Raw genomic sequence first — 68,499 nt, 5'->3', positions numbered from 1 at the left:
AAATTGTCTACCATGGCTACACTGCCGCATCTCTTTAAAGACAGGGCATAACTTGAGTACAGTCCTGCAAAACTAATATACTTCTACGTGCCATTGTTTCTTCTTCTTGAGTTGTGAAAGCTTCTCATCCCAATTCTCTCCTCTCTTCTCAGCAACTCTTTTCAGTGTTTCTTGGATCCCGGGCATCATTCCCTTGAGCCCACAGAAATATATATGGGCTCCATCATCCAAGAGCTTGAAAATTTCATCACTGTATTCCTCGATCTTATCCTGAACATACATCTTGCCCCCACTCTTGTTCTTCTGCTCTCTACTAAGAGCTCCATCATATCGGAAGTGATCTGGGAAGTCCTGAAGGTATTTGGTAAACTCATCATCATAAAGGAGACTGTCAGCGTTGGCTACCCCAAGGAAAAGCCATGCAAGGCCACGGAACTTGAATGTAACATCTTCCATGAACATGCGCCGTAGGTAGCCTCTGAATGGAGCTACACCAGTGCCAGTAGCTATCATTATGTGGTAGGCATTTGGGTTATCTTCAGGCAAAAGCATTATTTTGCCAGAGGGACCTGCCGAAAGATTCTAGTGAGTTAATAGGAGATATGTGATCAGTTGTGACAATCAATTTTCCTGTAAAATCCATATAATTAACCAACACCAACAAGAGGAAAAAAAAAAACAAAAAGAACCTAATTCAATAATCTTAACTAGGCAAAAAGATTTAAACAAGAATTAGTATTTTGATAAGATAATGGCAAGACAACCTTAGTGGAATTCAACCAAGAATATAATGCACAATTGGCTGGAATGTAAGCAGTTCAGTAACAATCTTGTTGGACCATCCAAATAAAATTGCCTTAAGACATTGCAATACACCTTATGAAGCTATCAGGATAGTAAAATTTAGTAAAAGCTAAAGACCGTCTTTTTATGAACTACCAAAACCTAGCTTTCTGTATTGCAATTTCCAATTGATTTGAATTACTAGCTGTCAATAACTGTATGTTGGGTAATTTTAACCATCACCCTACAGTAATATTTAAGATATGTAGGAGGACTGTGCTATATTAAGATGTTCCACTTTATTAAAGGATCTTACCAGTTATCTGAACTTTATCTCCAGGCTTGGTGTTGCATAGGAAATTGCTACATACACCATTCTTTGAAGGATCCTCCTTTCCAGTCTCAGGGTCATAATAGACAGCACGACGAACACACAAACTGGCTGTCTTCCCATCAAAAGAATCTCCGTACCTGGTTGAGGCAATGGAATACAGACGAACATTGTGGGGAGACCCTGGTTTCTTTGGATTTTCACCCTATGAAGTAGAAACAAACGAAATTTTAGAAAGGAAATCGATGAAGTAGAAACTAAAACAAGAAGTTCAAAGAATACACATGACTTCAAGCTATGAGATTGAGAGCCACTAATGGATGCGACTGGACACTGATAGTGAACATGACATTCAAAATTCAAAAATATCTCATTCCTATGTTCCAAGCATGATTTCTTGTCAATGCAAGTTTCATCTATGCTTAAAGTTGATACATTCTAAGGATAAAAATTACTGATTTAACTGCACAAAACTAACTCAAAACAGTAAAAAACACAGCATTATAGGTATGGCAAGCTTACAGGAGGGATAACACCGTAGCTCTGCCCTTCCCAGTAGGGTACATTTCCACCATGGTCAATCACAATATGGCAAGTCTCACCCGGAGCTTTTGGACCGACAAGTCTCTCCACAGAAACAATGGTAGCTGTGTAAGGTTCCTTGGGCTTGAATAAATTTAGAGGGGGCTCTTTTGCATTTTCCAACTCTAAAGGTGAAACTGCAACCTTGGATTTGCTGGCTTGTTGCACTGACATGCATACTATGTACTGATTGCTCTTCTGTATATTTCGTGATTTTAAATCCAAAGATAAGGTGGAAACCCATGACTTGTCACCAAAGCTTATACTGTTCCTCTGCAACAAAGCCAAGTGCTTCTGTGTTAAGAACTAATTTACCATATGCACCATGCAGAAGGTTAACTTGCAGGATAAAGAAAAATAAGCTGAAACAACTTCTTAAGAAACAATGCAACTCTAGTTCAGTTATCGCACCAACAATATTAACTAAAGAAACAACTCCCAACACAAATTGCTGAATACAGTTGTCTATCATGTGGACAAATTAGTCAACAAAGCTGCATTTGACAACCACACTCACTTTGGCCAATGAAGTTAGCAACTTCAATTTATTGGAAGACTTTAAATGTGTTCAGAAGTGGCAAGAGTGCAATGCGGTATTTTAAAGGGAAAAGGAAGAAACAAAGAGCAATATGATTCTTCTGCTGTCAGCAACTTTGACTTCTTAAAAGAAAGAAGGAAGGAGAAGAAGAGATGATCATTTGGCTTTATCGTCACAGTTTTGAAGGCAAAAGTGGAGCATGAATATGGACATTAGACACTCCTTCAGCCTCTAGGCATGACAGAACTTGGAAATTGAAGCTTGACACAAAAGAAGAAATCACAAACAAGGCATTGCATTTGTTTAGTTGATATTGACAATTGAAATAGTTAAATATTATAGGAAAGATGACCATGGTATTCTCGTTTTTCCTACAACCTGTGGCACTATTTTGTGAAAATAATCTCTTCTGACACAAATTATGACCACTCTCAGTCTCAGAGAATATCAAAACTTAAAACATTAATTGTATTTTAGCCCATAAGAAGAAAAGGTTTAAGTTTGGTTACTGGTGATCAAGATTATACATAAATTCTCACTCCAACAGCGCATTAGAGTAGATAAGATCAAAAAAATTCAACCATAACATCTTAACTTGATTGTCCAAATTCCTCCATAAAAGGCTTAACAACCTGAGCTGAAAATTCGAACTTGTAAAGATCGTTTACCCCTAGTCTTTCCAAAGAATCAAAGTACCCATCACGGCAACTTAACCAAATACTCAAAAGGAATGTAAAAATTAATTAGATTTTGAATGAAAAATCAGAATCATAATACTAATCAATACCTTGGATACAGATCTCCTTAGAGAAATATCGCTTCCAATGGGAACAGCTACAGAAACCTGAAAAACAAACAAAACAAAACCAGTGTTTCAGAAAACCCATTTCGATAAATTCAATAACAGCTAAAGAAATCGTAAGATTTTTAAAAAATATATATTCCTGGGTACTCAAAGAGAAAAATAATAATTAAAAAAAACCTGGGATACAGCAGAATGAGCCATGATGAGATGAGATAGAGATAGTCAGAAGTGCAAAGAAAGCGAGGGTGAAGAGAAATGGGGGTTGGGTCTTGCTTTTTTCGCTTGTCTTGTGTGTAGGGCTGAGTGATTTAAAGGGGTTTCCAGAGAAAGAAGAAATGAACATGAAAGAAACAAGGATGTGGTGAATTTGATTAGTATAAATGATCCTTTGGAGAGTGGCAAAAGCCAAAAGAAGCCTTTTGCCTCTTTGCTGTTACCTTTGGCTCCTCGGATTGCTGCTTAGTTTAGTTCCCAATTAAAACTTTGCTACTTCTGCTTCCCCTCCCTTTGACTCTTTTGTTTATGCATAATGCTAATACAATCAACTTTAAACCAATTTATTTGTTTTATGGTATAAATTAATAATAAATTATGACTAATTAACTCAATTTTTGATGAAAAAACCTTTAACATAATCCCAGCTCTATCCTTGGAATTTGAGGAAATTTGAGGAAATTTGTTAGTATTTGGCTTCAATTAGATGTACATTAAGAAAAGGGGAAGGTACCAAATTGAGCAAGTTGATTAATTAATTACTTATTAACAAGAAAGCATAATCATTTTTATATTATCAAATTCATTAATATTAATTAATAGATATCCAAAAAGTTATATAATTCATTTTTAATTATATATTATGTTTTAAAATAATAATGAAACAAAAAAAAAAAAAGTGTAATAGTTTCTCCATCATGGCCCAGAGAAGCCCTTTGGGAGGGTGATTTGGTTACTACATAGACCTCTTGCATTTCCCAAAAGGCCATCAAATATGAAATCAAATCATTTGTACCAAACTTGAAAAGAAAGGGGTATTACTTCAAAATCAGAATTCTGAGATCAGACGCACACACACATTCCTCCACTACTCAATCTTGGTAAAAAAACAGCAAAAATACAAAAGAGATACAAGTACACCATTTCCATCTGATGGTCCACTAACATATTTTTAATCTACTTTAACAACAATCTATGGACACGTAGCAAACATTCAAACAAGTTTAAACATAGGGGTGGCTCAACAAATTCAAAGGCTTAAAGTAAAATATTCAATGAGACATTCTTTTATTAAAATTAAAAGAATTATTAAATTTTTATCTTTTTAGCTTTTTAAGATGTAAAATTTTAATATTTTTTAAATGGTTAATACAAAATCAACAATTCAAATTTTTAATTCAAATAAATCAACTATCACATAAATAAAAGCAATATAATAATATAATATAAATTAAAAATTAAAGTAAAAAAGTCTATAAATATTAAAATAATAGTACCTAATTGTTGAATGCTTATTACAAACTGTAAATGAAGTTCATGGCTTTATAAAAAAAATAACATAATGGACTTTTTGTGTGTTCTTTAAAGAAAAATTAAAGTTAAAGGAAGAAGGAAGAAAGAGCAAATGAGAACAAAATAATTTAAAAGTATATATTATATATTAAAAAAATAAATAATTAGTTTTATATATAGGAGAAAAAATAGTTGTTATAAATTACTAAATATGTTGATTAGAAATAGGAAAAATAAGTAAGAAAAAAATAATTATTGAAGATTATTAAATACATATGATTGTTAATTGATTGAAAATAATATAGTATTCTATATATTAGATAGTGATAGAAAATTGAGATTTATTATATATATAATTAAAAAAATAAAAAAAATAAATAGTTGTATTAATTATATTTTTTTATATTTTTAATATAATAAATTATATTATAAAATTATAAAACCTCTCCAAATTAAAGACCTAAAGCCCTTACTTGAGTGGCTTCACCCAAGGGCCTGCACTATTTAAACATGTATATCAATCTAAGCCTAAGGCCATCTGAATCCCCAACACCAACATTCATGCAAGTTATATAACATATTTACATTTCAATGTGCTTCTTCCCTCTTGTTTACTTTGTTTTGAAATGACACTTTCAACGAGTTTATTCTTCATCAATTTCAAACTATTTTTAGCTCATATGAATCTAAATTTAAAAAAAACTTTGGGTTCTGCTATTTAAGATAAGACACCAGAGCCAACTATATAGGAGTTAAAAGGCCACAACTTTTGTCTTTATCAAAAACTTTGATTAAGAGATTTGGGTATTTAACTTTTACTAGTACTATTGCACTTTAGATCAAGTCAATTAAGGATCAAAATTAATTAAGATATTTCTTTTTTTTACCTAGTGTCTCATGCAATCATGAAATGTTTCATTGTATCATACATACATCTAAAAAGATACAAGTAGATTGCTAACTTTGGATGGCCATTGGATTATTAACACGATCCAAATATATTCAAGAAAAATAAATTTGTAACCAAAACAATAACAAAATAACTTTGAATAATTAAAATAATGAAAAATCTTAACAACATATGAATTTTACATCATGTACAAAGTTATGCAAATATTTCTAAAACTGCATCACATATCAAATTATTAAAATATTTTTAAACTTACATGACACATTCGATGATGAAAATACTTTTAAAATTACATGACTTATTAGATTACGAAAACACCCTTAAAATTAAATCTACACCACATATTAAATCATATTCCTGAAACTACAGCACATAATAAAATTATTCTTAAAATTACATAATCAAGTTGAATTGAATTGAATTCAAACTTCTGAAAATCAAATATTTATATTCAAATTCACTTTGAATTTATACAAGTAACTCGACCGGTGAACACCTTTAATTAAAAAAGGTGCCCTTACAAATGTGTTCTAAAAATGTCGAAAAAATTTTGGAATAGAAATATAGAATCTTTCAAGACTTCTCCTTTTGGTGACATGGCTAATCTAGGAGTTTTGGCAGCAACATGTGCCCCGAGGAGGACAGCAGCAGAGTACCAATTGTACGATCCCTTTCGCTGGACCCACGTGTAGCTGATCCGTACTCCAACTTTCAACTCCACCCCATAGACGGGCAGCGGTCACCTTCAATCCCATCCACACACCTCTGGGCGCCACATCATTCGTGGCCCAGATTTATTCTCCTATCTCCCTACTCAGCACCATCACTGCCCGAAACTCATTTTCCATTGAAATTTAACCACGGCCAAGGAAGATTTTTCTATACTGTGTTTGCGCGTCCAAAATAGTCACCGTGCGCTCTTCTTAATCATACGTCTGCGATATATCGATGCTGAAATACCGTAAAACTAGTATTTTTATTTGATGTTTAGTTAAAGAATAGGATACATCATACTATATGATATATCATGTTTACTAGAATTAGTTTCACATGTTACAATATTGAGAACAAAATATTTTTTAACGTTTAACTTAATTGTAGATATATGTATTCTTTTATTTAAAAAAATTATCTCATTTTTAAATTAAATTTTATAATTTTACATATACACGAAAGAAGTTTTAAATGTTATAAATGATGTTAAATGATTATTAAATGCATATTTAATAACTAATTTTTTTAAAAATATATCTTTATGGAGTCCGTGTGAATTCTATTATCTTGTTTTAGTTATATATGTACAACATGATTTGTATATTTGAGTAATTGACTCTTAGTAATGAAATTTTGATTTTATTAATACCATTTTGTAACAAATTTTATATAAAAATATATAAATTGAATTCAAATATCTTTTTATCTAATAAAAAAGAAAAATTAATTTAAACTTTGAGTTTTGTATTCTATAAACCCAATTCACCTTGATAGATAGAGAGAGCCAAATGAAAAATGTTGAGAAGAAAAGATGGAATTGCTAAAGGGAGTTTTTTATTTTCCATTTGAGACTTTAATAAAGAGAAATTAGATTAAACATAATACATATTTATATATGCATAAATCAAAATGAGACTCCATGAACCCGAGTGTAGCATAACTTTCTTTCCACATGCCATATGCAAAACGAAAGGCGTGACAAAAAGAATTATTATATTAAAAAGTAAAAAAGGTAAAATAGTTTTCAACTCATGTTTTAGTAATTTTATTTTTTTTTTGAATGTTTCCTTCATTTTCCTTTCATTTCATTATTTTTTCTGAGTTTCCAAACACAGTTAGCAGAGATTCATAATTTCACATTCGCGCAACAGAAATAAACGTAAAAATAAAACGCCCCTCTGCAACACACGGAATTTCAGTCAATTTCGCTATTTACGGTAAAGTTTTTGATTCTCAGGAAACCCTAGTTGCTTTTCTCTCTTTTTCAAATTAAAATTTCTGCTGTTTCCTTTTGGTTACAGAGAGAGAATTTCCCCACAAGCTAACAGATGCTAATTGTTTTTTTCTCCTTTTATAATTTTTTAAAATTCGAGCAGAGGAGAATTATTCAGAAATGTTTTTTTTCTTCCTCTAGCTCGATTTCCTGGTCCGTTTGGATGTTGAGAAAGTGTGAGAAAATAGCTGTGAAATTTTGGCATTTTCCGCTTCTTTTAGATTTTGGAGGTTTTCTTTTTTCAATTTCCCCAAAAGATTATGTAATGAATAATTCCTTTCTTAAATTCCCCCAATTTTCATCTTCTTCTTCTCTTTTTTTTGGTTGGTTTTTGTTTCAGGGCTCACGTATGTTGTTTAATTGAGTTGACTATGTTTTGCATGAGTTAATTGAGCTCATTGAACCGAGTTTGAATTTGCTCGAGTTGAATTTATTTGATTATCCTTTTCTTTTTTCTTAACAATCTCGTGTATGGTGCTCATAAACATTTTTATCTAGGAATTTTCTAGTTTTTACTTTTCAGAAATAGAATTCAGAATGGATATATATTTGTAACTTATTACTTTGTTGGTCTCAAACTATTGAGAGAAGGTAGTATGAGTTTATAACTGATTGCTAGGCACTGGGCAGACTAAGAGGATGGGTTAAAAGTATGGAAGGGAATGGATAGAGAGCGAAAATTTCCCAAGCCACTTTATATTCAGTTTAACTGAAAAGAGTAATCTAAAGTGAAGTGGATTATTGTTCTAGAAGAAATGAATCTCTCACTAGTGGCAAAACAATCAAGAAATAAAAAGAAGCTTGAGCTTGCTTATTTACAAACTTTTTCATAATTTATCATTTTTGAATTTGTAAGCTCATTTTGTGTGAAACTTACTGTTTCTTGTTATTTTTCTAGACAAAGTGGTGCTGTTTATAGCTGCTGAATTAATAATTATAATGAAGCTTTATCTCAGTTTTAGTGGGACATTTGAATACCTTTTTATAGAAATCTAGTTTATTTTGACTTGTAGGTATGATTTATCTTGAATTTGGGCTCATTTGCTGTTATGATTTGTAACAAGTAGCAATTTACTATGGTTTCATTTGGTTGTTACTTTTGCTATTTCTTTTTTTCTTTGGGAAGTTAAATAAAACAATTGTGTTCAGATGCAAAAGCAAATAAATCTTTTTGAAGAATTTAAACTTAGGAATGTAATTTTTTGGAGAACAAATGCACGATTTTACTTTAAAGAGAATAATTATGTTAGAATCTGTGTTGCATTTTAGTGATTTCTTCATATTTAATCAATTACTATGATTTTTCTTTGTTTACTTTTGCATTTTAGTAACTTTTGAAGAAGCAAAAAGCAAGTTGTAAAAGTAACAATCAAACGAAGCCTAAGTAACAACTTATTTTTTTAAGGTATAGCTATTGAGTGTCTTAGAAACAACTACCTATTTGTGATAGTTATGTTCTCAGGAGCAAGCGCATAACATATGTGTGGCATACCTATAATTTGTAAAAACCTTTGATTGTCTAAATTTTGTGAAAATTGTTTTAAATCTAACTGATTTCACGAGAAGCTCCCTAAAATATATTCCAATATAGACTTTGATTTAAATCTAAATCTAAAATAAACTCTAAGCTCTCCTTGTTTGATAATAGTGCTTTGATTCTTTCTAGAGCCCTTACCTTGATTCTGTTGTTTGTGCTGCCAGATTTGAGTTTGCAGATCCTGTGCGCATAACAGCCTCATGACTTCGTCTGTGCCTGATCTTTCTGGTATTTCTTGTCAAATGCTTCGTCAACTTCATGCTTTATGTTATCACTGTAATCATGCTGTTATGAACTTTGTGAATGGATCAAAATTTAGATATGTTTGTGGCCTTTTTCATCTTTGATCTTTTGGCATTTAATTGAGGTTTGATATTTAAATAATGAGATTGGGAAAACTTTTTTACTTTCAGCTTGTTGAATTCCTGCTTATTTCCTCATTTTTATTTCACTTATTTTGGTAGCTCCTTGTGAAGATTTTCCCTGTGTCATAAGGACACATTACGGGGCCATTTAGTGGGTATTTAAGGTTGCATGATTTAACTTGCTTGTCAGTATTCATGCCTGGACGCTTTCTATCTTATTTGTCTCGGTGCTTTTGTTTTATTGACCTTGTTTTGTTATTTCTTTTCATTTTGAAATTTGAATGAATTACTTTCTATTAGGTATTTCCTCTTTGTTATTAGATTTATTGGGGTGGTTCCTTCTGTCCATGTGTTATATGCATGCAATACTGGGCCAGCTGGTGGGTTTTGTAGGCAGCATTGTTTTATTTTACTTGCCACTATTTGTGCTTGCACTGCTTTCTATCTTAGTTGTCTAAGTGCTTTCATTTTCCTGACCTTGTTTGTTGGTTGCTTTTCATTTGGAGTGCTCTCTCAGTATGTTGTTGGTATTAACTAATTTATCTTTTCCAGATAATAATGAAGTTAATGAGCAGCAAAAACAATCAGAGTCCCAGGATCAGTCCTCATCTCCTCCAACAGGACTTTCTCACTTGGCCATGACAACCACAAACGTCCCATACGCGACACCTCAACATGCTGTGGTATCATCTTCAGAGTAAAATCTTTTTCGGCATTAATATTTATTTTCAGCTTTACATTCTCCTTGAAGCAAGCTTGCACTGGTCATTGTATTGACACTTAGGTTATGTCTGACCCACTAACTATTGTCTGAAACTAGTTGTGATTAATTAGCTATCATCAAAGTGTCATTTAAGTCGCTTGGCCTTGCATACCTTTTGCTTAACCACTTAAATCATCTTCTCTGAAAATTATTTCACAATGTTATTACTTTGTTTAGTTTTTATTTTAGCCAATCGTTTAGTTAAAAAGAAACTTCTCGCAAACCCCTCTCTTCCCTTACGTCCTCCTCCCCCTTCATCACAATGCCTTCAGCAAGATATCTGATATTGAAGTTGGTTTCTACATGCATTTAAAAAGGTAGCCTGCAATATATTCTGCCAGGGAATATAATTCCTGGCTCTTTTTTATCCATGATTCACGGTTACCATTTACATCCAGGGGAGAGTGGAACCAAGATTGAAATACTTAGTTATAACATGTGAATGTCTAACCTGGCCATATATGTGTATGCGTTTAATCTCATGCAGAAAATATTATATGAAAATCGTTTATTATTTATTTTGGTCTGACTACTTTAGTTGCATTGAATGATATGTTCACAAAATCTCTTGATACCTAAATTAATATTTAATTTACTTGCATGAAAGTCCTCTCAGATATCACTCCCTATTAACATGATATAATTGCATCCTTATTCTCAAGAACAAGAAAACATTATTTTATGATGTTTGTGAGAAAACATTTCAAAAAGAAATGCTTTCTGAAAAAATTAAATTGACCTGTGGACTGACAAAGTTGTTAAGATGGTGAAGTTGTCTATGTGCAAGTCTTCAGTTCTATTGAGCAATTACAATTTTCCAATGGATCCTTGCAGTGGTAGATGTAAGGAAAAAAACATAAATGCAATGTGTGCAGAAAACCTTAGTTAAATATAGAAATGATATTGGTGGATATAGAGAATAGCAAATATGTGCTGTTTGATATTAACTTGAATGGCTAAATTGCTCAATATGAGGATATGCGGACTTTATATCCCACTGTTTGGACAAGTAATTATACTTTCTAAGTTCTTGACTTCTGGGGTTTAGTGAGATGGTTGTGCAAGTTTATTGTTTGAGAATGCAATGTGTCCATAATCATGTAAGTCGAGGGTTATGTAGTTAAGAATTGGTGAAGTTTCGGAGCATCATTTTGCAGTGGTGTCAATGCGTGTATGAGGATGTAATAGCAGTTCTGATGATCCAACATCGCCTGCTTCCCCCAACCATACAATGTTAAGACAAAGGAGAGGGAGGGGGTACTTAGTAGTTTTCTGATTTTATCGAGTCTTGTTGCATTTATTAAACTTTTTCTGTGGTCTTGTATAGTTGTTTAAATATTCAATGGTGTCAGCAGATGATTTCTTTACCAGTAATTAGGATATTAAAATGCCAGTCTTTGTGCTCTGCCAAATTAGTCGGGGCTCTCTTGTTTCAAGGTGGAGTCAAATTGGATTTTCTTGTGTTTTTTCTGTTTTCCAATATTAAAATTGTCTGGTTGTTGGAGTCATTAGTGGGAGTAATTTTACCTCCTAGGCCTGATGAGTTATATTTACTTTCTAGGCTTGATTAGTTTTATTTGCAACCAAAGTCTTTGTGGTAGAAAAAGGAAGTATTGAATCTGCATGCCGAATAAATTTTATTAACAGGTGCATAGAAATTTTTGTAATACAAGAATGCTTTTCAGATGCTGCTGTTTTCTGTCTGTTGAGAGGGTGATGGTACTGGCAGTTATTCACTTGAAGGTTGTAAATTTAGGAGATTTTTTTTTATTTTAATTTAGGAAATTAGTTTCTGGAGAACAAGTGTTTATTGTCTTTTTCCTTCTAAAAAATCTTTTTTTGGTAAAAAGTTCTGATTATACATATCTGTTGGTCAACTGGCTACTTAATTCCATACTATGTTACTCTTGTAGTTGCGTTGCGCTAAATGATGGCAGATTCATCTCTGGCTGTCTGCATCCTGGTACATAAAGTTTTGGCTAGTTGCAATATAGTTAATATGCTAAGCATCTTTGATTGGGTTAGAAGATCCTCATACAAGGACCAAGGCACTTAGCTTAGTAATAGTTAGTGAGTTCAATAGACTTGGTGAAACTCCTGACATGACTTGCAACCTCATGAACTTTGTTTTGTAATAATGTACCCTTTCTGTTAATGGAATTGAGTCATATGAACGATATTGATTGTTTCATTTTTCTTTTGATAGATGAAATGGCTATGGTGGAGAGGGGGATTATTGAGCTCTGTAATTGATTAAATTGCTGTCAGACATTTGGTTCACAAACAAGCTATTATGAGCCCTCCACACCCCCCTCCTCCTTTATATATAAGAGTGCAGTCAAACACACAAGGTAGGGATGTTCAAACTAGGGCCTAGCCCTTTCCTCTACCATTTGGACCTAGGGGGTGTAAACAAGCCAAGCCAAGCCGATACAGTGCTAGGCTTGAGCTTGGCTCAATTAAAAAACTCGAGGCTGAAGCTCAACTCAAAAAATAATAGAGCTCCTTGAGCTCAACTCGATTAGGCTCAATTATTATTAACATAAGTTTTTTTTTTTTTCTATTAAGTTATTATTAACATAAGTAAGGAGGCTTGTGAGCCACTCGAGTTGAGGATTAACAAAGCTGAACTAGGCTTGACTTCTTCCTTGAGCAGCTCGAGCCTGAGCTTGACTTGATAGTGAACAAGTTGAATTCAAGTATTCATTGAGCCGAGCCCAAGTAGCTCACGACTAACAAGTAGCTTGACTCATAATTAGACCAAATCCTCATTGGCTAAGAAAAATTATTTGCTTGAGAGGAGGTGTGTTTATTTCTTTCCCAGCTACTACAATCTTACAGTTTTGATATAAAACATCTCTGGTGAAAAAAGATTGTATGATGTTGGTGCATCTGTTTATTCACTTTTGAAAAGGAGTTGACTCTAAATGAAATTACTAATAAAACTTTCTGTGGTTTGAGCTATTTGAAGCTTGAGGTACTGCTTTATGTTTATTATGATAATCAAAAGATGTTGCTCTTCTTCCTGTTTCTGTAAAAGCACTTTTGTTTGGTGCTGTTGTGAGCCTGTGTTTGTTTTAAAGGATTTACTTTGTCCAAAATGTTAGTTCTTGCTGATGTTATATGACTGAAGTAATTGCGAACTATGACCTTGAGAGGTACAAAAGTTTGTTAAGGATCTCTGATATATTTATTTGTTTCCCTCTCTTATAAAACTGAAGGTACCAGCTACTTACCCCTATCCAGATCCCTATTATAGAAGCATCTTTGCTCCCTATGATGCACAACCCTATCCTCCACAGCCCTATGGTGGTCAACCTATGGTATAGTGTTCTTTTTTGTGGTGTTTATGACCCTATTTTTTTTATCAAACAATTGTAATTATGGGTTTAAGACTGAAGTTGGCTTATTTTTGCATTTGTTTTAGGTCCATCTTCAGTTGATGGGTATTCAGCAAGCTGGAGTTCCTTTGCCATCTGATGCAGTTGAGGAGCCTGTTTTTGTGAATGCAAAACAATATCATGGCATCTTGCGGCGTCGACAATCTCGTGCAAAAGCTGAATCAGAGAATAAAGTTCTCAAGTCTCGGAAAGTACGTTAACATTTTTGGTTTTATGATTCTTTCTCATTTCAAATGTTTGCGTTTAGTTTTACAATGTTGACTCATTAGTTGCCACTGCACTGATTTTGCAGCCATACTTGCATGAATCCCGTCATTTGCATGCATTGAGAAGGGCTAGAGGATCTGGGGGCCGGTTTCTCAATGCAAAGAAAAATGGAAACAAACAGAATGATGCAGCATCAGGTGATAAATCACAGTCCGATATCAATCTGAACTCTGATAAAAATGAGGTAGCTTCTGCAGAGGGCACATCTTGAGATTTTGGAAGCAGTTGCTGATATATACAATGGGCTTATTGCCACAAAGCCAGAGAACATAGGTTCGACACCAACCATTCTAGTACTGTACTTACAAGTCAGTAGTGTGTATAGATTTTCAAGTAATAGGCAGGACCATAGGGAGGTTGCTTAAATGAAGCAAGGTAGAGTGTTGTTCAAGTGCATTGATAGTTCTCCTGCACATTTTTTCCTGAGTGACTGATAGGAAGTTTGCTCTGTGGATTTAAATGCTGTGATAGGTTGGAGTCTTTCAAACGAAAAACTGGAGTCAGGTTGATTTGTTTTCCAATAGTTTAGCGAGGGTTAGATCTTGTTGCAGTGTAGTATTAGCCCCATTTCCATTAGCTATTCTTATCAACTTGGATAATAATTTGAGATGGTTTAAATCGATTTGTAACGTGTTGTATGTTTATGTCTTGGCATGGTTGGCATGGCTTAGAGTAAATAGAAGTTGTTGTCCATGCCACCAAGAATGAGACATATGTATGTGTATGTATAATGGTTTCTCAAGAGTGAAACTTAATAGAGGTGGGGCAGCTTGAGGAGGTTTGATGAGCAAGTGATGTATGTTTCTTTGTAAGTTGGGCAATGGCCGGCCGCTGCAGCCCTAAAGAATCAACCCTGGTCCAAATTGTTATTGTGAGGAAGAGGGTAGGTTGAAGTGGCTGGCATGAAGTGAGAAGGCATAGCTGATGGGATTCTAGTGGCATAGAGTTGGAGCTCCCTTGTACCTCTTTACTGATTAAGTTTGCTATAGTTTAGTTAAAAACTGGAAACCTTGTCAATGTATGTTGTATAAGTTGATTGGTCTGAATCTGAAGTGAGGGAAGGTCTCGTGTTTCTGATTAGGAGAAGTGAAGGATTTCTTAATTTAAAGTTGATATTTTATTGCAAGGAAAATATAGAAGAAGAAAATGCCATGGGCCATTGGAAAAGAGAAGGCAATGGGCATTTGAATAAATTAAGCTCAAAATGGGGATGGGGCTGATAGCTCTGTATTATACATGGAAATCCAACTCTAAGATGTCATGGATTTGATATTTAATTAAATATATTAGCACTAATTAAATCACGAGTCATGAGATGACCCACTTCAGGAGAGTGCACATTTCATCTAATCATTACCTTGTGCTGTAGATGAAGCAACGTTAAGCTTAATATTGGTTTTTTTTTTTTTTTTAGTTGGGTTCGACCGTTCTCCAATGTTGATGGAAAGAAAAAGGATTAGACTAAAAGAATAACTATATATTGAGTTAAATACCTTAAAACAAAAAATGAATAAATGACTAAAAGTGCACCATCAGTTTTAATAATAGTTTTATATTCAAAAAATAAAACTGTTAATAACAAATAAGGTACTTGAATTATTATTCTAATGTACAATTTGGTACCTACATAAAATATATACATTTGATTATCTGAATTTTCAAAACATTTATCAATTAATAAATTTATTATTTTATCTCTAAAAGTTTTTTATTACGAACATAGAATTTACTTGAATTACTTTGGATTAAAGTTGTCAATACTTTTTAATTATAGTTTATTAAATAGATAATAAAATATAGTCAAGGTAAGTAAATATAAAATTATAAGTTTAAATCAAAGAATGTATCGGTTGGGGAGAGGTGGATTGGATGGGTTGAAAGGGTGTTCGACTGACGTGGATGGAGACGTAAATAAGGATCAGAAGAGGGTTTTCAATGATTCCCTCTCCGATGCTTAAGTTTGTATTGTATGTGTCTGAGTATAGTGAGATAGTGACATCAAACCTTTGGGTACGTGCTCTCCTTATCTGAGGGGTACATAACACGCCTGTTGTCACATACGATACAATACACTACAATACAATAATATGATGGTCATTGTCAAGAATATTTTGTTTTTATTATAACGACTGTGGTGCTTGACGACTACGTCACTTGTTGTGGGCTTGTAATCGTTTGGGCCTAGGCCGTTGTCATAATGATATTCATTTTTAAAATTAAGTATGCATATTTATTTTTTAATTTATAAGGCTTGACGTGCAAAATTATATATATATATCCATTAATTATACCTTAGATAATTTTAATTTTGTCTTTTTTTCCCCCCATTTTTCTGTAATATCATGTAATTCCCTTCCCCACTCATATATCCTCTCTCCAAACTTGTCCGAAATTATAGTGGTTTGAAAAAAAAAATGAGGTCAACCAAGTGGTCTTTAGTACTACTGTTGCTCATTGTCAATGATTTTGATTATGGATGGTTCAAACTGCAAACAATATCCTCCTGTCCCATTCATATATCCCTTCATCAAGGGTATGGAATCTACTAAAATTCAACCTTAATGTTTTTCTTTCCAGCCGCTGAATCATTTCCATGAAATTAAATCATAAGCGTTTTCTGAATTTGTCTCTTTTTGGATCTGCATCATTTTTCTTAACTTGTAGTACTAGTGGATACCAGTATTAACACTGTATACATATTTATGCAATGGCTTTTTGTTTTGAAACATGCATCTTCTTTCTTTTCTTTATTTTCTTCTCCTTAATCATTCCAATATGGTTTCAGCCTCATCAGCCATCAGTCATCACCAAATTCAACTCCCAACAGTTTGCAGACAAGACAGCAGAGAGAAATAATTTAGGAGATAAATATTGTCTACAATATTATAATTATTTCTTTCTTGCTTTGTTCAGAATAACTAGCACGCATGTCACATCTTTTTCCATATTTTGCTATATCATAATGGAAGAGAATTTTACCATAACAGATAGTAATGCAACATCAATGCACTGTGGGAGCTTAATTTCCAGAGACATTTAAAAAATAAAATAAAATTGGATGATATTGGCGGCTGCCTGAGAAACCCAAAAACAAGCAATGTCCTTGGTTGCTATATATCTTGCCAGATTGCTTAAATATTTGATATAGGGGACGTTGAAGTAAACCCTAGAAAAGTATAGCTGAATTGCTGAAAATACATGGATACATACATATATAGGCAACATTGCCTTGCTTCCTGAAGCATGCACCTGATCAATACTTTTAATTTGAAGATAAAGATGCTTCTGTTGTCTCCATGTAAACAGTATATATAAAGATATGCATGGTGATGTTGAGAAGAGAGATATATCATCCATGGCTTGGCAATGATCTTCCTTCCCTTTTCCTGTCGTTTTCTTAAGGTTTTGACAAATGAGATTCATATACTTTAATGCCACTCCTAATTATAGCAAGTATTTTATGAAATTCGTGGCATAATTACTAGCAAACAACTTCTCACTACCTATGTATATATAAATAATATCCATAAGGCAAGAGGCACCTTTACACCTCTGATCATGCATATGGACCCCCGGCACCACCTCACTCGCAATGACAATACACAAAAACATGGCGAGAGAGGTGTAAAACGGAAGCAAAGCAAAGCAAAGGCACACAATTCTAGAGTGAGAAATGTGCATGGTGATGGTGGGGTCTAATTCCTGAAGGCTAATTGCTGGCTAACACACACACACACACACAGAGACACTTTTCTTTTGGTGCATGACAAAAAATGGGGTCACCCCATCCATCTTCCATCTTCCATCTTGCATCTTTTTGCTTTGTAAAAATGTTTATATTTTGCAATATCACGCAATGTGATTCTGAGGGGAACATGGGGGTGGGGTAACCATGTCCCAAACCCCAAACCCCCCACTGACTTGACTTCCCTTCCCTTCCAAAAGGAAACTAATTACGAGTAAATAAAAGGTTAAAAAGGAGGAAGCAAAGGCAAAGATCATGATAATCAAATGGGGGCGGGGGCGGGGCGGGGGAGACAAGAAGACACCAAGTGAGCCTCAGTCTGTGTAGAATAAAGCAATTGTTGACTTTTAGATCTCACAAGGTTGACATTTGCAATAAAAGTGTTGTCCCTCTCCATCTTCAAAGCATCCAAAGCGGAAACATACTCTTTCAAAATTTTTACTCTCTCTCTCTTGGATTCTTCTGACCCAAGGTATGGAGGTGGGAAACACTTTGATTTCTTACCAAAAGGTTGGTTGGTCATGCTCCATCTTTGCACCAAAATCTTTGATGCTACAGTTTTCGTCTTTATGTTCAACTTTATTTAAGATACAAGGATGTTCTGATCTGATACACATTTTCATCTATATATAGTATTTATGTATTATCACATTCACTTAATAAGAAAAATCATATTCATCTATATATAGCATTTATGTATTATCACTTAATTTTCTCTGATCAAAAGTTGTTTTGTCTTGCTTAAAAATGGAAAAATTTGAGCTTAATTATGACCAAATGCGATAACCTGAATAAGTCGGAACCGGGTCCTGGTTGGCTGACCCATCCGGACCCATACTCGGGCCTTCAGAAAAGTAAAATTTTGTCTATCTTTATTGTTTTCTCTCTCTTCACGCCTCCCATGCAACATGCATGCCCACAGAGGCAACAGACGCATTATCTTCACATGCATCAATCATACATCATGCCATGCACGAGTGCATGCTTGTACTCACATACATACACATACAGACAGCATGCATGCATCACATAGGGTAGGATAGGAGCAACCAAACAAATGCTAGAGACAGAGCTAAAGTACTGATACAGTGATGCTAAAGAGAGAGAGAGAGAGAGAGGGATGCTATTTCTGCATCAGGGTAATCTTTTTAGTACGAGCAGTATATTTTAAAGAAAGAAATGAAGAGCTAAAAACAATAAAACAATCGTCTATAATTAAAACGTCTCTGCAAATGACAGGTTAAAACAAGCAAAAAAAAAAAAAAATCAGCCTCTCATTTATTCTTTCTTCTCTCTCTTTCAGTACAAGTAATTTTTATTAAAATATTTGTTTATATTGTTGTCAGAGGAAGAGAGAGAGTACTGATCAGCAGATTGTTTTGTTCGGAGGTTTTTTTTTTTATGATTTAAGCAGGAAAAGAGGAAAAGAAAGCAAGCAAAGGGAAAAGCTAAATGAAGCACATTTGGTCTTTTCAATTTCATTAGGCACTGGCATTGCTTGGTTTTTTCTTTCCTTTTTCTCTGTTTGATATCTCTGTCACATACAAAAACAATTATTATATTTATATACAACAACAACAACAAAAGAACACTACACACTAACACAGTCTCATCTCTCTGTTTCTTTCTTTCTCTGTCTATTTCTGTGGGTTGCTTTTGTTTTTGTTTATCTAAACGACACCCTTTTTCAGTTTTTTTTTTGAAAAAAATTAGCCCTGTCAGGCTATCACTCTCTCTCTCTGAAGAATCTCGAGATTGGCGTCTAAGATAAAGACCACAGGACCCCTGCAGTTTCAAGCTCTTCTTCTACCCAGTGCTTTTGAGTGAGAGAGAGAGAGAGAGAGAGAGAAACAAAGAACGAAGACAAAACCCATTATCTGATGAAGGAGAGAGGAGGCTCTCCTGGAGGAGAGAGCCTGCCTGTGAACAACACCGCCACCACCATCAACAAAGAAGGAGATCAGATTCAGAAACCAAAGCTAAAGCAACAAACTTAGTTTGTTCTGATAAGAAAGCAAGTGACGAGCTAGAGATTTGCTTTTATCTGCCGAAGACAATAAAAGAGAAACACTCAAAAACTCAGTCTGGGTGTGTCTTGTTTTTGGTGATCTCTTCATTTTGTTTAGTGTTTTATTTGTTTGGGTGTGTTTTAATGTGAAAAAATGGCACTTTCCATGCACAAAGACTCATCAAATAACAAGCAGATGGATAGCAGCAAGTATGTGAGGTATACACCAGAGCAAGTGGAGGCTCTGGAAAGAGTTTACAGTGAATGCCCAAAGCCTAGCTCTTTAAGACGGCAACAGCTCATTCGAGAGTGTCCTATTCTCTCCAACATTGAGCCTAAGCAGATCAAAGTCTGGTTTCAGAACCGCAGGTATTATTATATTATTCCCCTTTTCTTTTCCATGCTCTCTTTTCTTTCTTTCTTTTGTCATTGGGTAGTGTTCTTACCACTTCTTTCCATTCCCTTTTCTTCTGCCCTTTGTATTGTTTTCAAAACTATCCTGCTAGTATTAAAGTTGGCCCAAAAACAGGAATGGGAAATGGCCAGATGAATCAGTGCCTTTCTTTTAGTATTTCACTCTACTTTGTCTTATTTCTTGGTGTCTATATTTCTGTCAATTTAAGTTCATTTTCTGACAAAATAATGGACTTTTTTTTGCTTCCCAATCTTCTTGATCATCTACTGAGGAGACTTTATTTTTATTTAGTATTTTTCCTATCTGCATTTTCGTCTTGTTTTTCATTTATTTATATCATTTGTTGTTGGTTCGATTTGCATTAATGCCACATCCGATGTGTGGTTTCTTCAAAAGGTAGAACTTGGTAAAATTTTCTTCCCTGTTTTCTGTGTTTGAAGAACCGAAGTGTAGGTTTTTTCCTTCCTTTTTCAAAGAGGAGTAAGTGTTCTTTTTTATTTTCGTCTTTAAATCTATTTGTTTTCTTGTGATCTTTATTCACCTTTTTTTCTTTATTGTAAAAAAAATTATGTGACGGATATGGATTTCTGGGGAGATGATGGATTCTTCTTGACTCCATTGCTTTTCTCGTTTCCGCTTTAATGGTTTTTGTTTTACAAAATACTACTAATTATTCCTTTGCGCTTTGCCTTATATATTATGTGAAGAAATTGAAGGAAAATGCCATCCCATGGCTATTCTTTGTGGTAATGGTTAATTCTTGCTTTTTTTTTCCTTCTGATTTCTGGGTTCTTTAAAAGCTGTATGAAGTTAATGACAGCTAATCTAGTAGACCTTTGAGGACAATATATTTGCCTTTGTGTCGCTGGTTTTCTTGTGTTTTATCATTCGAACTTTTGACAATTAAGTTTCTGCACAATATCAAGATGTTTAAACAGAAACTTTTATGGTAGTATGTGTATATTCTTAATAGCAAGAAAGTCTCTGCTCCTTTTACTTGCCACTGATTTAAAGTGATGAAGGATAAAGGGAACTAATTAAATTTATTTTGTTTAGTATCTTTCCACTCATTTTACTAGCTATGTGCTTAGTTTTTATCCATTGTTGGTTTTTTTTTTTTTATAATTGGGGGAGGGGGATTCGAACCCTGCTCTTTACATAGGGTATTATGCACCAACTAATGAACCAAGGTGTAAATTTTATCCATTGTTGGCTGCTTTTTCCATGTTTCATTTTTTGCCTTCTACTTATATTCTTTCTTTGCTGACATTTTTCTTGTTTTTGGTAGCATTTTACGAATCTGTCTTAGGTTGTACAGTGTACACCGACTGGGGATCTTTTTTTTTTTTTTTTAATTCTTTCTAATGATGGATTCTCTCTTTTAGTGTCCTTTTACACCTTTAACATGTATAGTTGGTTTGATTGTAAAATGTTGCTAGATTTTCTTTTGGAACCCTTAACATCTCAAGAAATAGGCTATTTGGAAGTCGTTTGAAATAGTTCATTGTGTCTGGCATTGCTCTTTGGAGTGGGCCATTTCATATTTTGTCATTATTTGATTTTTATTCTTGTGTGTGTGTGTGTTAGATATATATGACTATAGGTAACAGATGAACAAATTCAGCAATTTTTGTTAATGAGAATTTATATGTTTATGTAATCAGTTTTCTGAATTCTTGTCCTTTTTTATGAAGATGCCGCGAAAAGCAGAGGAAGGAAGCTTCCCGCCTTCAGACGGTGAATAGAAAGCTGAGTGCGATGAATAAGCTGTTGATGGAAGAGAATGACCGATTGCAGAAGCAGGTCTCCCAGCTGGTCTATGAGAATGGATACATGAGGCAGCAACTGCAGACCGTGAGTGTTTCTAACTTTATTTCCTAGCTCCTGTGCTTTGAAATGTTTGGCAGCCGACTCTTTGATTGCAGGATTCATTCTCTCCTATTACTGCCTACATTACCAGTGGCCTGTCATGTTCTGGATATCTTGTCTTGTTTATATGAAAACTTTGTACGAAACATTTATGAGATACCAACTTCCTACACTTCCATGCATTCATGTTACAATTTATATTGCCAAATTGGAATTCAATTTTTAAATATCCCCTCATAAACCAATAATACTTGAGTTTCAACTTCTTGCTTTCATTTTTTAGATGCTTCTTCCATAAGAATCTTTGAAATTTTATGGGCATTATATTATTTTTGTACTTGAAATTTTTCTTACTTGTAAGATTATGAACAGGGTTCTGCAACGACCACAGACAATAATAGCTGTGAGTCTGTGGTCATGAGTGGTCAGCACCAACAACAGCAAAACCCAACACCTCAGCACCCCCTAAGGGATGCTAACAGCCCAGCTGGGTAAGTAAAGGATGTCTCTTTTAGTTCAAACATAAATTTGTAATTTCTGATTGGTCTCATTATCACTGAACCTTGTTTTTTATTTGCTAGCCTTCTCGCAATAGCTGAGGAGACCCTGGCAGAGTTCCTGTCTAAGGCTACTGGAACTGCTGTCGACTGGGTCCAGATGATTGGGATGAAGGTACAGCTCATTAAAATGTTCATTTTTTTGTGTGTATGTACTTGTGCATTAGTATGGAACTTCGCTTGATCATGTCTGACTTGTTTGCATGATATTTGCATTTCCCCAATATTTTGAAAATGTAACTTGCTGTTTGTATTATGTAGCCTGGTCCGGATTCTATTGGTATTGTTGCTGTTTCCCGCAACTGTAGTGGGGTAGCAGCACGAGCCTGTGGTCTTGTGAGTCTTGAGCCCACAAAGGTAATAATCTCCAACAATTTTCAAACAATGTCATGTGCAAATGCATGTAAATTTTAAAGTATATGATGGATCTCATTTCAGGTTGCGGAAATCCTCAAAGATCGTCCATCTTGGTTTCGTGACTGCCGATGCCTTGATGTATTGAGTGTAATTCCTACAGGAAATGGAGGAACCATTGAGCTCATATATATGCAGGTATGTTATTGTAGATATTGCAATTTTAAGCCATGTAGCTGATTTACTTAGTTTATTCTTGGCTAATCTTCTGGTTCTTTATTTACCAGACTTTTGCACCTACAACATTGGCAGCGGCACGGGATTTTTGGACGCTGAGATATACTACAAGCTTAGAAGATGGAAGTCTTGTGGTAAGTTGTATGCTGGTTCCTAGTATTGTCCTGTATGTTTCTCTTGGAGATGTTAACAGAGGTTTCACACCTTGAAGTTTACATAGATGGGAGAGGCTATAGAAATAGGTGAATATTGATGTTAACCATGCATCAGGAGGTTGATGTTAAGCTTTTTACATTTGTATGTTTTTAATCCTCAGGGTGTAAGGTGATCTTTGACATGTTTGCTATTTCATACTTATGTGCAGATATGCGAGAGGTCGTTAACATCTTCTACTGGTGGCCCTACAGGGCCTCCTACTTCAAGTTTTGTCAGAGCTGAAATGCTTCCTAGTGGCTTCCTAATCAGACCTTGTGAGGGTGGTGGCTCCATTATTCACATTGTTGATCATGTTGATTTAGATGTGAGGACAAGGACTAACTAACAATTCTGGCTTTTTAATAACTGAAAATTGATTTATTAAGTTGTGTTACCATTTTTGTACCTCTTATACATTAGGTTTGGAGTGTTCCTGAAGTTCTCAGGCCACTTTATGAATCGTCCAAAATTCTTGCTCAGAAAATGACCATTGCTGTAAGTTCATTAGCAGGATCATACGTTACTTAACATGTGAATGTTTCTTGTGTTAATTTTATCATGCTTTCTGTGATCCAGGCCTTGCGGCATATACGACAAATTGCACAAGAAACAAGTGGAGAAATTCAGTATGGTGGTGGTCGTCAACCTGCTGTTTTAAGGACTTTTAGTCAGCGACTTTGCAGGTTAGGCATTTACCATAGTATTGAGACACCTGGCTAATGAATTTATTAGTCTGCTGTATTACTATTACAGTATTGTGTGACTTAGTCAAGTAGGACGGGAGAAAGAGTTGGAAAGATTCAATTTTACATGCTCTTCATACTTCAACCCTGGAGGTTCAATTTCATTTGTCATTTCTATCCTCTGTTGATTGTTGTTCAAAATGATATTAGGGGCTTTAATGATGCTGTGAATGGGTTTGCTGATGATGGTTGGTCACTGATGGGTAGTGATGGTGTTGAAGATGTGACCATTATGATAAATTCATCTCCAGGCAAATTTCTTGGGTCTCAATACAACACCTCAATGTTCCCTTCTTTTGGGGGAGGTGTACTATGTGCCAAGGCATCAATGTTGCTTCAGGTATTTTCCCATATGCCAAATGCCATATGGGAGTAATTTTGTTTTTTTTTTTTGCATTAGCTTTAGCCTATATCACATAGGTCCTACAGTGGATTAACTTGTCATAAATCTGGTAATATGGAACTGCAGAATGTTCCTCCTGCATTACTTGTTCGCTTTTTGAGGGAGCATCGTTCAGAGTGGGCCGATTATGGAGTTGATACTTACTCTGCTGCTTGTCTTAAAGCTAGTCCATATGCGGTTCCCTGTGCAAGACCTGGTGGCTTCCCTAGTAGCCAGGTCATTCTGCCTCTTGCCCATACCGTTGAACATGAAGAGGTAATCATTCTTATATAATTGTCATTGATTTTCCATGAATTCTTTTTGATAAATTTCCTTTTAAAATATGTTTCTGCTATAGTTCCTTGAAGTTGTTCGGCTAGAAGGCCATGCATTCACGCCAGAAGATGTAGCTCTGGCACGGGATATGTACTTATTACAGGTTAGTTTAGTGTTATATCTGAAATTTTGTTTATTTGCTCTTTAGCAGATATGTTTATTACTGGTTGTTTCTTCGCTGACAATGTGGTTTCTAAAACATGTTGTGGCAGCTATGCAGTGGGATTGATGAAAATGCAGTTGGCGCCTGTGCACAGCTTGTGTTTGCACCTATTGATGAATCCTTTGCTGATGATGCCCCATTGCTGCCATCTGGATTTCGAGTCATACCTCTGGATCCCAAGACAGTTACGTTGACATGTCAATCTAGTGCTGTGAGTTTTTCCTTAGCATGCTTGTACTTTATAGGGATTTTTTTGAAAAGAAAAAAAAGAGATTGAGAAAATTCTTGTTTGCTCTAGACTTTGTAAATTGATTATGATGAATTGCATTTGCTTGAAACTTGTACAAATTGGTTTTCCCTTGTGATGTTTGGCTCATTTATTATTTTTTATTAATTAATTTACCTAGTATGTAAAGTCAGAATCATAGTTTGCTGGTAAAGTAGAATAGTGAAAAACCCCGATGCTCTGAATTATTTGAGAAGTTTTGGGGTTTCAACAGTTGGATTCTTTGGCAGGTCTATGATTTGACCTCACCCCACCTCCCCTCCCCTCCCCTTTTTAGGTTTGGCTTGTCTAAATACTGTAAATATAATGTTTTGTCGGAATAAACTTGAGGATTCTTAACCCTGCGAGCTTCCTATAATGAAGAATTCAGGAGAATAATTCCTCTTACTTTTAGGCAGTTTTTTTAGAATTAGTTTACCCCTTGACTGTTATAGTTATTCTCTGGTATTTGTTTCTGTAACTTTTGTATGCAGGATGGGGCTGGAGCAACTCGAACATTGGATTTGGCTTCTGCACTTGAAGTGGGCCCTGGTAGCAACCGCCTAGCTGGTGATGGTGATCCAAGCAATTATAACCTTAGATCTGTCTTAACCATTGCATTCCAATTCACTTTTGAAAACCACTTGAGGGACAACGTGGCTGCTATGGCTCGGCAGTATGTGCGTAGTGTTGTGGGATCTGTTCAAAGGGTTGCCATGGCTATTGCCCCATCCCGTCTTAGCTCCAATATGGAACCAAAAGCCCTACCTGGTTCTCCTGAGGCTCTTACTTTGGCACGTTGGATTTGTCGAAGCTACAGGTATGGCTTTGATTTTATGCTTTAGAATTTTGTTTGGCTTTAACCTGGCCCAGAGAAGGTTTTCAGCTTTGACTGTATCAGCATTTCACCATGGATTCTTAAAATTGTATTATTGGCAATGAGTTATGTTGGAGTTACTGGCTGTGGACATTTATATTTCATAAGACTGGTGTTAATGGGATGTATTAATGAACTGCGATGAGTTTCCTTCATTTTAATGAAAGAGCAGATGAGCCATGTGGAATTGTTGATCATTTTCTTTATCAATGCACTTAACTATTTTTACAGAGATGAAAAGGAAAAATACGAGGTTTTTCACCCACTTTCGTTATATCTTATTCTCTCTTTATGGACTTAATGTAATAAGAATGGTAATTGTATGGCTTATTTCAGAATTCATACTGGAGAAGAACTCCTTCGAGTAGATTCACAAGCTGGCGATGCTTTGCTGAAGCAACTGTGGCACCATTCAGATGCAATTATGTGCTGTTCATTGAAAACAAATGTAATGAACATTCTCCTTTGAAATTTTAAATTCCATGTTTCTTGTGGAAATGCATTCTTATTCAGTGTGTCTTAATCTTATTAGAGGTAAATTAAGCTTGAGTGTCATTTTATTCTTCATTTTACCCGCCTGAAACTGCAATCTTATTCAGTGTGTCTTAAATCTTATTAGAGGTAAATTAAACTTGAGTGTCATTTTATTCTTCATTTTACCCGACCGAAACTATCTTAATACTTTGTTCTAGGAAAACTAACGGAATTGGTCAAATTTTATTGCAGGCATCTCCAGTTTTTACCTTCGCAAATCAGGCTGGGCTTGATATGCTTGAAACTACTCTAGTGGCCCTGCAAGACATAATGCTGGACAAAATTCTTGATGAAGCTGGCCGCAAGATTCTCTGCTCTGAGTTCTCAAAAATCATGCAACAGGTAAAATTTTCAGTAAGTGGATTATGCAGCTCTGACATTGAATTTTTTCCATCAAACTAATACAAGAATGAATGAACCTGATTCTAACAGGTAGGCCCTTAAAACTTGCGAGTGTTGAATGTGGTACTGAAGCTTTGAAATGCATTTTAAATTGCATAAATAACTATAACATTCGACCATCTTGACCAGTCCTAACAATGTCTACTTTTCTCTAGTCTCCTAGGGACTGCCTTGACTCCTTTTCTTCATTTCTTAGGTTTAACAGAACAAAATGACACTGGCTTGTCAAAGTCATTGAGAAACCTTTTTTTTTATTCTTTGGCTTAGATAGAAATTTATCTAATGTGCTATATTTGTAATTGCAGGGTTTTGCATATCTCCCAGCAGGGATATGTGTATCTAGTATGGGCAGACCAGTGTCCTATGAGCAGGCTATTGCATGGAAGGTTCTCAATGACAATGATGCGAATCACTGCCTTACCTTCATGTTCGTAAACTGGTCTTTTGTGTGATCTAGTAAGATGTATGGAAGAATTAAATTTTAGGTATCTATTAAGTTATATATTTGCTCTTTAGTACTTGAGAAGATGGTATGATATATAAAGAAGTTATTGGTAGGATTTTATGAATGCTTATGTCTTTATGTGAATGGTTAGATGTTTTCTTGATGATGTGAATCTGCTTATCTTTAACTATCTGATTCCCTTTTGAGTTGGTTGGATCTCAATCAAATTGGATAATGTTGCGAGTAGTGGGGTAACAGCTGTGGGGCCTGCCTGCTGTTGGGTTTGTTGGCACTTCCAAGTTTTCTTGTGTTTGTCTGTTGCTTAGTTCCTTGCGGAATTGTGTCATTTTCCCATTTAAATACGGGGAAGATAAGACATGTTTCAACGTCATTATGCTCTTTTTGTTTTCCTGTCAAGCATCAATCCTAAGCGGGATTAAATTTTCCTCAAAAGACACAGAAGGATAAGGCAAACTATGCAGACCCTGGATGTAAAGCATGCTCTTCAAAACTGTTTTGCAAGACCCCATTTGCATTTCCCTACATGAACTCCGTAAAACTTTGGATTGTGGTCTTTTATAAACAATGATCTTTGACTCTTAAGTACGCTATATTTCCAGCAGATAAACGTCTTATAATGGTTCATCTTGATCATACGTTTTTTCCACATTGGAGAGCGATGTGATGTCACGTCTCATTCCAAATTTTCTATTTATTATGGCGATCTCTCTCAAGATGCTTAATTGATTTTGTGATGCTTATCATTTTCACCACCAACCTTCCCTTTGTGAAACCTGTTAAGATCAAGCATTTTGACAATGAACTTGCAAGCGAGGATCCGGGGGTTTTCTCAAGTGAATCCGAAGGGCTTATATTAAAAAGACAAGTGTATAGTTATGGTTGTCATCTGGACAGGAAGGTCCCAGTGTGAACTTTTGATTTTCAGGAGAATCGTTACAGAAAACAGCGAGAAATTTGTAAATTTATAAACAAGTTAAGGCATTTGTGATTTGACACGGCAGGAGAAAAAGACCCTGAAAGCAATTGATTGCTAGTATGGTATCTCGACGATTATTTACTTCCAGCAAAGGATGACAGACTCAGCCAACTGAAAGTTTAGTTGGCAGCCATCAGTCAGCCTGCAACTACAACGCTTTCGAATTTTGTTGGTCCTAGAACTCTTGATTCTTGAGTGGATTTGTTGTTAGAGCAAATTTTATGGGGTCAAGGATGAGACTAGACCAAGTCCTTGCTCCTAAATTCTAATGGCTTTTCAGTCTTCTCTCTCAGTTCACTACTGCAAAAAGAAAGAAAGAAAAATTAGTAATTGTAAATGGAGCGGGCTTTTCAGTCTATTTATTACAAATAGCAGGCCAGAAAATCTGCTTCTGCAATTATCCCAGGCAATATCTTGTCTAATAAATGACGATATACATCATGTCTAAATCTATGATCTGCTGCGAGGGAGGCAATCTTGATCAAATGAGGACAAACCAAAGCTCTATCCTCTATGGCATAGTCATTACTGGATTGTTGTGAAATGCTGGAAGAAATGCTATTATAGGTAAAAGATCCCAAGTCTCTCTCACTGAGATCATCAACTCTGAAGGATCCTTGCAGAAACTGAGAAGTCCCTTGCAGAATGATCATTTTTTTTTTTAAACTTGTAACCCTTTTTCCAATTCTGCAAATCCAATTCTTTTTTCAAACTGAAAAAAGAATCCACCATTCTCAAACTGAAATCTTGGGTTCCTGTATCCATCAGGGTGTAATCTCATGCGTGGTAGGCTGCCTAGGAGGATGCAAATGGTTTATAGAGCTGAGCTGAGTTTTGGGTCATACCATATCTGATATCCCTAAGCCGCTTATCCCAGATAGTACTACAGATTTATCAAGTGTCCAATACAATAGATTTGAGAATAACTTTGATAGTTTTATTATTAAATATTTACTGTATTTAATCCTTTTTACTAGCCAATTTAATCGAACCAGAAACTGAGACCTTCAACGGTTCAGGCTCCAATCCTTTTTCTGAAAAGGTTGAGCAATATATTGCAGAAACGATAAATAAAGTAACAATCCATATCTCAGTTGAAGGAAGGGTCACTTTCGGAATCCCAGCCCCAAAAACGGAACCAGCTTCTGCTCAATCAAAAATGGCTGATATTCATGGTTCTCTCTTTCCTAGGCGGGGCCCCACTCATTGTATGAATTATGAACGTTAACTGAGAGAACTGAATGCCCCCCAAAACCGTAGGTACGGATGTTTATTTATAGGGTTGCAGAAATCATGTAGACCATGCATGCAGATGGCAGCAAACATATATGAACATGTCATGGATGATGATACATAAAGAATGGGACCCATGCTTCGATCAGAGAGAGAATTAGTCTTAGGCTCTCAGCTAGCTATATATAGCGTTGAGGGCTGCCCTTTTCAGCGTTTGAAATTCGAGGCATTGTTTTAAAGTTGAGTGCGAAAGCCACTGTATTTTCGAGCCTCGTGCATGCTGCTGCTGTATGCCATATGGCCCCCTCTCTGTTTGTTTTTTCAGAAAAAAGAGGACAACGTTACTGCTGCGACTACTTAATTACATTTGTAATTATCTCATCCGCCATTTCCCAAATCTGCTGCTCAATGCTTTATACTAATCCTTTAGGGTTAGGGTGGGAGGTGCGGAGTGCAGACCAAAATTTAAAGCACTGTTCCCGCGTGGAGGGGACTACTTTTTTTCTGCTTTTGTCGATTGTTGTCTTGTATCATCTCATCTCATCTCATCTCATGCTTAGACCATACTTTTCTTTTCAGTTTTTGCTGTTCCTTTCTTTCTCTTAAAAATTTGTCACTTTTTCAGCACTAGGATTCATTCATAACTCATAACCAAGCGTGCTTTTGGTTTTGGATTCTTTTCATGCATTGCGTTGCGTTGCCCACTCTTACTATTCCACCACAGGTCACTGCACCCATTTTTTTTTATAAAAAAGAAAAGAAAAGAAAATCCCACATTAAAGTGCAAAGATCTCCGGCTTTTCAATGCCCGAGGGAAAGTAACTGTAAAAGGCAGACTGAAAAATGAAGGTTCATAAAAGAAAAAAAAAAAAGAAAGACAGAAAAAGAGAACCCATCTTCCCGAGGGTTTCTCCTTGTTCTTTTGTCTTTGTATATGTGTAGAATTCAAGAATAAGAGCTGTTTGCAGTAGTCGACTACTTTCCCTGGCTGTTGCATATTTTCAGGCTTGGAGATTTATTACTAGAATATGATGATATAGACGATTTATTAGTGGTACAAAGTTATGTTATAGACTAGTATTAATTATACATGGTCTGTCCCTCTACCTCTAGGGCGTTTAAAACAGACTTGGAGCTTTCTGGTTTTGTGAATGGTGGGGGGGGGGGTAAATTAAGAGCTGGATTGTTCTGCAGACGGAAACGAAATGATGATGATGGGGCGTTCTTTGCTCCTGCTGCACCTTTATCACTTGTAGTATGGTAGTTGATCATAAAAGAAAAAAAAAAAAATGAGAGATTGGTACTTGGTACTAGCGCGTAGTCAGTAATATTTTAGAGAGCGGGCATGAGAGTCAGAGTCTGGGGTTTTGCAGATGTGGATTTAGGGAAATTGCTTGGGGTAGAGAGTGGAGAGACTTGATCATTGATGCTTTTGTTCTTGGGGTTTTGTGTTGGACCAAAGAAGCAAGTTTTGAATGAATTGAAGTGTGGGTCTGAAGACTGAATATATCTTCATCAACACAAAAGTGAATTGGATTTGTATTAGTAGTAACTGCAAGTAGCAGTAGTTGGTCTCTGGTTTCTCATTTCTGCATTTTTTATGATTCCACGATTCAACCTTGATCCTTATCTCTACAACAGAAAAACCAATTTCAATTGCTTTCAGGAGAAACATGCATGAAAACAACGGCAATAAAATCCGCTTCAAGAAGAAGCTTTGATCTTAGATTCTAAAATTGTGACAAAAATCTTTAAGCAACCGTGGATCCGTGGCGCAATGGTAGCGCGTCTGACTCCAGATCAGAAGGTTGCGTGTTCGATTCACGTCGGGTTCAAAATTTTTTTTTGTAATTATTTCATTTTATTAAAATAAAAGTTGCATAAAAGGTAACCTTAACTTAAATACGTTCCAGGATATAGCATGTGCTTTCAACTGATTCGCACATCATTTTGACTGTCTTTGAATAAACAAATACGAATACTAATCTATTATAATTATAATCATTCTGTCTCTTTCCCCTTTATTCCTTGTCTCCTCAAAGCATTCTTTCTCATTTGCCAAAGCCCTTCTAAAAGGGCAGAAGAATGCAAACCCAAGCCCAGTCAAAAGAGGTTGTAGTTGGGCCTTTTCTCTTCATCCTCAACAGCCAAGGGTCCATTCTCCAAAATTACTTACAATGATATATGTGAATCAAACAAGCATAAATCATAAATATACAACATTCCTATTTTCTATTCTGCTACAAGTATCCTTGGTGCTGCTCAGAGTATAAGCCAGTGGTGTTAGATTTCGTGCCTTCCCATGTTTCTTAACCACGCCAAACTACTTTCTTTGCATTTTGAATCTAGACACTGGCTTCCACGGTTGAGAACCAGAAAGCTGCTAAGGACAAATTGGATTAGAACTCAATGGACTTTACTAAATTCTTACATGCTCCCAAAGGTGTATAGGCAGCAATACCTGTGATGAAGTTGTACTTTGACCCGCCAAATTTTTCTCCATATTCTCATTATGCTCTACTATGGAGCCTGTAAAAGCCTTTATATAATAGAGAGTAGTACATCATGATCCATAATCGCATGCATCATGCCCATGAAAATGAAAAACTAACCAACATTGGAGGTAGATGTACCTTGGAACCATCAAATCCTGAATTTGAGGTCTGGACAGATTTCTGTAACAGAAAATTGGAGTCAAATATGTATTTAAAAGCCCTTCCATGAGGATCTTGCAAGTTTTAATGTACTTTATATAAAGATGAAACTCAAACTGAAATCATCATTGTTATGTAAACTGTTCTAAACATAATTGATACTATGTTGTATTGTTCTTTTCTCTTCCCCCCAAAGACCACTGCTTCCAATATTATGATGCCGATATAATACGCATAGGCTCAACACTTTAAAATTGCAATGCTTGTGCCAGATATTTGAAATTTTGGACATTGAAACGAAGAAATGCCTTGCAGCAATGAAGACCAAGGATGAAGGTATAGAAGCAAAAAGCATTTTAAGGGGACAACGGTTTGAATAGAGTTTAAATACAAGCTATAGATACCTCATTTCTTGATGAATGTTCTACTGCAAACTTCACCTTTTTTTCAGAAGGTGCAGAAGCAGTAATGGAAGGATTTAACATCTTTGTGTCTTGGCGCATATTCCCACTATGTGACATTTTACCTGAATAAGATAAAATAAAAGAATTGTGTCATCCATAAAACAAACTTTAAATGATATGTAAGTCTATTGGTGGATATGACAAGATAGTTTCTTTTCCTTATTAGGTTTACATGATTAACCACATGAGTAAGTCAGAGATATAAAACACCAATACTGACCTTTCGTAACAGGTTCTACCGTCAATCCAGTACACTGCATTTTGAAATATAAAAGAAATCAATGGCTTGTACAAACACAAAAATTAATTCACAGTGTTGAGCATCAATAAGTGACAAAGATTAACAAAAAAGGTAAAAGAGTAAAGAAAAAATACAAAGAATTAAGTCTCTTACAGCTAACTGATTAATTAAATCTTGATGATGATAATTATTAGACATCTCTTCTTTCATTGGATCTTTGCCTTTTGACTGCTGTAGCGGTTTCCTTGACTGATACACCCATGTCATAAGTAACCAGAGAAATCATTCAATGTATAATTGTATTCAACATATAAAAAGCATCAAGTCTCAACATTACCTCTGAATATCTTTGATCATGATCAAGAGAACTGTAACCTTTATTCTTTTTTCTGTCAAAAACAGCTTTAGTTTGCTCCTTGTCATCACCGTCACTTTCAGCAGGATTGTTATCCTGATCTTCATCATCCTCTCCACAACTTTCAGCTGCAAGTTCTTCTTTCTCAAGTTCTTCCAACCTGGACATTATACGGGCATATTCTTCATTCTCAGATGCACCCACCATATTGTCTGCTTCAGTGAAACTAGGTGAATCTTGCTCCAGTGGATCTAAAAAAGAAAAAGTCTCGCCTGACTTATAATCCTCATCTTCAGAAAAGTAATCAATAACCATTTTATTCTAATCAAGTAAAAATAAAAGTAACAAACATGTGATAAGTAGGCTGCATGATTAGTGTGTGTATATATATATATATATATATATATATATATATATATAAAGATAGGAACAGAGTAAGACGGTAATGCAATGTGTTAAACAGACGTTGGATGCCAACTGTGTTAAAGAAATAATGGAAGCAACTAAAGTTCCATTAGCTTTGTCTATGACATAAATCAGAATCCAGTGGCTTCCATTTTCATCTCTACTAAATCAAGTAAAGTCCAAAGTTTCAATGCTATGCTACTGATAGGAAAAAAAAAGGGAGCAAGACCCTGCCTGATTGAGATTCCCTCTGGGTAGAACTCTCATCCTCGTACTCTTCCCTAATCTCCACAAGACCCTCCTGTAACAATAGAATCATGACAATTGGTAAAGACTAGCTACAAAAGAGAATCCAGTTTAGACTCCAAACAAGATACTCAAACTTACTGCTGCTTCAGAAGCAGTGGAATCAAAAAAGGAAGCCTCAGCTTTAAGATCCTGCATGACGGCCTTCAACGAATCTACTTTAGACTCCAATGACTTCCCTCTTCTCTTTAGAATTTCAGCAGCTTGTTTAGCTGTTCTTTCCGCATAGTAACTTTCTCCCAGTAGAACCTGCAGTTAGTTTATATTCTTAAACCAAAATGCCAAACTTTTTTAATTTCAAAATTAAGCTTCTAATTTTAGCTTCAAGGTACCATACCAGAAACTCGTTCGTGTGGATCAAGCGACCAGGAAGAAACGCCGCTTTCCCAAAGGGAACCTTTAAAAATTAAAAAAAAAAAAAACTTCACTTTATTTTTACAAAAAGAAGCATAAATACTAGTAAAATCGATTGATTGTAAATGGATAGGCTTGCCATGATATCGTGGTGGAGTTCGTCGGGGAGCTTTTGAACGAGGTTAATGAGGGAGGTGTTATCGGCGATGAAGCCTCTCAATTGGTTCATTTCATTCTGCTTCTCTAAAAGCGTCTCCTCCACCCGCTTCGCCGCCTTCTGCGCCTCCTCCGTGGGGAACATCGACGATAGCGACGTCACCGTCCGTTTCACTTCTGTTTTTCCCATTCTTATTTATTTTTTGTAAAATTATGGGAAGTGTGAAAAGATGAAGAGAGTGTGCCCGCCACTGCAACTGTGTCTTGTTGTTTTCCTTTCGACTTCTGTGGAGTTTGGACAAGGAAGAGTGCGGCTAAGGACTTTCTAGGAGAGGAGTTTGGGGTTCAAGCTTTCGATGTTCCTCCTGTGAACAGGAAGATGGCTTCGTTTAAGGGCAATGAGACGGTGTAGTTTAGGTTCCATCAGTATTGCCACGTAGGCGCCACATCAGCATTTGGCGCAGAAATTTAACTTCTGTTATTTAAGCTGCGGTATTGGGCCTAAGTCTCGAAGGGGAGTCGGTGAAGTTGAAATTTCGAAAAATAAATGAATAATAGAGAGGAGAAAAACACCTAACAAAATTGAGCATCGAAAAGAGTAATGGAGGAATCGGAGAAAGAATCCATAAGAGCAGCTTCAAAAGAGGTGTCTCGTCAGTTCAAAACCTTAATCGATACCAATGATTTGGACTCTCTCAAGCATCTGCAGCACCTCATGTATGTTTTTTTTTTTTTTCTGCACTTTTTACTTTTTCTTTTGTTTTGATTTGATTTTTCGGTTGTATGAAAATTCATTTGGTATATTTCTTTTAAAAGAAAAAAATTGGATTTGATTTAATTGTTTGCTGAAATTAATCTGCAAAACGGCGAAAATGCTTACTCTGTTTTCTTTCCCTGCTCATTTTTTGTCCTTGTTGGTGCATTTAGTTTGTTGCTTTAGTATTTTAAGAATAGATTTCTAAATGGAATTTGAAGATGATGCAATCAAATAAATGGCTTTTTGTGTTGGATATTTTCAAGAAATTCGAGATTAGCATTTGTGCTTATCATTAGGTTGAAACGTTTATGATTTATTACTTGAAATTAACATTATTAATTTGTTAACATGTAGTTTATATTTACAAAACCAGTCTGATTATTGAATCATTAGGAGAGTATTATAATAAAAATAATAATTAAAATTGGCATCTTCTAATGGATTAATGGAGTCGTAATTGCATTTTGTATATAGACAGGTTAACATGGCATTTTTTAAAATTCAGGTCAGAATCATTTCAAGCTGGTTAACCAAGAAACAGCATGTTTCGTGATCTTATTAAATGGCTGGAAACTATTCTTGATCATTCTTTTTCATCATTCAAATCAGTATAATATCGGGCAGAAAAAACTAATCTCCATAAATGAGCTATACTCTGTCAAGATGCTTTTTGGATTGCAGGAACCAGGTGTTCCCTGATTCTTAGCATACATGAAAATGATATGAATACAAACATAAACATTTATATCTTGGTTTTTAGAGATGTTGTGTCAGATGCGGCATGTCTATGTCCCCATGCCTTTGTTTACAGAATTAGGGGAAAGGGGCATTGCCTGGCATTTATCCCCAAAGTCACTTAATAGTCATTTCTCAAGCTAAGGTCACTTTTTGTGGTTGCAGTGTGCAGAAACATTTGTCCTGAGAATTGAAAACAGGAGACCCTCTACAGTCTTGAGAACAAAGATCTATCTAGCTTAGCTTACTCTGCCAAAATTATTATAAGTTTACAATGGGATGCTTTTTAAACTCTCCTGTATGTACTGTTCTGTTGTTGTCCCTGCTTTGGTCGCATATTTTGGGAAGGTAGCTTGAATTTGTGTAACAATATGTTTTCCTCTATTCTTAGTTTTTATTTATGCTACAACTTGCAGATTGGGAAGGTTGCAGGACAGCAATGCAGTTTTATCTCATTTTAATGAGTACTCAGAACATTGCTTTGCTGAGGTTTCTAGTGACTTTTCAAGAAATACACGTCTCTTGAAGTCTATGAAGTCAGACCTTAATTATATATTTCAAAAGCTTAGGTATAATTTCTTTATAATTTCTTGTTTTAAGTGATCACATACAATATTTTTATTAAATAATTTTTTTTCTGTGATGACATTTAAATTGTAATACATGTGAAGGTTCTTGTATATGGGATGTGTCAAGTTATTGGTCATATTACACTATTGTCGCCTTATTATCTGGCTATTGTACTTTTGCCAATATACTCTAGTTGCACAACTGGTATCCGAAGACTCCTTTTCAGTCATGTTTGATCATCTCTGTTTGTACTCTCCAAAGGTTACTAAACTTGATTTCTCGGGTAGAGTTAGAAATTGTACAATAAATTAAATCAATATATAATGCAATGCTTTGGTGGAGAAAAAGGAAAAGTATGATGTAAAAAATTTTTTGGAAGCTTAAAGAATGCATTAACTGATTGTAATTTTTAAAATTTTGGTATCTGCTTCAGTTAGCAACATTTGAATGTGAGGACACACATCTCGGTTCCTTTTTGTCTAACTGCTTTACGTTTATCTCTGTATGGATTTCAAGTATTGGATTTACTTTTCGACATATTGCAATTTTTGTTCCTGATTTAGACTATCGTACGTATCTATAATTGAATCATAGCTGATCCAGAAAGAGTCTCTCTGTCCATTTACTGATTTATCTACCTATTTATACTGCAGGAGCATGAAGGAAAAAATTATGGCTACATATCCAGATGCATTTCCGGATGAATTAACTAGGGAAGAATTTGACCAAAGACCAGACCTAGAAGTGCCTCAGTAGCTTGACTTGATTGTTTTCTTTTGCATAGGCTATTATGATAGTTATCGCCGCATTCGTTGTATCTGTAACGGAAAGAGATATGAAAAGTAGAGAAAACATGCTGTTTTATAAATCTGTTATGCATTTAAGGTTATTTATTTTTGTCTAAAAATACTTACGGCAGTATGTGGGAATAATTAGTGAAACCAGGGTTGATCCCTGAATCTCAGATGAAAAACATCTGGTCTAACAGAAGCAGAACGTTATGTCTTAGAGTGGGGGCGACTTTTGAAAGAAAAATTGTATGTTGTGTATGGTTGAAGACACGTGTTGGACAGTGAATGTGGAATGGCGGTGGAACAAATTACGAAATTGCAGGCTTTTGGGCTTGATTTGTTTTCCGAAAGACAAGTCCTGGCTCTGAGGGAGAAGAAGGGAAGGGAAGGGAAGGGGAGGGATAGGAAGGTTGGTTTTCAGTTTAGACTGAGAACATGTTTGACTCTGAACAGTTTTGCTATGTTGCGTTAGTACTTCCCTAACACGCGCTCTACTCCAGCGCGTGACTGTGTATCCCCAAGGCAGCCAACAGCAGCACGCAAATCTTACTTGCCTACCTTCTTCTTTAGGGATGAGTAGCATGCAATATGCGTCATGCAACAGAGGCCACAGACCATAGCGACTTTAATTTGTTGGACGGCATTTTCTTTTGTGAAGGAGATGGGAGAAGGGAGAGGGAGAGGGAGAGGGAGAGGGAGAGGGAGGAGCGAGATTGAGAAAGAGAGGACCAAAATGAGAGAAAGGCAAAGAAGGGCAATAACTACAAACATCTTTCATGGGCTTAGGAGGCATGGCGGATACCATCTCTTCCCTCGCGCTGATATCAATCAAGTCCTTCGTCAGCTTGCCAACGAGGCTGGTTGGGTGGTTGAACCCGATGGCACCACCTACCGCTCCGTCTCCTTCTCCAAGGTACTACTAACTTTTTCTTTCCCTGCGAAACAACGCCACAAACTTATTACATGGTCTGTCTACTTTAAAACACTTCTACTATGAATGCCTTGGACAGGACAGGATCATGGATTTAACTATTCTCTTTTGATTTCACCCTTTGCGTTTAAAATTTTGGTTTTGTTCGGCTCAACTTTCTTCGTTGATTGATATCTCCAGACTGCCAACTGCTGCCCGGTTTGTGGAGCCATGAAACCAATCACCGCCCCAACACCCAGTAGCAGCGTTGTGATAGGTGGAGGAGAGTGTTCGACCACCGCATCCCCTCGACACAACCCGGTGGCAGCTGTCGAAGATCCCATCCGCGTCATTGACAGTTTTTGCGACGATCTCATTCCCATAGCTCCTTACATGTATGGTGGTGAGGATGGGGTTTCAACGTTGGCATTGCAGCAACTGTACCCACAGGAGGCAGCACCACCTAGCCAGTGCATGCCACCTGGTTCACCCCTATTAGGGGCAATAAGGAGGAAAACATATAACTAAAAACATTTCATAGAAACAGACTACATATCACCTTGGTTCAGTTTATGAGTTTAAATTCCAATCTACATTCTAAACTTACTTTGGTATGGATATATTCGTGGGTTGTCGTTTTAATCCACAATTTTTTAAGGGATTATGAGGTAGAAAACTAAAGGCACAAGTCTGAATTGAACGCTTCTATACATTTAAAAAAAAAAATCAATTTAAAAATTTTGTCCCTGGAAGAAGTTACATGTCAATGTCAATCTGTATTAAAATGGAATCCATCTTCTTTTTGAATCATTTGGATTAACGTAAATGAAGCTATAGACAAAAGGAAATGCACATAGACATAGATAGCCATATGTAATAGTGCAAGCAAGCCACACATATCAAAACAATACAAAACTGATGAACAAACGCTCTATCTCAACAGCCTTCATATTAATATAACAATCACTTGCTACAACTCTTCGCTTTTAGTAGTACAAATACAAATTATGAAAATGTCCAAAACAAACTCCAAGCTTGGATGCGTGCTACTTACAACACTTGTTTGGATCAACTATCAGTGCACCTCCTTCACTGCATCAAGAAAAACCAGGAATTTCCCCTGGCATCGGAGCAAGCTCATTCTTACTAAACCTCTCCTCATCATAGAACGAGGCTTTAACAACCCTTCCCCCAAAATACCGACCATCAAGGTCAATCAATGCTTTTGTTGTTTCCTCTGACCTCTCAAACTGTATGAATATTCTCACTGCCTCCTCTACTGGGAAATTTGGCTCTGTTATCTCAAATATCAAAACTCGGGTAACACTTCCATACTTGGCACACTCAGATCCAACCTCATCTTCTAGCTCATCATCTACTTCACCAGGACCCACCTTCAACAAGGAAGCACAATAGTTAGCCACTCCCACCTCCATCTCGTCAGCGCATCTCAGTCATCAAGACAGCAAACAAATCTCTCATATTCTTTCTCACTTTTATCATTTATAGGTGATAAAAATTATCCAGATAATAACAACTAATTTCATGAACAGCTTAAACACATCCAACAAGACAAGGAAAAATGAAAATCAAATAAACACTACATTAGGAAAAATAATTTGCACTGAACTCGGGATGAAGTTGGCCGTATCCACAACCAACATATGCACAGAACAGTCAACACCAACATGCATCCTAAGAAATTGGCTACCTTTCTCTTCTATATAATTCAATGCAAACAAATTATACCATCATAATTACTTCCAAGAAAGCACCAGAGCTAGACAAGAAAGAATTACATTGCTCTTATAAAAAATAAAAGAATAGAAAACTGTTTTAATAGTAAGAACCCCATTATTGCCAGATTGCATTTGCTGTCATCATTCTTTAAAATGCACTTAGTAAATTAATTTATCCAAAATTATATATGCCATGCTTGTTCCATTTCACTGTTACTTACAGTGCAACCAAGTTAAAGGACATGAAACCAAAGAAAAGAAAAACAGAGGAGAAGACCATGTAAATCTTCTTCCTCTAGTTTTCTCCTGTTGGTGGGAGAGCTTGTAGGAGGTGTATAGTTAAGAGAAATTATGAAGAAACTTGAGAAATAAAGGGGGAAAGGATGTGAAGACGAACCACCATTTTACCATCCTTCTCGACTGTTAATACATGCATTAGACTAATTAAGTCATTGCTCTAGTCATTCTTAGTGCCACACATCTTTTCAGTTCAATATGCTTCACTAGTTAATGATATGACCATTATAATGTAAATAGATACAAGCAAAGACACTCGTATAATTATCATATAGGCCCAAGATAACCCAATCATGTCACAAGCCTAATATCAGGGAATGCCAAGCTTGGCTATATCAGTGGAATCCAACCCTAGCTGAATGCTTTATAATATATCCAGCTAAATGATTTTTTCAAGACACAAACTTTGCCCCAATGTCTATTTCAAAATGTGAACTTTTTGATTTGGTCATTTCAGGACCTAGACTTTAAAAATTGAACATATTCAGGTAAGGGTGGTTGACGAACCTTTTTAATTTTTTTTTTCCTGTCAACTAGGCCAACATCACTTTTGAACTTTTTCCCCCTTTTCTTTTTGCTTCTTTCTCTTCTTTTTTTCAAAATGTCTCTTTCTCACCATAGACACAACTTTCCTTTTTAATTCTTCAGCCTTTAACTTCACTAAACTGCCCCCTTTCAAGTCCAAATTTCAAGATTAAACACATCTTCCAAGATACAAGGAAAAACTTATATGCACTTGATTAATCAAAGGAATTTTAGAGGTTATAGTTTAAGAGGAAAAGAGGCTTTCTCTTTTCAAGGAAGGGATTGTCCGACTCAACTTTTGCCTTTAAAAACTACTAATATAGAGTCAACCATTTTTAAGAGCATTAGTTAATATCATGATTTATCATTTCCAAGTAGGAAATTCACCATTTTTAAGAGCAAAGGAAAGTAAATGAAAGATTGTGTTGATGATACAGGGTCATGACAAAAGCTATAGTGCACATCGCTTGAGTAGGAATCAAACTTTGGCTTTAGAAGCATCTAAGAAGAGTATATATTAGAAAATCAAACATTATTAAAAAAAAAAAAAAGGCGTTCTGGACTTCTATACCCAATGATGTAATGGCTAAACTATAAATTTCCGAAATCACACCTATAAAACATTCCTTGGTTGTAAATGGAGTCTAGATTCTTCGTATTTGGACAGATGTGTCTGATATGAAATTTGGACTTGAAAGGGGCAATTGAAGAAATTAAAGGCTGAAAAATGAAAAAAAAGAAGAAGAAGAAGAAGAAGAAGAAGCTATGGCTACTGTGGGAGAGAATAAGAAGGGAAGGATTGAGAGAGAAAGCAACATTCTGAGAAAAAAGGGGAAGATTAAATGGTGATGTTGTCTACTTGACTGCCACATTATGTGCCACCTATCACTTTTACAGCTACATGGAAAAATTTAATGGATCTAACAGATTCTGCAATCAATTTTCCTGAATTTGTTCAATTTTGAAAGTTTAGATCCTAAAATGACCAATTAAAAGTTAATGTCCTGAAATGGACATTGGGGCAAAATCCATGTCCTAAACAAGCATTTAGCCTAATACGTCCCAACATGCCCCCAACTGTTTCAAACTAGCCTGAGAGAGACATGTTTTCAGCGAAATTAAAAACTTCAATTAACACAAGCAGTAAAATTTTTTTGCCAAGAAGCCAACGAGCCTAGTCCTGCTGAAGATGGCCTCCCAAGAAAGGTGACATGAAAACAACCGTATCCCCCAAGACCTAATTTTTATTTGTACGATATCAACTCTCAAGACCAAACCGAAAGACATATGGTCGCCAACCTAAGAATCTACGATTGCAATGAATAGCAATTCAATACACTAGAATGGAAAAATTTTAGACTAGTGAAGCACTGCATTCTTCAGATTTGTCCTAAAACAAGCATCAGCCACCCAATTAACCACAAACAACTTCTTTGAGTACTTAAATTTGATCTAACATAAGGCTTGAAATAAATTTCATGTTAAACTTATGTTGCATATTGCTAGAGTCTGTCAAGCACTCAAAAATCCATGTATTCCTCTTTATGGTGTTTATCACAGTGATTGGAACAAACATAAACAATTTGCCATATTCTTTTGCTACTTTGTTGTTGGATGATTTAAGCATTCAATGGTTGCGACACTGCATCCATTCTTTTCTCTGTGTTATATGAAGTTTCATCCAAGCAATCAGTGATCTAGTATGCGTTTCCAACTTAGACAAGACACAGAGGGCACAGAATCAAGAAAGGCAAAAGAGAATTTACAAGTCCAATCACTATCATCAAGGCAACCATCAATAAATGCCAGCATGAAATAGCATCAAGACCTAAACCAATAAGTAGGATATGCCAGAAGCCTTTGATCAGGATGACATCCATGAAAGCACTAGTTTTGAAAATTACATATTAAAAGTAGTTGACATACTGAAACCAATAGAAAAGAGGTCAAGCAAAAAAGGCTACTGAAGCCACGTAAGAAAAATTTGAGCAGCGAAGTTTAAATTGCAAGCAGAAATGCCATCTAAAACAAACATAAAAAAAATTAGCAAGAAGGGCAATTGGGCATATACCATGTTCCTAAGCAGCAAAACACGAGTAGGGGGGCCATTGAAACTGACACTCTTGACCTTCTTATCAGGCTTAGTCTCGCTGGCATTCACAATCACACCAGCTCTCCTGTCTGTCTTCTTTGCCATCAATGGAGTAGTAATTCCCTGCTCCTGCTTTCCAAGACCCTGCCCTTCCTTCCACCCCATTTTCGCCATCATCCTTTGGGCGGCAGTCATCTGCCCACCTGCCCCAACGCCCAGCCCACTTGTCTCCGACTTTCCAATGGTAAAGCCCTCAGCATTCCCCGGCGGAGACGGGGACCTTGGCACTCCGCCACTCATGGCTGCACGTCGTCTCCAAGCCTCTTCGCCTGAAATATTCAACCTTGAATCATTGTAATCTCCTTCCCTTTCCCTTTCCCTCTCCCTCTCCCTCTCTTCTCTCTCTCTCTCCCTCTCCTCCTCTTCTCTCCTCCTCTTCTCCAATTCCCTCCTCATCTCCTCCTCCATAGCCTTCCTTTTCTTCTCTCTCCGATAGTCCTCGTAGTCATTGGGCCTGGCTGGGTCATACTCTTCCATTACAGTGGAAGTGACGCCCACCAGTGCGGGCTGCTGTTGCGCCATTTCGTCGGGCGCAACCGGCGTGGGGGAGGGGGAGGCTGAGGCTGAGACAGAAGGTGTCGTTTTGGGAATTGAGTTTTTGGGTTTGTTTTGGGATCTGAGGATTGTCTGTGGCGGAGCGAACCCTGAGAAAGGCTTGCGGAGGGTCGGAGGCGCCATCTTGGTGCTGCTTGACCACACCGTGGAGTTAGTGCTGGGTTTGTTATCCTCATCGGACGGCGGAGGGAGGTCCCCGTACAACCCACCTAGCATTTTTATTTTTCACACCGTTTCGGCTCTTTTTCTCGGGTCTCGGAAGGAAAAACCCAGAAAGAACATCAAATTGAAGTAATAATGAGAAAAGGAATCCGATTCAAAGTTTTGCGCTTTGAGAGGAAATATGGAGGAAAAAAGGGGGTAAAGGTTTAGTAAAACTGAAATAATGAGAAGACACTGCAATATATATATATATAAATTGTAAAAGATTAAAAATATATTATTATTATTATTATTATTATTATTAAATAATAGATAAGAGAATACATATATTGATGAACTAACAGAAAGAAGAATGAAGAAATGACAAATGGAAACATTAAAGAAATGAATCAAACACATATATACGAATACAGGCGGATCTTACTTAGCATGGATTGACCCGAATCTATTTTGCTTGAATTTATTACAGTAATTTATGAACATAAAAGATGTAATTATTATTTTTTTGAAAATTAAAATGATTAATAAATGTCTGTTTGTTTAAGTAATTGCATCTTTTAATTTGAGAAAATTTCGCATCGTTTAACGAAGACATGGCATAGCCTTGGTGATGATTTTTATTAATAACCCAAAATAAAAGAAGAGAGACTCTTTCCCACCACAACAGACAAGAAAAGGAATACAAACAATGTTGATCAAAAACACTAGACTATACCTGTTGAAGAAAGGTCAAAGAGGGAGTGCGGGGTTAAGGAGACATGAGAACGTCATTCACAAGAAGAAATCATTTCTATAATCATTCATGGGAACTGGGTAGGGAAACAACAATTATGTCATATAAACACCTTCTTGCGCTAAAAGTTACCCGCCATTTCCTCAATTACTAGCACAACCTAGACAACAACAAATTAAATGTTGCTTTACTTGCCTCCTCCAATTTTGCCCAAACGGGCCAGGGCCAGGGCCTGGGCCTGGTAAAAGAATCATTAACTCTGATCGACCCAATGCCCGAATAACCAACCCTGTACACAAGGCCAGCCTGGTCAACCACGCAGTGTGTTCATTCCCCACATCCATGTCCGCACCCCACATGAGTTAGCTCAACTAAACCAATTCTTTGGGATTTACATTACTCCTCTGTTTCTTCAGCTCCATCCTTGGTAATCTCAGGGGCACATTCTGTTCCTGAAGCTCTCTTCTCCTCCTCAGTAACAAGTGGACTTGAATTCCCACTAACAGACTCTGATGGCTCAGGAGGTTTTGAACCAGGGTTTTCATCTGTTGATGCACATCTCCCCAACGCAGTTTCATTTGTATTGTCAGAGGATGGAGCATCTTCAGTAGTACCATCTGGGTTAAGACCACTACCTTTATCCTCCAGTTTCACTTGCACTTCACCATTTGGGATGGTACAAGATTCATCAGAACCGGATGCTTCACTGGAATCCGGGGTCTCTCTCCATTCAACCCACGCAGGTGGTTTATCATTTGCACTTGGCCCAGCTTCTCTAGAGTCTTCAGACACGTCAGCGGAGTTATCTTCTAATTTTGCATCAGGCACCTGAGAAGATGTCGCCGTATCATCCAAGTCATCATCTTCACCGACAACAACCTCATCTTCTCCATCGCCATTTACAACACCAGCTCCCTCATTATTAGGTGATGGAGAAGCAAGAGCACCAATTGAACGTTCATTAGAAACTCTATCATCTTCAAATGCAAACCAGTTGGAATTCGTAAAAAGAGACCCACTGCAAACAATAAAGAAAATGCCCCACCAAGTAGGTCAAGCGGTTGAGTCAGCACAAAAATAGAAAATTCAACATGGACAAGAAAGTTACTAATTTCTCATTTCCACCAGTTAGTTCAAAAGAAGATTTCAACCTACCTTTCTTGGTCGTCTCCTAGGCGCAGAGAAGATATCACAACTTCAGCAGATTCATCATCAAAGTAAACATCCTGACAAGTACAACAGCAATAGACCATTACAGGTATTCGCAAAAATTCTTTTACCAAAAGAGAGGGAAGAAAAACAACAATCTAAAAAAATAAAAAAGGAAAGGAAAACCATTGACAGGGGATGTTCTTGATGATAAAAGGAGATCATATTTTGATGACCAAACTAACAACAGAGTGCAAAATCATTAGCAAGAACTAACAATTCCACATTATAACAAAAGGGAAAAAAGCACAAAGAGGAAGACTCCTCAAAATAAGTTTTGGCAAACTTTTTCCTACACAATTATTATTTTGACCAACTGTCCAGCTATTGACTTGAAATTTGAGATCATAACACGACATATACCTCATCATCTCGTTCAAGAGAGCCATGTACCTGAAACAAATGGAAAAGATATCATCAAATGAATAAACAAACACCTCCACATTTTAAATCAGAGTGTCTACTAATTTAACGACAGAATGAATACACAAAGACAAATATTGAAATAAAAAACAAATCTAAACTAACAAGATTTAAAAATACAAAGTAAAAACTAGAGATAGTATAGTCAAAGACTAACAAGTTTTATTTGCTAAACAACATAAAGACATTCCTGATACAGTAACTAAAATGAGAATAGTAGGGAAAACCACTGTTTTTTATATAACAAAGCATCACCGTTTCTTGCATAATTACAAAACTATTTGCAACAAGGTCCTGTTAGTTGGAAAAACAAATACATAAAGACTTGAGGGTTTGAAAATCGAATGCTCAATAACATTGAACAATTGAATTCTCGATAACATTCAAAACAACAGATTACATCCCCATATTCCATTTACATACAACAGATGAAAAACTTATAGCCTCTTTATCTTTTTTATTTTCCTTTCAGATAATTAGCATCTCCAATTAATCCAACAAAGAAAGAGGAATGAAATATATATAACTTAAAATGAACTAACAGATTGGTTGCTTACATTTTATAGATAAAAGAACAGAAAGAATAAGACAGATTTGGTGTTTCAACTATCCACTCCGAAGAATGAAAACAAAAAAAACAAAACAAAAGCAAAAACCAGATTGATTAGGGTTAGGATCAACTCTTATAACCTTTTATGTTGACCATGACTTTTACATCCAGCTACAACAATAAAGTGGTACTCGATCTAATCTAGAATTTATTTGTCCTGAGACTAACCAATTCAAGGCTAATTCATAAACTAAAAACTGTTCTTGATATAAATGGTGTATTTATCCACTCAAACCAAATGCCCAAGCTTCCATCTTTCTTGCTAATTTTCCATCCTTTTATAATGCAGAATAATTTCTTATTCCAGAAACCGTATTCTCTTGGTCTTGGTACTCAATAAGTAGATAAATAAAACTCAAATAAAGCTGAATTATTAAGAAAGTTTTAGAAAGCACCTCATCCATATCGTCATTACTGTAAATGCCATATCGAAATGCCTGGCTTAAGTTATTTGCTAAGGCTGCAACATCATAATCCCTATCTTGGTAATCATCATCATCACTATCTCTTGTCCGGTCTTGTAGTGCAGTTGGCCTCCTGTCAAAATTGATGAATCATATTAAAGAAACTCAGAGAGATATAAATATTACAATATCAAACAAAAATGTTAGCGGCAACTTGAAGAAACTTCCAAGCATTTTCCTTGTCTGTGTTCCAGTTTTTTGCATGGTAATAAACAATTCAAGTAGCTAAAGCTCATTCAAAAATCATTTTCGTTTCTGGCCTGACATTCAAAATCATTCAAGTTCTTCAGCTTGATGACTGATTTGAAAAAGAAAGGGCTACGTCATTCGATGATAAAATGACAAATTAATACAGGATTAAAGCTAAATTTGCCACTGTACTATTGCCACTATACTTTCAATTTGATTACTTTTGCAGAGGGGAAATTTGTGATGTGCATGTTGAAAAAAACATACATGTGGCATGCTGATTTGGAAAAAATGAGTCTGCTCTTTCTTTTAATTTTTTAAAATTTATCAAAATTTTGTTTTAAAAGAAAAAATTAAGAAATATTTATAAAATAAACAGTACAGAGTGAAAAGGGGAGAGAGAGAAGGGGGGAATGTGCTGGATCTGGCCATCCGATACTGGCACCAGACGGCCAGATCCAACCTTGAAAACAAGAAAAACAAACAGAGGAGAGACGTAACACAAAGAGAAGGAAAGAGTGAAGAAACAGAGAAGAACATGGAAGGGAGAAACAGGGAGGTTAGAGAATAGCCAGATCTGACCTTCCAAAGCCGATCTGTCATCTGCTGCCAGATCCAGCATTGGAGTTAAAAGAAAGAGAAGTAAAGAGAGAGAAACAACTGCAAAAGAGGAAAACAAAAGGGAAGACCGAGAAGGGAAAAAGGGAGGGGAGGAGGAGAGGGAAAGCCAGCCAGCTGCCAGCGGCCACAGCACTGCCTGCCAGTGCAAATCATGGCTGCTAGGATCGGGGTTATTGCCAACTAATCAAAAACACCTGAGATAATATCATGTGACTTCACATGCACTATTCCATTATTTTTGTCCAAAAAAGCCATTAATTAAAGTAAATTGGCAAAATTCAATACAATTGAAGTACTAAAGCAAAATTCAATATTGATGCATGGTATAATGGCAAATTTGACCTTAATCCTAATCAATTCTCTATGAATATCTCAGAATATCAAAACCACATATTCTAATCAAAAAGGGATCATAACTACCTTAAGAATTCAATTATCCCAACAAACCTTCCACCTACACTAAAGAAAACTGACCAATAATACACTGCCGGTGATTATATTAATTAGCTCCACTATTTATCAAGGATAAATTTACATTGTTCTGAAAGACCAATTATAAGTGTACATAAAACATTGTGAAATTAAATAGCTTTTGAAAATTCAGCTTAACCCGTCAAAAGAAGCATTCTATAAATTTAAGACAGCACTCTCCATAAATTTGGCGTTCCCTCACCCATGCTTTTTTCTCCCATCACAACTTTCTGTATACCAATTATCACTCTACACAAAAACTTAGCAGAAAACTATTTTACTGTCTCACTTAGGATTAGATAGGCAAGTAGACTGCAAGAAAGGTCTTTTAGTATCAGATCAAGAATTACAAGAACCTGAAAATTCTAAATATCTGCTAATGGTATAAGCAAACAATTATACCCTAGTATTTCGGTCAAAGAAACTGGACACATTGGACAACTTGCCTACGGACACTGACTATAAACTGACTATAAAATTAAGGTTGAAGTGAAAAATTAATTTTGCAATCTAATATTAGATCTCCAATCAATAAACTAATCACTTCTTCCCTCTACTTTGTGTAATTTCATTAATCTTCATCCATTTTATCATAAGACTTATCACAAAACAGTTCTACTACCGCATATAATCCTTGTCCAACTATACTAAGTGAAATTATTATCCAGGATCGAGGTTTCTGTAAATTGGGATCAATGGAACTGTAGCAATCAAGGCAATTCCAACAAGGCTCTACCGTGCACAAAATTTAATTTTAGCTGTGCTGAAATTCACCCAAAAATATGGCAATCACGAATAGCCTCTAAAAAGAAGAGAAAAAGAGCAATATTCAGAGGAAGATGACCTACCCACAAGCCCACTGGTAAACATTTTCTGTAGCATTACGCTTTGATAGGAAATTTGTATGCCAATCAATCCATTCACTATTTTCCTGTCAAAAGAAAAACAAATTAAAAACACAACTCTTGAAAGTGGACCAAAATTTTGAGCCTATAGGATTTTGCATCTCTGACAGCAATAGGCAGAAACTTCCCTTGAGAACATCCCAATGGTTAGTACTTGGAACTTTCAACTTGGAAGTCATAGGTCCAAACCTTGGGAATGAGAGAGTCAGGTAATGAAATGGGAGAAGGCTACCTCCCACATTGTGACACCAGACAAAGATAGTCTGAAAGTACGGAGACCAAAATGCAAACATCCAGAGAAAAAAGATAAAATTTTGACATGACAGTATAATTCCAGAAGTGTTAAACAACAATATAATAGCTAAACTTATAAATAAAGAATCAAGAGTCACCATGTGTAATTTAACACACTCCCTCGGTCCCAAAAATTATTAAGAAAATACATTAAAAGCACTCAAAAAAATTATAATCATCACCTTATTTAAGATTCCTGTTTCTTTGTCCTCAGTTGATAAAAATTCTTACCCTAGACATCTTTGATAATTTCACACTATGTGAGACTTAATTGTGGATGTTTATATGCAACATCCCCAAATGGAAACATAGAGTTATCACCGGATAGACAGAATATTAGATATCATTCAATTTTAGAGATTAAACTATACTTCTGATTCCCTAATCAGAAATTCAAAAACATTTCCAGATGGGTTAAGTGTTGCAATACTACATAAAACACACAAAAGTATATAAAAGTATGCAAAGAAGACTGCATAAGAATTAAAACCTGCAAAAATGCCTGAATTTCACCATTGCTATTCCCAAGCTGAACTAGTTTGTTAGATATACGCGTCAAGTGTCCAATATTTCCTATCTTGGGTGGTGCTCTACCTTCAGCACTAATTGTTGGCTGCAGGAGATTGGAACACAGGAAAAACCAAGCACCAATTCAACATTAAAATAGAGAGAAGGTGCACAATGAATACAAGATCCAAATAAAGTATGACTGGATAACTACCATATTTGGATCAGAAGCTAACGTGCAATTCTTTTCTGCTTCAAGTATTTTTCCCACAAGGTTACATTCACGAAGAAGATGTTCTACAAGTGGAACATTTTTGCTCTCTAAACATGACAAGATTATGTTCTCTACGTGGTGATGCAAAAAGTTGTTGTAAGGATACCTGCACAGAAAATTAAATAAGGGAATGAGAAATAAGATCTAATCAGAAAAATCATCACATTGCAAGAATCTTAAACTTACTCAAAGAACAAGTTCAAAATCCTTTGCACAGCTCCCAGTCGCATCAATTCCTTTTCAGCAGCTTCACTACCAACAGTCAGCAAGACAGAAATAAACTCGACAATCTGGAAAGCCCCATTTCAAATTACAAATAATCTCATCAGCTTTTTCTAAATGGGCAATTGATGATACATAGAAGAGGACCATTAAAATAGCAATCGAGTATAGAAATTTATAAGTTCAACCATAAGCTATAGCTGACTCATGCAGGGGAAAAAACACACTCAATTCTCAAAATACACAAAGATAATTTATAAAACACAAAAAAAAAAAAAAACCACCTTCAAGCGATGTTTCCCAAGAGGTGGCTGCAACTTTCCGTATGTTGTTAACAAGGTTGACTCTGAAGATGAAACATCCAAAAGCTTCAGTAAATCACCTGCAGCATAGTAACCTGATTTATAAGTTCTCCTGTGGGATGACACTGACATTTAAGTGGGATGGTAACACTCTTTCTTTCTGTAATTTATATCTAAACATTTTCATAGACATGTAGTTGAGAGTTCTTCAAAAAAAAGTGATTCTAGGAAAATTAATTTGATAATAAGACATCATATGCAAAGAAAAGAAAACCCCTTTAACATCTTCGGTTAATTCATTTTCCAAATCTGAGCAAGGTGAGTCTGCAAAAGGATTTGTTTGCAACTAATAGTAAATTAGAAGAGATTACTTCACCTAAGCTCTCCAGCATTCCTTCAACTGTCTCAGGGTTTGCAGCTATCAGTGACCCTTGAGAGAATTGGCGGTTATATGCGTGATATACACCCAATGTTAGCCTCTTGGGATCTAACAAAGATATGCACACAGACAAGGAATTGACCAGAACAGATTTTGGTCTTGAGTCTTCCAAAGCATGACGAAATAATCTTCCGATGAAACTTCATGACAGCACAGAGAAAAAAAAACCAAATTAAATGATTGATAAGTCAGAAAACATATTGGACACATCTATAAGCAACATGAGAAGAAAAGGACGAGACCTACTTTGGGCTTGTAACTTTCGCAGCAAGACCATGAGGAGCAAATCGTGTTATAGCACATAAGGTTTCAGCTGCATTGGCATGCACCTCAGCAGAATCCTGTAAAAAAAAATTTGAAAATACGTTCAATGGATACTGACAAACATTTCAACACCAATAATGAACATGACACCTTAATTACATGCCTTCAATGATCATAAGTAGGTGATACTCTTTATAGGTCAGGAAAAGTTTATGCGGAAATAATTCCAAAATACCTAACAAAGAATCAGTACATCTCTATCATTACTAAACTGGCAGACACTAATTCCATTAGTGGAAAAGAGTTTGATGAATGGTGCAGAAATCAGCACTTGTGCAACAAAGAATCAAACAACAGTGTTCTAATCAAGGTACAAGAGAACAGCAGAAGAATTGGGTTTAAATAAAGAGAAGCCCGTTGGACACAAAGTCAAATATGTATTTACAAACGAGGTTTGCAGATAGCCCTCTTTATCTAGGGTAATCTAATTTGTCTTCCATGTTCATTTCTCTTCAACTTTATCTCATTTTATTTTGTTTCATTTCTAACTTATTCTCAGGCTGATCCTCCATCAGATATCCCTCTCTGAAAAATAACATCAAAAGAAAATAAAAAAGTCCCTAATGGTTGACCTTTTGGCTTAACATCCGCCCAAGGTGTCTCCCCACCATCACCACCACCCATTCTCTCCCTATAAATAACCCAACTAAGGGAGGAAAACGAGGAGGCAAAAGTAGCAAACCAAATATTTACATATCCTGCTAATTTCTAGCAACCCAAGCACCCTATACCAAAAAAAAAACCCAATTAACAGCTATTAGAAAGAATCTGAAAGCAAATATTAACTTCAGTAGTAAATGTTTGATAAAGTATTCATTATTTGAAAGAGAGAATTAGATGTTGAGTGACAGTAGGGGCTGCTTCAGGAAAATTGGAAGATGCAAGGCCGGTTTACAGAAAAAATGAGAAGAAGCTCATCTAAATAAACAGCAAGAAGAAACAGGGAATTAAGAGAGAGCCTGAACAGAAACAGGAGAAAAGGGGAAAGAAGCAAAGGAAAGAATAAAAATAAAAGAAAAAGGATGGAGGGAGGATCGGTTGGCAACTGGGCTTTCCGCAGCAACACCAAGGAAGCAGTATGGAAGAGAAAGCACTTCAGAGTGAGGACAATTTGAATTTTCAGAATTAAAGAGAGGAGTCCACCATACAAAAAGATACCTTTATTTATAAAAAGAAAAGAAAAAACGAATTTGATAGGGGTGGTGGACTGCTGTGTCATCTGGCCAAAGTTGAGTTCCAATAGCATGCTTTTGTTTTATTTTGCAAAATGAAAATCATTTAAAAAAAAATTAAAAATTGTCCAACATTGGAATTTGTAAATGAAATTTTAGTGACCACTTTTTAGGAGAATTCTTGATATAAGGAAAATTTTGCAGGCTACAACAAAGTATTAGGTGAGTCTCAAAATATCTGTACAATAAATAGATTGATTGAAAATCGTGATCAAAAGATTAAATGAAAACAAAAAAAATAAAATAAAATGTGCAAGTAGAAAGATATTGAGCATCATGGAGTAACAAAATGATAAAAGAATAATAATATTAATCACCAGGCAGTTGAAATATAAACATGAATACCAAGTAAAACAAAAAGTAAGATGACAATTTTTGGGCTACCCTTTCCTTCTTTTTTTTTACAAATATAGAAGAAGATATAGTAGTAAAAATCCCCAAAACATCGAAATTGTCAGAAATATTGTACTGACAAAATTCTCGAAAATTCTCAAGGTACACAATTTGGCTGACCCTGCCAAAGTGTTGGGTTGGCCCCAAAGAATTAAAAGATAAAATGAAAATGAAAATAAAAACAAAAACAGTAAGAGTAGAAAGATACTGAGCATCATCATGGAATAATAAGATGATATATATAAAATAAAGATAATGACATAGCAATTGAAATAACAAAAGATCTTAGCGAAACATCATGACACAATGTAAAGAAAACGGAAAGAAGGTGATTTTTGAGCTACTCCTTGTTTAATTTGCAAAATAAAAAAAGAATACAGTAATAAAAATCCTTACGTCGGAATTATTTGCAATCTTCTAGTGACAATATTTTGAAAAATCCTCAAGGTAAGGCATACTTTGCCAACCACATCGAAATGTTAATTTGGTCCCCAAAGGTTCTTGCTACAAAAATTAGCTGTTTTGTGCTATATACATATGTGTGCGTGCGTGTGCACACGTGTGTGTATAGTAGTGCTGCCATAAATGCCTTACGATAAAAGAAGACAAGCAAATGTTCAAATTTGGTTACTTCAAATACACCACTCAGGAGTCATTAATTGAGACTAGCTTATACTTTTTACCTAAAGTGCTCCTCACATGGGCAAGGTTGGAAGGAATATAAAGTGTCATATCCTTAGAGAAGATCAGGGGCTTAGTATCCTAAAACAGTAAAAGAAAAATAAAGGCAAGATGGTAAAGCCAGTGCACAACAAATTAAAGAAGGCCAATCTCCACACCTGCGACCCTCACAAAAGTGTGGAACTGTCAAGTGACAACCACATTTTATGAAAGTAGAAAAAATACAAATTTGCTATTGCTCAAATAGTCAAAGGCACTTACTGAAGAGCTGAACTTGTCCACGATCATCTCCAATACATCTGTATCCTCTATCCATTGCATCGACTCCATGTAGTTTGTATACATATGCTCATCAGCACCAATCAAACGTATTAAAACCTAATTAACAAGGAATGACTATCATAAGCTAATATTAAACCTCTCAGCAGGGTAGCAAGGGCAATCTAGAATCAAAAGTGTATTTTGTGAATTGCAAACTACCAAAAAGATTTGACAACATGAACAACTTCCATAACAAACCAAGTGCACAAGTAATCTCATTAAATGAGAAAAAAAAAACACCTTAAGCATATGAGAGGTTCATATGTGCAAAGCAACAGATAAAGATAAGATAAACATGCTTTTCAAAAAAAAAAAAAAAAGATAGATAAACACCAACCTCCATTATGGAAGTTATGCCAATCAGGTCAACTAGCTGCTTGACAATTTCCTCATGACCCTGCATAGCAGCATAAAGGTAACAAATCAGATCAATAGTATACAGGAGACTTCAAATCCAATTCAAAGACAACATCTCCATTCCATAAACAAAGCATTACATGCAGCAATAAGCATCCACAACTGCAACACAGCCATAGAGATGATCCTAAAAGGACATGAAGTTGAGCAAGCACTTTATATTAACATGCATTATATTACAGATTCAAGTGGCACACATCAGATTATCCAAATTCCAAATAATTCAACAACATTATCAACACTAAGTCTTCTAAAAGTCCATAAAAACCGATGGCATTCTTCAAAATCTTCAAGCATCAAACATCTCAGTCCTTACTCCTTGTTACATTGACACGTATCCATATAGAGACGCATCTAATATAACACCACTGGTTGCAGCCATATTTATGCTGCCAGCAAGGGAAAAAACCAAAGAAGTTAATAACATAGCTATTAGAATTTACTCTAATCACTAGATGTTTTGTACTAAATCACGCAATGCAGTGTAATCTAAATTTTGAATCTTCTAAAACTGAAAAAAAATCAATCAAATCAAAATGTAAAATGACTCCACAAAGAAAGAATCAATTTCACCTAGATATGAAATTCTTGGTGGAATAAGCTAGCCAACTACAAATTAAAATGATGCACTATTTTCTACTACTCCTAAGTACTTCTACAACTCCTAATTAAATCTAGAACTCCAAACAAATCTGCTTAAAATAAGGGTGAAAAAAAAATACCCCCACCATAACTCCTTTTGGGACAGGTGATGTTCTAAATTCCACTTCCTGTCCCACAAACCAAATCAATCTAAATTCTAAGTAACTTAAGTTCAGACAGTGAAGTGCTAAAGGAGAGATTCAATCTGCATACAAAAGTTCAATTAAGATAAGGAAATATACAGCAATTCTCAACACAGCCATCCAAATTTAGCAAGATAATATGTCAAATTAAAGAAAGACCCTCTTCCCATTGAGAAGTTTCAGTCTTCACTCATAAAGAAATAAACAATAGTTTCAGTCAATTTTTTCATGGATTCAGAATAGAAATAATTAATTTAGCTCAATCTTTAACATGCAAAATCACATCCACACTTCCATTCAGAATTCTCATTTTACTTAGACAAGGTAAAAAGGTTTTTCTACCTTAACCTATGAGTAACAAAACAACAGAAAATTATGCTTAAAATTGGAATAAAGTATCTGGAGCTACTGTAGTCCCAGAACTCTCATAGTGATGAACCTGCAAATAGTCGAATTAGAGGTGTGAGGAGGGACTGCAACGGCTCTACTTATTATTGAGTTACACCGGTATCTTCTATTACATCCTTTATGCTAAACAGGCAAACAAGACCAGGAAAAACACAACATCTTTTACAAATATTTAACTGTTCAAAGAAGATAAGAAAAGAAAACCATAACAGAGATAGAGCTAACCCTCAAAACAAGGGCACAAGCAAATTCAATAGGTAGATAGACCAGATGGCAAACACATCACAAAGTCCTAATTAACACATGGCCATTTGTTTATGATTACATCAGATTTTCCATGCAAATATAAAATTTTCATTTTCATTCTTGGCACACTTTGTTGCCAATGTATAAATAGTAAAGCAAAACAAAATTTTCATACATGTCATGTAATACCAACAGACAACCATCATTCCAGTTTTCAGTGCATAAACACAATGCATTTCTCAATCCAGTCAAATAAAATCTTAAAGATACCTTAATATACTGCATGAATGGCAATGTCTTCCGCAACAGCAGACATATGACAACCTAGCAAGAAACCATAACCAACTATAACAAGACATTCGAAGTTCCTTATATTTTTAAACATAATAAATGAAATGAAATGCATAAAAGCTACGAAGTTAAACATGCTAATATTTCAAAAGTTCAAAATCGAATACCTTACTGAAGTACCCTGCCAACAATGTGCTGTGGGAGTGATTCGAATCCAAAAAGGAAAATAACAAATTCATTAACTGCAAACAAGCAAGCACCAAATGATTTAAAAACTAACATTAAAAAAGGAAAATTACAACTCCAGAAACAGGGCAAATAAAAGGGTCAACTTCTTACTTCCTCATCTTCGACCAACGTCTTAAGTATGATATCAACCTCACATGTAAAGATCTCACATGCGATAAAAGGAAACCTACAATCACACAAATCAAAACATTATGTATAAAGTACTATCTTCAGGGGAGGGGGGGCACAAGCTCATCTAATAGAACCTACTTGAAAGTTCGCTTCTTCTCAGCATCTTCTGGAGGTTCTACCACAATATATTGAAGAAGTTGTTCAACCTGAGTCTTCTCACGCAAGCTGCAAATGAGAACAATATATGACAGTGAAAAAATCAATGAAGCAAAACTTTAGCCATTAACATACACAAAATTTGCAAAATTGCAGCTTAAATCCAACCCTCCCAAAGTTCAAGCTATCAACATCCTCTGAAAGGCCCAACTAAGGTTACTTCATTTGCTTGGAAGGACCTCAACAAAGGGTTTGATAGATACTTTTTGCACACAAAAGAAGCAGAGTCAATTCATCATCTCTTTCCTACTTGCCCTTGGGCAAGAGAACTTTGGTATATGGCTAATGCGTTGTTGCTGGTTAATTGAAAAGGAGTTAAACAGACTTGGAAGGGTTCACATTCTTGTAGAGGTACAAAGCTATTGGACACTTGTTTTAACACTTTATTTTTGGTTTCATAGGCAGCATCTGTTAGAATTACATGATACTCAGGATATTATTAATCTTTACTTCTGTAAAAATTAGCATTGTACTTGGGTTGGCATCCCCTTTGTGTCTTTTTAAAAAAAGGAAAAAAGGCAGCTTCATCTAGCCATACCTTTGGTAGACTAGCAAGCGATAAAAAAAGCAAACAACCCCACAAATTACAAAAACTATTCAAAGAATTTATTCCAGATAGATAGCTCCTTGGTAGCAATACTGCCAGAGGCTATAGTACGTATTGATTACATTTCACATTAAGCTCCAGTTATTAATAGACAAAGCATTGGCTAATAACAACTATAAAGCAATTCTTCATAATATAATTATTAATAAAGAGAGTACTTTTTCCAAGTGAACCAGCATGACATTCTATATACAAATATGGGGCCTAAACTCAACTGAGCAGCTCCACCGAAAGTTTCATCAAATTTAGCAAAAGATCTCCATCAATCTTGAACTGATTTTTCCCCAATGTAGCTTACTTGGTTTTCTACATATTTAAAAGCATTGTACATAATGCTTCACCCTGCTTCTACATGTGTTCTTCGCCTCAAATTCAACTCCTTTTATGTTGATTCAAAGCTATAATCTCTTAGATAACCATTTGCATTTCTTTTCGAGTAATTTATAGGATAACACCCAGTGGTATGAGACGATAACATTTGCCCCTAAAGGTTCAAAAAGTGAGACTTAACCACCCTGAGGAAATTTTCCATTAGCTTTCAAGTTAACACCATTAACTTCTTCCTCCAGTTCTCCGCACACAGCATTTTGTTTTTCATTTTTCTTTTTCCCTTCTCCTCATCTTCTACTGAGTTTTGAAGTGACTTTGAACTTTGAACTATTTCTCTCTCTCTATAACCATGTGATTTCTGATTTACTTTTCCTGATTACTGTGTTTTTTTTTTTTTGGTTTGCAGCAAAATGGAAGAATGAATCAAGAGGATTTATGAGGTTTAGTGGGTTCTTCTAAAAGTGTTTTTTCCTGAACTTGAAGGGAAAGAAAGAACTTTAAGCACCTTTTTTACATTATTTATCTTATTAATAGTTTTTTTCCTGATTGCATTTGTAATTAGTTGTCTTAGATGGAACGATGCTTCTGGAAAAAGAAAAGAAAATGAAGTTTCAGTCAGAAAAAAAAAAATGTTTTCCAGTCATGGCTGCAACAATTAAATAATCAATTTACTTGATTATGTAAGTAATTGTTCATGTTCTTATAGAGCTATTATCATATCTGGGGGGTGTTTCACCAAAAGAAAAGCCTTCTAAGAAATGAAGAGAAAGAGTGAAAGTTTAGGCTCATATATATGAATGGTGATTCACGGCTGAAATTTGGAGACACGCTTGGTCAGTCCATAGGCTGGGAACATCTTTTTTTTATTTTTGCCAGTACTTTGAAGATTAGAAATAAAGAAATCATAAATCAGATAGAAGTAAAGAGAGAGTTCAAACACTCTGAAAGATAAAGACAGGGAAGGGAATAAAAGATACAGAACACATGGTAGAGAAATGAGTAATGGTTAACTGTGATAGTTTGTAACCAAAGGATAACTTCTTTGGAGTGGTTAAGTCTCACTTTTTAAATCTCAGTGGGCAAATTTTTTTTGCCTCAAACCATGAGGCATTGTTTTGTAATTTACTCTTTATTTATTAATTTTAACTTTACATGTCAAGAAGACATGCATCTATGATGATCCCAATACCAAAAAGGTGAATGCATTTCTACATAATTGCCCAAAGATCTCCAAACACCCCATTATTTAATTCTTAATACATTGTAAAACTAAAATTCCCTGAGGATTTCAGAAGCCTTAGCCTAAGGCTTTCATACTTAAAGCCATTTCCTATGATAAAACATTAACAAATTGTCTCATTTGTAACAAAACCCTGCATGGTGATTAAAGTCAAAAAGCACTAAATAAGCACATCAGAGCCCATATTTACTAAATTGCAATGTGATGGTATAAAAAAAAATTTAACATGCTGGGAGATGAAAGAACAAAGAAAGCAAGCATATGTGGAGACTAAAAACCATACAAGTTTATTAGCCGCCCATTAAGGGCTTTGCATTCCTGAATGATTTCATCCTCATCAAGAAGCTCTTCCAATGTAAAATTTTCCTTATCCAAAATTGTCTCAACCTGCAATGATCATGAAATGGAGAATTGACAAAAGAAAACAAAAGTCATACTTTCTAAAGAGTACTGAGACAGAAAATAGTAAACATACAAGTTGACTGTAAACTAACAGCAAGCATAGCCTTGGCCCTTAAATATCATTTCCTTTCACAATGAGGATTATTGGCAAGTACAAAAAGGGTAACCACCATTTACCAGCCCCACCTAATATGTAAAAGATAATGATTATTTACAGGATATCATCTTATGCTTCCAGAGAAGAGTATAGCAGCTGCGTCAAATCCATATACTTTCTGTGAATTCTTTTCTGCTGCAATTAGCATGACGATGCAAGCTTAAAAATTTTCCTCCACGGCCTTACCTACTTGAGAGAAAAACACAGGGTCCGACTATTTCTGGCTCTTTGCCTATCTAAAGTATAATCTACGACAAGGAGAACAAAAACAAAGTATTTCCTTCCTCCCCTCCAACTTCCTTCTCAATAAAGACAGTGAGAATATAGAAAACATTGATCCCAGAGCTACCAACACTAAATTTCACATTTGAAAATACATCCATCGATTTGAATAGTTTAATAAAAAAAGAAAGGTACTCGTTTTATCCCATAGCAAACGCTGTTTGGTTTGTAGACTTGAATTTGAATGGATGAAAATTATATTTCAAGTAAATTCAGAGTAAGAGGACGATGCCGCTTAAAAAAACCCTCTAACAATCAACAAAGTTGAAAAAATCCATAAAAACCAGCCCATAGTCCATTTTTGTAACCCTATGCTAACAATGAGGAGCATCCAATACCTAAGGCATTTAGTCAGTTCCAGATACTGAAACACAATATTTTCAAGCCCTCGTTATTTTTCTTGCATTTTATCCGGCAGCCAAACAGAATATTCACAAGCAAGAAACCCCAGAATTCAATTAAATACACAAGAAATCAAAAACACATCTGCATAGATCAAAAATAAGAAAATAAAAAAAAAAGAAAGAGAAAATCGAAAAAAAAGGCAAAACTCACAGGAGACGCAGTGGACAATCCAGTCATACGCCAAAACATCTTTGCGAAAAATCAAAAGCGAAATCGCCTCAAAGAAAGAACCCAGATCTGAACCAGAGAAAACCCTAGCAATCGGCGAATTTAAAGAAACAAAACAAAAAGATCCGCCGCAGAGGAAGCCTTAGAAATCTGAACCGTACGGATTTGAAATGTAACCTTGAAAAAAGTGGATGGTAATGGGATTGGATCGAGCCGATGGATTTGGGTGCGATGGAGAGAAGGAAACCAAAAAGGCACCCGTAATCGCGGGAGTGTTTGGAGAAACTAAAAATAAAATAAAAATGTAAAATAAAACAAATAAATGTGTAATATATGTGCGCTGAATTATTATATTTTTTTTGTTTTTTATTTTCCGCATGAAAGCGTAAAAAAATTACCATTTTTTTAATTATCAAATAATATTATGGAGTAGGAATAACATAAAAAGGACAAAAAATATTTTCCCCAATAAAGCTGGAGGTTTGTTGTCCACTTGCTTTAGGAAGGGCATTTAATGTGACCCAATGACTTTATTATTATAATTTTAAACTTAAGCCAATCAAAGCCAAATTTTTCATCTACAAAATCATAATTTGATCATTGTTACCTGGCAATACATTAAATCAAAGGCAAATTCTAATCTAGAAAAATTATATATTATATTATATTGTATATTGTAAAAGAATATTTATTATTTCTCAATTTCATAAAAATGATTAACCTTGAAATAAACACTCTTCAAACCCAAAAAAAAATAAAATAAAAAAACATTTACCTTCTCTTGTGACATGCTAAACCACATAACTTGCACTCCCGTCTACCATTTATTGGAAGATTTAATTCTGGCCAAGTCAGCTTCTTCATCCCTCACGTCATGATATTAGTACATCCCTTCACTCTAAATATAAAATAGACTTTAAGTTATATAATTTAACACATAGTTTAGAATTACCATTTAATTTTTATGTCAAAGTTGACAACAACCGATCACATATTCTTCAAGGTCATAAGTCTTGTCATTATCAAAATTCTTGATCTGAAAATTTTAATACACCATGATCAAACTTCTTGTTTTATATAATGATTAATATCTTATACAATAATCAATATTTAGAATATGTTTATTTAAATGTAAAATATATATTTTTTAAAATGTTTTCAAGACTTATATTATTTAAAAGACTTCAAATTTATTTTAAATGTAAAACATTTTACAGGTCAATAAAAAAAATATTCATTGATTACGTAAAATGTCTTATACTCCTGAATAGCGTAAAACATTTTTCAAAGAACAAAAAAACTATTCTTACACTAATATTAGCATAATAAGTGTGATAAATATTAATATTGAAATTATTCAATAATATTAAAATTAATTAAAAAAATATTTTATAATGAAATCATTTAATGTAATTAATATTTATATTTATGAATTGAATAAACTTACAAATAATTATAATAAAAAATATTTCGAAGATCATCATATAATAAATACATATTTATAAATATAAATTTTGAATGTTTTACACAATTGAGGAATATTGACATGTACTATAGGAAAAACAATTTATGAATATTGATATCTTTACAGTGTTATGATAAAAAAAAAATGATGAAATGGGAAGCTTTTTTAAAATTAGAACTTGCTTTCATTATAATATGAGATCATTTTAGCACTCAAATAAAACATTTTCGGCAAGATAATACAAAAAACAGAAAATATTTTTGACAACTTATCTAAATATCAGAAAACTGTAAAATATTTTATACAGTTGTTTTACAATTACCAAACAAACCCTACCCTTGATATATCATTTTCAAAATACAAGTGTCACGAGATGATTAATTTCCCCCAAAAGACGAACCTAATATGAGATTAAAACATCGTCTACCTTTGACATTCTCCCCCACTACGAAGAGAAAGAAAAGAGCTTTGGAGAGAGATGAATATGATATGATGCAGAAAGGTTTGGAGACGAGACTATAAATCAACCATTTTGTAGTCTCAATGCACTGAATGAATCCCTGAAACATATATTGCAACCAATGGCCTATTAGCTAATTGAGATTCTCCTGCAATTCTAAGAACCCCTGTATAAAATAATGTTGTAATTGACAAATGATTTTCCTCTTCTCTTTTGGCAATTAAATGAAGAAAAACGGATGCTGTAAATGGGAGGGAGGATTTGTTGAAAGCGGCCATTAAGGCTGGATGCATAACGCCAGAACGGTTAACTGATCATAATATATCAAATTTTCTTTCCTTTAAAAAAAGAAACAACAAAAAGAAAATCTCAATGGTAAAGATACACTACTATGTTTACACTGAATTTCTCAGCTCATGGTAGTCAAAACTGAAGAGATGCAAAATCTTGTCCTGTCTTACAAGAGCTTCAATGATTGAATTGCAACTCCATTCCGAGCAGTTGGATGGCGTCCCCATCTTCCTAGTCTAGGTTCCTGCAGCAAAAGTATTTTGAAGCACCAAGAAGATTGACAAGCTGCCATTTCATCTTAGAAACATAAAACATGCACACACACAAAAGTATATATAGCAGAGTCTCACAGTAGCCCTCCTTAAATAATATCACAGAATGAGCACCCATTTTAAACCATATATATATATATATATATATACTTGATAAGCCAAAATAAAATTGATCCAAAGAGCTGTGCCCACGCTCAAACTGATCCTCACTATGATTCTTAATCCTTGAAGTTTAGGTAGAAAATGTAGTATAAAAATCAACCAGCATTAGAGGTAAAATTGCTAAGGGAATTTTCTAAGTTTTCCTTGAAGAATGAAACCATGGTATACCTTCTAAACATGAACTGCTCTGCAATCAATCTTACTGATGTTCATGTAAAACATACAAATGTAAAGACAAATAACTTTCGAAATTTGTCATCATGATTGTAAAAAACATAAGAGTAAGGCACCAAACCATTATTCAATTGAAAGATAACATATATTAGCCACCAAAGAATTATATTGTTAAAAAAAAAATGATGTGGAAGACTTTCTAGGAAAATTAATACATAATAGAAATGATTTGACAGTCTGCTAAGAACTAAATTTCTTTATTAGGAGCCAAATTTAGCACATTAGGATGTAATTACAGAATCATGGTTTGTTTTTAATGAACTTCATATAAAATGAACAATTCAAGTTAATATTCACACCCCTCAACCAAACTCAGAAATACAAAACGTTTATGCAAGAGACTTGTCCAGATCATGTCAAGGACAAATGCCTCACCTGCCCAACTCCAGCAATTAGAAACTGTCCAGAATTTGCAAAAGCCAGGGAATTAACAAATCCCACCTGTATCATGCAAAGGATTCGGTAAGCAACCAAAATGAGATAGGAAAAGGTCAAACAAGAATGCAATACTATGAAGGACTCAACCTCACTAATATTCCAAAAGAAGAGTGAAAAATATAAAATTATAAGAAACTCCATTGGATTAACGAGTGTTTTTGACCTTTCTCAACCGAATGCCACTCATCTTGTGATAAAGATTTGCTAGAAATGATTAACGAAACTTCTGTTACAATAGAAAAGTACAATAGTGTCTTGTCTCAGCCATTTTGTCTTACTTGTTGAGCTTTTGCACCTTAGTAGACAATATAACCTACTAGGTCGAATCTGAGTTAATGGAGATAGTAATTTGTTTCAAATCTCATCAGATAAGTGTTAAAGTGAAGTGACTGCAGCTGACCACATTCCCAATAGCATTCCACCACTTCCTTTACAAAATTGTAATACTTTGACAACAGCTTAATCATGGATCTTTTCCAACAGTTTAAGGGAAGAATACTTTAACTAGGAAGTAAGAGTCACTTAGAGCATATACCATATAAAGCATCTAATCAAGAGATTTGAAGCAATTTCAATCCATAACTTTGATCTCTAGGACTTCTTTGCACAATCCTTAATGCTAACAGCAATGAAGAAATACCAGTATCTTTTTGTAAAGTTCGGCAATGCATTAATTAGTATTTCTCCAAAGACATAAGTTTCAGTGGAGAGTTAAAGATACATGAAAATGATTATGGTGACTATATTCAGTTCTTTACAAAAATTTGAGTTAGCGATAGATAATCCAATGGCCTAAAAGTGCAATTGAAAACTGTAGTAAACTGTTAACTGAGGTATTGCGTAGGTGACTTAAACTTACCAAGGGAATGCCATATAAGGGCTGGATGTCCTTTCTCCCACTCTCAATGGCCCATAATTGAATGCAGCCATTACCAGCTCCTGATGCAGCAAGGTCACTGCCTCTACATACAGTGATTGAACTGACCCAGGAATATGTTGATGAACTACTATAGCTCTCAATTTTGTGATCACCGTTCTCTGCTGAGTTCAAGTATGAAGCAAACTAAGAAAAGAGGCTAACAATGTACACAAACAACCTAAAATCATACCTAAAAGCTGGCCATTTTTGTTTCTTTCTTGACTGAAAACAATATCACACCAGCATTTGAACAGAGAAAAGATTAAAAATCAAAACCAAAAAGAAAAACACTAAGAGATAACTTAGGCATCTTTAAGAAACCAAAACTTGACAGAAGAAATGTCCATTGGCCAGGCTACCCAGCCCACTTTAGGCGGCTTAGGCTAAGATTTTTTAAGCCTGAGCTAGCCTAAGCCTGACCCAAAGTATTGTTTCATTAAACAAATAAGATATTATATTTATCTTTAATTCTAATATATAAAATCATTTTATAATTATTCAATGATAAAAGCATGTCTATGGGCGATCTGGGCTAGGCCTGGGCTTAGCTTTGACAAGTAGGCCTGCTTTACCGCTAGACACCTCTCATAGTATTACCAGAGATCAGATTGCAAGAAATCATTAAATAATTTTGTGTGCATAAGGAAAAGTAGCATAAGACCAATTGACAGGATCAATGACAATCAAGACACAAAAAAGTCAAAATTAGATAATTTTAATCAATAATATTATCGCAAAATGATTACTTCAATAGTATCCATGATCAGATTAAAAGCAAACATAAATGATAATTTGTGCACAAAATGGCAGGATTAAAAAGAATGCCATCAAAATTCCCAGCGGCCAGCCCTCCCTCTTCTAATATCAGAACTAGTAAAAACATGATTTATTGAAATATGTGATTTACCTAAACGGATATTGGGGATTTTTTCACTGCCTTTTTGTTCAACATTCTGACAGGCAGGCAGCAGAGCATGAGCATTCTTCACAATGTATACAGGTTTCTTTCTTCCAATGCTCCAAAGTTCAATACTTCCATCGTCCGAGCCAGATAAGAATTCATCATTGTTAACAAAGCAGCAGCATTCCAAAGATGATGGTGGAGGACGAAATACCAACCGTGACTGGTCAAGGACCTATTTAGCAGAGTGCAGAACTGATGCCTATCAGATATGCAGAAGAAAAGCAAAATCCCAACCTACAGCTTGATGCCAGTAATACCACTAGTTGTTTAACACATTGGTCAGAATAAAAGGTGGGCTAGAGGATGTGCAGATTAGAAGATATCCATCTAGTTTGATTGTAATTACAGAGGAAGCAAACTTTTAATGCAAGCATGAGGTACTCCTTAAAAGTAGCTCCACATCAGTGTTGTTATTTTTGTCTGTGGTTGTCTATTTGGAGGATGAACTAAAACTTCTAACTAATCATGTTTACCTTAAACAACATCATACACCGATCACGTCCAACAGTCAACACTCGTTCTTTCCTTAGGCAATCAAGCGTCAATACTTCACTTTCATGACCATATATTGTGTCAATGTAAGCTCTGTCTTCCATATTCCAATACTTGACTGTTCGATCAAATGATCCAGAAAAAAGATCTGCCGTGCCTTGCCTAAAACTTAAACATGAAACAGGTTTTTGATGACCTGGAAATGCCTGTCAAGCACAAATTAAAGGTCAAATTGAGAAAGCTGTACACTTCATTATTCATGGAATTGAAAATTTGGAACAGGTTAAGTGCAGAGTAAATTAAAAGAAGACTCAAGCAAGGACACAGCATGATAATAAATTTTCAAGAATCTTATAACTGGTAAAAACCAAATGAGCATATAAGCCCTTGATAGCATAAAAAGGTCCATCATGTGTAAATTAAATGTCTTTAACAATAATATATTCTTTTTTTCTTTCACTTTGGGCCTTTTCTTTAACTAAAGAAAAAAGCATACAATTTTATATAGCATATCCACCAAGTCTGAGAATAAGCCAGAACTACCTGTAAATGCTCTCTTGTACGAATGTCCCACAGATGAACATGGCGGTCCAAGCCTCCACTTGCCAAATATCGCCCATCAGAACTAACAGCCAATGCTAAGACATTTCTACTATGTTTTTTAACTCGACCACGTGGATCCTTGGCCCCATGACTCTTAAGAATATCTTCACTAGGCCATTGGTACTTTGCACTTTTGCCACTTTCTACATCCCATTGTAAGATAGTACCGTCTTTGGATGCTGAAAAGCCCTTCAAGTCATCATCAGAGAGAGCTACAGCAGTAACAGATTGTTGGTGCTTCACTAAGACCTTAAATCCATCAGTAGTTTCTGGTTTTTTAAGTCTGACATGAGCACATTCAACAATGTAAGCATCCAAAAGAATGTCTCAACAAGAAAGCAAAAATAATCCTAAATCTTTCCAAGGACTTCAATTCCAAAGAAACTAGTTTTATTGTTTACTACCCGACATTTACAAAAGACATTTTCTCAAAAAAGAATGTCAGCAAAAGATACAAAGTCAAGCTTTAAACTTTCTGCACCTAGAACAAATAGAAAAAACACAGGGAAGGCTCGGGAACTGTAATTGGAAATTGTTATTCGTAAAAGTTACATGTACGAACACATTGGAAAAGGCTAAGACGGCTTTTACTTTTTACCTGGAAGCAAGGACTCTCCTTGCCCTGCCGCTCTCCTCAAGCTGCTCCTGCTGCAAAATCTTCGCCACAACCGAATCCCTGGCCTCTTCCCCTTCCTCCCAATCCTCATCCTCATCTTCTTTCTCCTTCCTTGCTATTGCCCGCATCTTATCCAAAAGCTCCGTCGCCACCCTTTTTCGAATCTCACCGGGGGTCTCCACATCATCCTCATCCTCCTCCACTCCCCCGCTTGCGTCAAAACCCCCGAGAATCTCTGCCTCCTCTTCTGAGTCGCCTGACTCAATGTCATCGTCCTCGTACTCCGTTTTCCGCCGCTTCTTGCTCTCCGCTTCGAAGAATGGGCCATTATTCATGGAAAATTTCCCGCCTTTTTGCCCTCCTTTTGGGGCCGACACTCTCTTGTTCTCGTTCTTGCTCTTCATGGTTCAACAATCAGTTTCGTTTTTATTTTGATTTTTATTTTTAGTGTTCTTCCAAAGACACGAAAAAGAGAAACACAGACAAGGGGGAGGGGTTTAAGACTAGGGTTTTTCTGTCAGGCGAGGAAGGAAGAAAAATGATGCCGCAACTCGTGTCTTTTAAAATGTGGGTCGATTCGATTCGGTTCGATTGCGGTTTGAAGCTTGGGTCGGTCCAAAAGCGGCCAATACCAATAAATAAAAATATTCAGAGTAAAAATCAAATCCATACATAACTTTAGGCTTATAAGATAACATTTAAATTTTATTTATTATTAAAATTTTAAATTTTTTATTTTTATGTAATAATAAATATTATTAACATTTTAATTCAAATCAAATCAAGATTTGTTATTTAGAATGTAAAATGTAAACTTTACTTAGGTCTTTTATAAGTTTTAACTTTTTTCTTATAATATTTTTTTCCTTCGAATAAGTACTGTTTATTTTTAAAAAATCATATCGTTAATTTCACTCAATATGTGTTGGATACTTAGAAAGAAAATAAAAATATTGTGCTACACTAAACGAGAGAAAGTCATTATTGCTTTCAAA

At 35.4% G+C, this 68,499-nt stretch overlaps 8 protein-coding genes and 1 non-coding gene across 16 annotated transcripts in view; 4 read left to right on the top strand and 5 right to left on the bottom strand.

Moving 5' to 3' along the window:
* Positions 1–3,522, bottom strand: part of LOC18595047 (ferredoxin--NADP reductase, root-type isozyme, chloroplastic) — a 3,654-nt gene extending 132 nt beyond the window's left edge. The window contains exons 1-5 of the mRNA XM_018123160.1: positions 3,217–3,522; positions 3,022–3,078; positions 1,637–1,969; positions 1,100–1,319; positions 1–569 (exon numbers count right to left, since the gene is read on the bottom strand). The exon at positions 1–569 is cut by the window's left edge and continues 132 nt beyond it. Coding sequence (XP_017978649.1) covers positions 73–569; positions 1,100–1,319; positions 1,637–1,969; positions 3,022–3,078; positions 3,217–3,240 — 1,131 coding nt within the window. The 5' untranslated portion in view covers positions 3,241–3,522 and the 3' untranslated portion in view covers positions 1–72. The remainder of the gene's footprint in view (positions 570–1,099; positions 1,320–1,636; positions 1,970–3,021; positions 3,079–3,216) is intronic.
* On the top strand, positions 7,234–14,855 carry LOC18595046 (nuclear transcription factor Y subunit A-7). The gene is made up of 6 exons (XM_018123162.1): positions 7,234–7,386; positions 9,144–9,207; positions 9,897–10,027; positions 13,329–13,430; positions 13,535–13,699; positions 13,801–14,855. Exons 2-6 carry the CDS (start codon positions 9,180–9,182, stop codon positions 13,984–13,986), a joined length of 612 nt encoding a protein of 203 aa, XP_017978651.1. The 5' UTR covers positions 7,234–7,386; positions 9,144–9,179; the 3' UTR covers positions 13,987–14,855.
* On the top strand, positions 19,229–27,474 carry LOC18595045 (homeobox-leucine zipper protein ATHB-14). Of its 3 annotated transcripts, XM_018123716.1 has the most exons (19): positions 19,230–19,608; positions 19,705–19,897; positions 21,638–21,797; positions 22,185–22,303; positions 22,394–22,484; positions 22,631–22,726; positions 22,808–22,921; positions 23,011–23,094; positions 23,325–23,480; positions 23,576–23,650; positions 23,732–23,838; positions 24,049–24,238; positions 24,368–24,556; positions 24,639–24,719; positions 24,829–24,990; positions 25,539–25,864; positions 26,258–26,369; positions 26,648–26,797; positions 27,163–27,465. In XM_018123716.1, the coding sequence occupies exons 2-19, from the start codon at positions 19,725–19,727 to the stop codon at positions 27,307–27,309; spliced, it is 2,532 nt and encodes an 843-aa protein (XP_017979205.1). In that variant the 5' UTR covers positions 19,230–19,608; positions 19,705–19,724; the 3' UTR covers positions 27,310–27,465. The 3 variants fall into 3 exon arrangements, with proteins under 3 accessions (XP_007022874.2, XP_017979205.1, XP_017979204.1); XM_007022812.2 differs by having other exon boundaries at positions 19,229–19,897; positions 24,829–24,963; XM_018123715.1 differs by having other exon boundaries at positions 19,230–19,897; positions 27,163–27,474.
* On the top strand, positions 31,296–31,367 carry TRNAW-CCA. The gene has a single exon. It is a non-coding gene; the product is annotated as a tRNA-Trp (tRNA).
* Positions 31,492–34,870, bottom strand: LOC18595043 (RNA polymerase II subunit 5-mediating protein homolog). 2 transcript variants are annotated; one of them, XM_007022806.2, is made up of 11 exons: positions 34,451–34,870; positions 34,295–34,354; positions 34,039–34,206; positions 33,886–33,952; positions 33,229–33,497; positions 33,045–33,140; positions 32,871–32,904; positions 32,591–32,712; positions 32,166–32,207; positions 31,994–32,071; positions 31,492–31,912 (listed from the first exon to the last, which is right to left on the bottom strand). In XM_007022806.2, exons 1-11 carry the CDS (start codon positions 34,655–34,657, stop codon positions 31,856–31,858), a joined length of 1,200 nt encoding a protein of 399 aa, XP_007022868.2. In that variant the 5' UTR covers positions 34,658–34,870; the 3' UTR covers positions 31,492–31,855. The 2 variants fall into 2 exon arrangements, with proteins under 2 accessions (XP_007022868.2, XP_017979213.1); XM_018123724.1 differs by having other exon boundaries at positions 32,627–32,712.
* Positions 34,959–38,872, top strand: LOC18595042 (kxDL motif-containing protein 1). 3 transcript variants are annotated; one of them, XM_007022804.2, is made up of 5 exons: positions 34,959–35,184; positions 36,376–36,528; positions 37,046–37,098; positions 37,183–38,233; positions 38,432–38,850. In XM_007022804.2, the coding sequence occupies exons 1-4, from the start codon at positions 35,069–35,071 to the stop codon at positions 37,188–37,190; spliced, it is 330 nt and encodes a 109-aa protein (XP_007022866.2). In that variant the 5' UTR covers positions 34,959–35,068; the 3' UTR covers positions 37,191–38,233; positions 38,432–38,850. The 3 variants fall into 3 exon arrangements, with proteins under 3 accessions (XP_007022866.2, XP_007022865.2, XP_017979214.1); XM_007022803.2 differs by lacking the exon at positions 37,046–37,098; XM_018123725.1 differs by lacking the exon at positions 34,959–35,184 and having other exon boundaries at positions 38,432–38,872.
* Positions 39,147–43,882, bottom strand: LOC18595036 (DNA-damage-repair/toleration protein DRT111, chloroplastic). The gene is made up of 2 exons (XM_007022801.2): positions 42,863–43,882; positions 39,147–39,624 (listed from the first exon to the last, which is right to left on the bottom strand). Exons 1-2 carry the CDS (start codon positions 43,712–43,714, stop codon positions 39,328–39,330), a joined length of 1,149 nt encoding a protein of 382 aa, XP_007022863.2. The 5' UTR covers positions 43,715–43,882; the 3' UTR covers positions 39,147–39,327.
* On the bottom strand, positions 44,339–60,888 carry LOC18595035 (serine/threonine-protein phosphatase 6 regulatory subunit 2). Its single transcript, XM_018123402.1, has 20 exons — positions 60,766–60,888; positions 60,571–60,657; positions 59,458–59,561; positions 56,920–57,006; positions 56,761–56,836; positions 56,589–56,663; positions 56,401–56,454; positions 54,612–54,671; positions 54,215–54,331; positions 51,570–51,664; positions 51,261–51,463; positions 50,867–50,964; positions 50,547–50,650; positions 50,301–50,466; positions 50,070–50,192; positions 49,229–49,311; positions 47,031–47,172; positions 45,966–45,995; positions 45,549–45,619; positions 44,339–45,411 (listed from the first exon to the last, which is right to left on the bottom strand). Exons 2-20 carry the CDS (start codon positions 60,607–60,609, stop codon positions 44,790–44,792), a joined length of 2,349 nt encoding a protein of 782 aa, XP_017978891.1. The 5' UTR covers positions 60,610–60,657; positions 60,766–60,888; the 3' UTR covers positions 44,339–44,789.
* On the bottom strand, positions 62,798–68,052 carry LOC18595034 (U3 snoRNP-associated protein-like EMB2271). 3 transcript variants are annotated; one of them, XM_018123957.1, is made up of 7 exons: positions 67,480–68,052; positions 66,829–67,171; positions 66,267–66,491; positions 65,737–65,965; positions 64,770–64,951; positions 63,848–63,913; positions 62,798–63,048 (listed from the first exon to the last, which is right to left on the bottom strand). In XM_018123957.1, exons 1-7 carry the CDS (start codon positions 67,599–67,601, stop codon positions 62,971–62,973), a joined length of 1,245 nt encoding a protein of 414 aa, XP_017979446.1. In that variant the 5' UTR covers positions 67,602–68,052; the 3' UTR covers positions 62,798–62,970. The 3 variants fall into 3 exon arrangements, with proteins under 3 accessions (XP_017979446.1, XP_017979445.1, XP_007022856.1); XM_018123956.1 differs by having other exon boundaries at positions 67,487–68,052; XM_007022794.2 differs by having other exon boundaries at positions 64,770–64,948; positions 67,487–68,052.

Source organism: Theobroma cacao, chromosome 6, assembly GCF_000208745.1.
Source record: "Theobroma cacao cultivar B97-61/B2 chromosome 6, Criollo_cocoa_genome_V2, whole genome shotgun sequence".
NCBI classification, from domain to species: domain Eukaryota; kingdom Viridiplantae; phylum Streptophyta; class Magnoliopsida; order Malvales; family Malvaceae; genus Theobroma; species Theobroma cacao.
This window is presented reverse-complemented; position numbering and strand designations above follow the sequence as displayed.

Bases quoted from the DNA above. Each gene is read 5' to 3' on its own strand.
- LOC18595046 (XM_018123162.1), top strand. From the start codon at position 9,180: ATGACTTCGTCTGTGCCTGATCTTTCTG. The intron at 9,208-9,896 runs GTATTTCTTGTC...TATCTTTTCCAG, and splicing joins GTCTGTGCCTGATCTTTCTG to ATAATAATGAAGTTAATGAG. The intron at 13,700-13,800 runs GTACGTTAACAT...CTGATTTTGCAG, and splicing joins AAGTTCTCAAGTCTCGGAAA to CCATACTTGCATGAATCCCG.
- LOC18595045 (XM_018123715.1), top strand. From the start codon at position 19,683: ATGGCACTTTCCATGCACAAAGACTCATCAAATAACAAGCAGATGGAT. The intron at 24,239-24,367 runs GTATTTTCCCAT...ATGGAACTGCAG, and splicing joins AGGCATCAATGTTGCTTCAG to AATGTTCCTCCTGCATTACT. The intron at 24,991-25,538 runs GTGAGTTTTTCC...TTTTGTATGCAG, and splicing joins TGACATGTCAATCTAGTGCT to GATGGGGCTGGAGCAACTCG.
- LOC18595043 (XM_007022806.2), bottom strand. From the start codon at position 34,657: ATGGGAAAAACAGAAGTGAAACGGACGGTGACGTCGCTATCGTCGATG. The intron at 32,905-33,044 runs GTAAGAGACTTA...TTCAAAATGCAG, and splicing joins ATTTAATTAATCAGTTAGCT to TGTACTGGATTGACGGTAGA. The intron at 32,713-32,870 runs GTCAGTATTGGT...TATCTTATTCAG, and splicing joins GGTAGAACCTGTTACGAAAG to GTAAAATGTCACATAGTGGG.
- LOC18595042 (XM_018123725.1), top strand. From the start codon at position 37,916: ATGCAACAGAGGCCACAGACCATAGCGACTTTAATTTGTTGGACGGCA. The intron at 38,234-38,431 runs GTACTACTAACT...TGATATCTCCAG, and splicing joins GCTCCGTCTCCTTCTCCAAG to ACTGCCAACTGCTGCCCGGT.
- LOC18595036 (XM_007022801.2), bottom strand. From the start codon at position 43,714: ATGCTAGGTGGGTTGTACGGGGACCTCCCTCCGCCGTCCGATGAGGAT. The intron at 39,625-42,862 runs GTATATGCCCAA...TCCTTGTTGAAG, and splicing joins TTTTGCTGCTTAGGAACATG to GTGGGTCCTGGTGAAGTAGA.
- LOC18595035 (XM_018123402.1), bottom strand. From the start codon at position 60,609: ATGTTTTGGCGTATGACTGGATTGTCCACTGCGTCTCCT. The intron at 50,193-50,300 runs GTAGTTATCCAG...AATCTCCTGCAG, and splicing joins TAGCTTCTGATCCAAATATG to CCAACAATTAGTGCTGAAGG. The intron at 49,312-50,069 runs GTTTTAATTCTT...TTCTTTTGACAG, and splicing joins AAATTCAGGCATTTTTGCAG to GAAAATAGTGAATGGATTGA.
- LOC18595034 (XM_018123956.1), bottom strand. From the start codon at position 67,908: ATGAAGAGCAAGAACGAGAACAAGAGAGTGTCGGCCCCAAAAGGAGGG. The intron at 65,966-66,266 runs GTAAACATGATT...TCTGCTAAATAG, and splicing joins GGTGTATGATGTTGTTTAAG to GTCCTTGACCAGTCACGGTT. The intron at 64,952-65,736 runs GTAAATCACATA...ACTTGAACTCAG, and splicing joins AATCCCCAATATCCGTTTAG to CAGAGAACGGTGATCACAAA.